The following is a 72089-nucleotide window of genomic DNA, read 5'->3' as shown; positions in this document are numbered from 1 at the left end:
CAAGATGGGGATGTATTAGATGTAATTTAACTTGCATTTATTGAATTCGTAGTTGAATTTATGGAACGTAAGTTTAAACTACTTCAAGCTATCGTTCATCGGCCCATGAATGGTTACTAGATAACACGTTTCATTTATTACACTATTTTAATTGAAATTTCAATTTTTTTTCTTTTATCAGTCGTACTTGTTTTAATACGAGAGTTATGGTTGTGTTATAACTCACATAGGTTATTATATTTCATCATTAATGAGTCATTTTAATATAGAAGTTAGGGTTGTATTATAACTTACATAGTTTGCCATATTTCATCATTGATTAGTCAATTTTAGTTGTATCTCTCGGTCTTTTTTGGGCCAATTAGGTTAACGATGTAAAATGCTGTATAAAGCCTTCTTTTTCTTTCATTGTCGACACCATATTCTTAATTGAAATGAATAGGTTTCTTTTTAGTGATTGTTGAGAGATAGATTTTTTATATTACAAATTCTTGTGTTTTAGAGCTTGCATGCCAGAGTCGTTTAAATGATGTTGATCAAATCTGTGTGGAGTGATTTCAATCACTGGGTTTAGAAACAAGTTTTCATTACTCCTAATTTTATATGAAGATAATCCATTCCAAAACTTTTTCTTCGACTGATTCGTTATCGTTTTGAGATTCTTGGATATTTTAGATCTAAATGACATGTTCTTATCAACTTTAAGTATGAACTTCCATGACTTTTTTTTGGTTCCTCGAAAACCTCATATCAATAGAGATAACGTCTTTTAGTTCTATACCCATGAGTTTCTCCTTAGGCCTCAAGCTTGAAGATGTATCACAATTCATGGAGGGCTGTAGGAGGGAGAAGGCTACCTTTATAGGACCTGAATAGGGAGAATGAGGGCTACTTCTATGTGGCATATTGGACTTGCAGTATTAGAGAAAAGTTGCACAATTTTCAACTCTAGGATTTTGAATCACTCATGTTCATCAAATTCATCAAGTATGTAGGATAAATTCATGTTCTTGATTTCAATTTTCTTTCTATTATGATAGAATTTCTTAGAGTTAGGTTCTGCATTTTTTAAATGTTGTTCTCGATCAGATTTCATACATATTTCTTAAAAGGATGTTGGAGTTTATTCCAATTCACATGCATCAAAAACAGTGAAGTTTTAGTTTTGTGTCAAATTTTTACTAGATTTTTGTCCCAAATCATTGTCCACGTCTTATTACTTACAGATGAAGTTTGTATCGACTTTGATTGTTTCAAAATCAAACTGAATTTTAACATGAAGTTTTTGGATAATCCATTAAAAATATCTATTCCCATGAGTGTGTTGTCGTCCTTGGTTTTGCATTTCAGCTGTTTGATCTAAAGAACTTCAAATCTTCTCGAACATGTACAAATTTAAAGATACAAATTAGTTTATGAAACTAGCTAGTTGTGAAACGAATCTCGTGCAGATTTTAATGGCAATGGCATTTTCATAAATAAGAGAAACTTTAGGGACATTTTGTAATTTTCCATTTTTTAATATTTTATTCAACAATCGAAACTTTTTCTAAACAACTTTGTTCTCATCCTCTATACTGTGATATATCATAAGACCAATAATTTGATTGGAGATCTTTACCTTTTTTTTTTTTTTTTTTTTTTCCGGTTCTTGAGCCTCATAAATTTCCTCATCGGTAAGAAATTAAAAATTTAGAAAATTTCTTAAAAATTAGAAAAATGACATTTTTGTCGTTTATAAACCCAAACCTTTTCCAAAAGTCTTTGAATCCTCATAATTCTTTGCTAGGGCATTGAAAATATCTTCCTTGGCCCCCTCATCCTTCGGTCTCTTAATTTTTCTTTGGTTTCGTTAATCCTGATTTGGGCACCTTAAACTTACCTTAGTTCCTTAACCTTACTCGGAGGTCTTACATTTCTTTTATGTTCCAAGCGATATAGTCTGACCCAAGAACATGTTGTATCGTGGGAGGTTTAGGGGTTCGAGCTTCAAACGTGATCTTAGTTATACCCCTAACTTAGTTTAGGTTCTAAACTTGGTAAATGTTCACGTTTTTGTATATAGGCCTTAAAATCTTGAGGGTGTATAGACATTGGAATATCTTAAAAAAACCTTACGATATTTGGGACATTTAAAACCTTAAACTTAGTTCGAGCTTCAAACGTGATCTTAGTTATATAACTTTATATAACCCTTAGTCATCATGATATAAGGCTTCTTTCAAAGTTTCATGAAATTTGGAGGTCGTTTGGGTCATTTATCGGAAGTAAGTTAACTTAGAGGCATTATGATCATTTTAGACCGTTACTTGGTTGAGCTATTTAACTTCATCCAATGACCACATATTTTCATATATAACCTTAATATTTCAAATTTTACCTACGCATTGAAATTTCTTGGTTTAAGTTCTTAACTCAGTTTTTGACTTAATTCTTCCATAATCCTTTAAATTATACTTTACTTAAGGTTCAAAATGAAATCCAAACAATTTGCTTCAAATTGGCTACCCACCTCATCATTTATGTTCGGGTTTTAGTTCTCGTAATTCTATGTCCAATTTGCTCCAAATTGGTAAATCCATCTTTGGTCTAGTTTCTCGAATCATCAAGAATTTCTCGTGAAAAGAATTAATTTGATAGAAAAAAATTGAGAGGTGGCTTAATTTCGGGCTAACCTAGTTGGTTTAATTGAATCCATCACATCATCATCTTCTTCCCCAAAACAGGGGAAGAAGACACATGACCATAGTCATTCCCCTCTGAAACTTGCCTTCTACAGCTAAATACAGAGCGTTTCTTTTCGTTCAAAGTTTTCTGGTCCTTCCTCCATTTTTACGTTGATTCAAGGCTTATTGGGAAACTCGATAGGGAGATCCTCGACCCTCAAATTCTTCATGAAACCTCCTCTCAATGCCACAAAACTAATGGATTGGTCAATTTGAGACGAGAGGAACTATAGATAAAAAAAAAAAATAATTCGAGTTACCCCAGTCCCTCTTAATTTTACCCGAACTTGAAAAACTCAAATTCCCTGCATTCTTAAGCTTGTTAGCTTTCGTGGTCTTTTTTTTAAAATACTTCTTATAGCTCTTAATTTCATTATTGAATTCTCTCTCCATGGTCAATCTTATAGAGAAAATGTGTTTGAGCCACTTATAGTTCAAGAATCCTTCATGAAACTTGTTGTGGAAATCATTTAGAACGTGTAGAAATTTGTTTGAGCGAAATTGATGGACCTTATTTGAAAACGGAAGAGCAAGAAAACACATAATCTAAAAGCTTCTATAATAGTTCCTATAATTCTTTATTTATAGAAAAAGCTTTCACCATTTTGTTGTTCGAGAATCATGTTGATTTTAAACTTAAAGTTTCTTAATAGTTCATCAGAAAATTCTACTCGAACCACGAGATTGCTGACCTTAATTTTAAATATTAGTCGTTGGATTTTAAGTGTTAGACAAATAATAATAATAATAATAATAATAAATAAAATATGTTTATTTAACCAGTCCCCCATATTTTTATCTCCATTCCAAAAACTCAAAAACAAAAATGAAAAATGAGTGGGTTGTTCAACCCTTGGCACATTCCACTACAAGGTTTTGTTATTTCTTCCCTCCCATTCTACACTTTTCTTCAAGAATTTGTGGAAGTTCTTAATATAGTAACCCGTTTGTAGTGATGTGCGCCAAATGCTACAACCACAAAACTACGATACCGATTGTTGTACCGAAAGCAGAACGAATGTACTCACAACACCAATGAACGGAATTACACAAAGAGACACTAAGATATTTACGTGGTTCGGTGAGAAGAAATTTCCTTACATCCACGAGTAGCAACCAATCACTAAGAATGTAAACACTACAAATTCTCAATATCACAGTACAAATTCTCTCACCAAAATGCCACTCAACAAATACAATGTGACACACAAACTCAATCAAATTCTCAATATCCTCAACCTCCTAGACACACCTTTTATACGGGGAAAATTCCTGTAGAATATTAATAAAAAAAATAGTTATATACTAAATAAGGCTTTATAACCAAAAATAAATAAGATATTAATTAAAATGGTTATAGATTAAATAACCAAATTAATATTCTTATTCATTCAAAATGGTTATATTTTGAAGGAGAGTTAATTACTAAATTATATAAAAAAAAATTCCATTTTTATTGGCAATTTAGAACCATCTCCACATTGTCACAAGATCTCATTTGGTTGCCACCAAGTCAATAGACTAATTCTTCCTTCCGACATTGAAGAAATCCAAACAATGCCAAAACTTTCTATGAACGATCGCCTTTGTCAACCTATCAGCAGGATTATCAACAGTTCAATTTTCAATAAACGAATGTCCCCTTCATTGATAATTTCTCAAATCAAATGAAATCAGACATCAATATGCTTAGTAGGAGCATGATGTACTTGGTTCTCTGACAAAAAAAAATAGCACTCTGGCTATCACAAAACACATCTATATGTTCCTGCAAAATAGTCATTAACTAAACTATGCAACTAAATAGCTTGTTTCAAAGCTTCAGTTTGTGGCATATATTCTACTTCAGTGGTAGACAATGCAACAGTAGGTTGCAATGTTGAACGTCAACAAACAGGTCCACCAGCCATAGTGGATAAATAACCAGTAGTAGATCGTCGCTTATCCAAATCACCAACATAATCAGAATCCACATAGCCAACTACGAGGTTGTGAAGATTAAACATCTCTTGTTTTTTAAACTTAATACCAACATCAATAGTACCAATAATGTAGCTAAGAATCCATTTGACAGTCTGTCAATGCTTTTTGCCAGGATTATGCATATAACGGCTCACCATGCTTACCGCGTGTGAAAGATCAAGTCGAGTACACACCATAGCATACATCAAAGCACCAACAACATTTGTATAAGGAATATTCTTCATATGCCTTTTGTCATCATCGGAACTTGGACACATGGAAGCACTAAGCTTGGAATTGGAATGAGGAGCAAGTGGCGTATCAACCAGTTTGGTTGAATTATTCAACCAGAATCTTTTTAACACTTTGTGTAGATACTGAGACTGAGTCAACCAAACTAGACATCTTACTCGCTATATCTCCCTTCCAAGTATTTTCTTTGGATTGACTAAGTCTTTCATTTCAAATGCTTTATAAAGCTGATTTTTGAGCTTATCAATCTCCACCGGTCTCTTGTAAGCAATTAACATATCATCAACATATAAGATCAAATAGATAAACGATCCATCATCAAGGCACCACATACAATGATCAAATTGACTACGAGTGTACATATGCTCTACCATAAAGTGATCAAATTTTTTATACCATTGACGAGGAGATTGTTTCAGCCCATATAAAGATTTCTTCAATGTACATATCAAATGTTGTTGCCCAACCATGTGAAAACCAACTGGTTGTGCCATATATATTTCTTCTTCCAATGCTCTACCATAAAGTGATCAAATTTTTTATGCCATTGATGAGAAGATTGCTTCAACCCATACAAAGATTTCTTCAATCTACATACCAAATGTTGTTGCCCAACCATGTGAAAACCAACTGGTTGTGCCATATATATTTCTTCTTCCAAATCTCCATGAAAAAAAAAAAAAACAGTTTTTACATCGAATTGTGCAAGCTCAAGATTAAATTGAGCAACCAAATCCAATAATTCGAATAGAAGAATGCTTTACCACATGTGAGAAAATCTCATTGTAATCAATACCAATTTCTTTCTTATCTTTTCGAAGTTGTACCAAATCCCAAGTTTGATTTATCTTCAATGATTCTATCTCCTTATTCATAGCCTCTTGTCAGTGTAAGCTATCCGGGCTCTGAATAGCATCTTTGTAACTGTTGGAAACTCCAATCATAGGGAAAGCATATGCTATCGTATCATTAAACCTTGCAGGTTTTCAAATTTCTCTTCGTGGTCTGTTCCTAGTGATGGACTCAGGTTCCTCCACTCTTTCATTTACAAGGTTTTGCTCCACCTACTCTAAGACATCAGAGTTATTATCTACTTGCTCAATAGGTTCTTCAGTAGGAGCAACTACATCGGGAGAGAACACCACCTTCTCCACTTGCTTCGATGCCTCGTTATTATTTTCAATCTTCTGCAAAGACATTCCAGACTCATCGAATGTCACATCTCGACTATTGAGAATTTTACTTGTTTATAGACACCATAACCTGTAGCCCTTCACGCCTTTACTAAAGCCCATAAATTTGGCTTTTTTTTTTTTTCTCTAGGATCCAACTTTGAGTCTCACATGATAATAAGCAGGACATTCAAACACATGCAAATTATCATGATCTCCATCGAGAGCACCTGACCATACCTCAAGTGGAACTTTTCAAACATTTTCAGAAGCAGGTAAACAATTCACCAAGTGAACTGTGTAACGGAGAGCCTCATCCCAAAATGCCTTAATCAATCCTGCTTGAGACAATATGCATCGAACCTTCTCTATCAATGTCTGGTTCATTCTCTCAGCAACTCCATTTTGTTGTGGCTTACCAGGAACAGTGAAGTGTCGAACGATCCCTTCATCTCGGCATACTTTAAGGAATGGATCATAAGTATAATCTCCACTATTGTCTCATCTCAGCTTTTCGATTTTCCTATTTGTCTGATTCTCTACCATTTTCTTCCACTCCAGGAAGATTTGGAGAACCTCGTTTTTGTGTCTCATGGGATACATCTAAACTCTCTTTGAGGAGTCATCAATAAAGGTGACAAACCACCTCTTTCCTCCCAATGAAACATTCTTCGTGAGACCCCATACATTAGTGTGAACATAATCCAAAATGCCCTTTGTTTGGTGTATAGCGGTACCAAACTTCACATTTTTTTTGTTTACCAAATATACAATGTTCACAAAAATTAATTTTACCAGTTGTAGCACCCTTAAGGACTCCTTAGTTCACCAGCATGCCCGAGTCGCATGTGCCAATTATGTCCGAGTCGCACGTGCCATAATTTCGATATGTCTTGTTCTTTCGAACTTGCCACAGCAGTATGCCCAATTATTGTGGTTCCGTTGAGGTAGTATATGCTACCTCTTCTAGTCCCTCTAATTGCCACCAAAGCTCCATGAGCTACTTTCAAATTCCCTCCTTCCAAAATGATACAATAACCATTTGCATCCAGAACGCCTAGGGAAATCAAATTTTTCTTCAAGTCAGGAACATACCTAACATCATAGAGTTTTCGTACAACCCAATCAAACATCTTGATTTGTACTAAGCCGATTCCCATCATCTTGCAAGTACTATCATTGCCCATATAGACAACTCTACCATTGAACTCTTTGAAGTCCAAGGACAGCTCTCAATGGGGACACATATGATAGGAGCACCCAGAATCAAGAATTCATTCACTGATTAGACATTATCTATATCAGTATTGTCATCTCTAGCCACATTGGACTTCGACCTCTTCTCTTTTAAGATCGGGCAATCTTTCTTCCAATGACTTTTCTGTCGACAATATGCACACTCATTTCTATCAAGCTTTCTCCAATTATCAGATCTACCTCTCGACTTTGATCGGGACTTTCCACATTCGCTCTTTTTTAAAGTAGAAACCCTTCCACGAGCAGTGAGAACATTTGAGCTAGAGTCTTGATATGCCTCCTTGTCCTTCTTTGGCACCACATTATTCATCAAGGCATTTGAAACATCTTCAAATTCAAGATCAATGATTCCATGTAGTAGGGTGGTTGATGAAAACTCATAGGATTCCGGCAAAGAATTCAATAGCAACAACACCTTGTCTTTGTCATCAATTATAACATCAGGATTGAGCAAATCAATGATGAGTTTGTTAAAATCATCCAAATGCTCAGCCATTGAGATACCTTTCTTGTAGTTAAAACGGAAGAGTTTCTTCTTCAAATGGAGTTTATTTTCCACACTCTTCTACATATATTTTGCCTCAAGCTTGTCCGATAGTTCTTTCGCCATGGTCACCTTGATAAATGGATATTTCTGATCCTTGCCAAGATAGGATCGAATAATTTCACAAGCTTGTCGATTTAATTTCCTCCATTTTGCATCTGTCATGTCTTCACGCATCTCCTCTTCGAGAGAAGCATCAAAGTCTTGCATGGCCAACAAATCACTAACTTTGCCCTTGCGAAACACCAAAATTATTGGTTCCATCAAAATTTTCTACTTTGAGATTAGAACTCAAAATTCTCGACCACGTCGTGATTTAATTCCAGATGACTCTACCATTTGTAATAAGTAATCTTAATAAAAATAGAAAAAAAACAAAATTCTTGAAAATTGATTTTCAATAGAATAAGCACGATTGTGAACACGTCTAGTGATCTATGAGGTCAAAACTTTCACAATATCTCAAATACCACAATAAGGCTCTGATACCACTTGTTGTGCACCAAATGCTACAACCACAAAACTATGATATCGATTGTTGTAGCAAAAGCAGAACAGATGTACTCACAACACCAATGAACGGAATTACAAAAAAGGATACCAAGATATTTACGTGATTCGGAGAGAAGAAATTCCCCTACATCCACGAGTAGCAACCAATCACTAAGAATCAAAGTGTTTACAAGTGAATACCTCATTCTCACACTACAAAGTCTCTCACAAAAATGTCACTCAAGAAACACAATGTGACACACAAACTCAATCAAATTCTCAATATCCTCCTCCTCCTAGACACATCCTTTATATAGGGATAATTTATGTAGAATATTAATAAAAAAAGCAGTTATATACTAAATGAGGATTTGTAACAAAAAAAAAAAAAAAAAAAAAAAAAAAAAAAAAAAAAAAAAAAAAAAATAATTAAAATGGTTATAGATTAAATAACCAAATTAATATTCTTATTTATTGAAAATGGTTATATTTTGAAGGAGAGTTAATTACTAAATTATATTAAAAAAACTTATGACAATTTTTATTAACAATTTACAACATGTAGGTAGTTGCAAAATTTGAGAGACAAGTCAAGCTAATCTCAGAAATAGGATAGAACGTTGGTTAAGGCCAACCAAGTAAGTGGTCTTACTGTCGGCATGGTTAGAACTGATGATGTGTGTTTAATATGTGTGAATTGTTTATATAATGATATGACTAGGATATGCACATAGAATGATATGACTATGAAGTGTTTACGAAATAATATGATTTATTGTATGATATGAGAATGATATGATATATGTTAGGGTACGATATAGGTGATAGATTGATATGTTTATGATATGATATTTTGTGATATGATATATTATAGTGTGATATGTAGAAGGCATACACGGATTATGTTATATGACTGCTATGATATATGGTATGATATGTACATGATGTGAATTGATACGTGCAAAGATATGACAAGTTATGTTATAGTTTATGTGCAACATGAATGATACGTGATATGAGTGACATGTAAAATGATGAACTAGCAAGAAATCAACCTCGGCACACGCATGAAATGATATGATAAATGATATGATATGAAAGAAGACGCTAGCGAGGTTGTATTATATGATAATGAAAACGAAAAAATGTTGGGATCTCATGAATGATTGTGTGTTCATGCATCACGGGATACCCCTTCTCCTTTCATGATAGTATGGACACATACGCTACAAGGGAGGGAAACGATTATTATGTTTATCATAATGTTGCCATGACAGTCGCTATTCCTAATGGATGTCCTGCATCAACAGGTACTAGAGAATACTCGTTCGACCAGAAAGGGGCCTAGGAGGTGTGAGAACCGACTGGTGGGTCCATACTCGCACGTGTGGACCATGTGTAGAAAAATTAAGTATACGTCCAAATTACCCGTTTAGGATAGCTATCGTAGGAAAATAGACTGTTATGATAGGGGTCTCGTTCATGAAATTGTATGTGTTTGCATCTAACCCCGATAGGGGGTCGCTTACTGAGTATTTCATAAAATACTCCAGCCATGTACTACTCTATTTTTCAGGTAAAGGCAAGGCTCCTTGTACGGCTGATGGTGGCGTCGCAATTAGGAAACCGTGACACATGCTAATAGGATTTTTTAATTTAAATGTTTATTTAATTCATTTGTTTTATTATTGTGTCGTTTTAACATAGAAGCAAGGCTCTCCTGTACGGCTGACAGTGGCGTCGCAACTAGGAGACCGTGGCACATGCATAGGGTAGTTGCATTTATTTTCTTAGACTTAAGCTAAAATTGGATGTTTTTAATTTAAATGTTTTTTTTATTTCATTTATTTTATTGTTTTGTTATTTTAAAGATGTTTCAAGCACGTAACTACATGACTATGTTTTAAGATGAAGTTTATGTTTTATGAGAAAGTTTAAATGCTTGCTTTCGTATAAAATGATTACGTTATGATGACTGTAACGACTTTCGATAAGTAGAAATCTAAATTCAAATTTTAGCTTGATCCAACGGTTAGATTTTCAAGTACTAGCCATTGAACTTCATGGACATTTTTGTAGTTTTTTTTTTAATATTTTATTATGAAAATCTAAACTTTTTAAAAAATTATTTAGGTTATTGTTTTGTTATTTTAAAGATGTTAAAATTAGCCCTTTATGCTTACTTTTTCCTTGTCAAACTTTTTCCAAAGGCCTTTAGTCCTTATAATTCCCGGCTAGAACATGGAAAATCTCTTCTTTGGACCCTTAACTTACCTAAGTATCTTAACCTTATTTGGAGTCTTACATGAAGTTCATGAGGTAGTTCTCATGTGTGTCATAAACCCAATCAGGGATTAGAAGTTGTTCTCCTATCCCGGGCACAACATGATTTCTTAAACAACTTGACTAAGTTCTTAGGTGAACCAACTTTTCTGATATTCTTCTGTAGCTAGCTTAAATTGCCTAAGAAGTGAATCATCAGTATCTTAATTTTGAAACACCTGACCTCATCATAAATCATTCATGTGAAGAACAATATGGCATCATGAACCTCAACATCATCTATGTAATAGGAAGTGGCCTTAGCTCTAGTAATATTGTTCACAACCGCTAGTAGGCATGCTAAGTTATCTTAGAATTTCCTGAATGTTGTGGGGTAAACTAGGTGCTTCAGAGCATCATGATAGATTATAACTTGAAACTCTCATTTCCAGGACTATCTTTACTAGCTTATGGGATTAATTATATTCTGAAAGCACTATAGTTTAGTTCTTTGATCTTAACTCATGACCATGGGTGCTCGTTCTTTTGGAAATGTCTTAACTTAAACATCAAGAAATGTTCTAGCCATTGCGCCCTAGTCTTAACTTAGATCCTCTATCCATGCTTATATAGGGATATAAATTTGACAATCACCTAAATCTTAGTTCTGAACTTAAAATCAGAATTTCTAGTATTGCAAAATCTTCCTGTATAGCTTAGAGTACCGAGTTTCTCGACCTAGATTATATGCTCATTTAAATGTCCTAATCATGTGTACTCTAGCTATATAAGATAATCATACTTGCAGTAGCAATGTGTACTCTAGCTATATAAGATAATCATACTTGCATACTAGCATATTGTAGCAATTCCTATTAGTACGGCTTGAAAGAAATCCAACACGACCCTTACTTGTTTGTTAGCGCTTAAGTCAAATTCATGATTGGATTAGCTTTGATCACAGAAAAATGAAGGTCAAATAGGAGAAAAACATGTCACTCATATGCCTCATGCATCTTTACGCACAACTAAAGATAATCTTCATGCGGTTTCACGCATGCCTTGACTACACTTAGATGTCCCTCACAATCACCACCCTAGACTACATCGAATTCGGGTAGATGTATATTTTCTTGAATTTTCGTTGCTTTTTCTGTAAAGCACTTGTGTTCGAATCACAAGCGAACACTCCTTTTTTGTTTTCATTCGTTTTTTTTTTTTTTTTCCTTTTGCACATGCAATCAAGCCTTTGAAACCCATAGAACGTGAATGTATTTTAATTATCAAACGATTTATCTATGCGCCCAAGGTCATGATCAAGCTTGTCCAGTGCGTGTTGTTTATGGTCGCATGTCAGATGTCTTGGTCATACTTGTCCAGTATGTGTTGTCCACCGCCGCATGCCCGTTACAAACCCCTCTTACATGCTTTTATCTTAGATAGACCTTTATTATTTCATGTTGTGTCAACACGGTGGTGTATGACCGTTCCCCAAAATCATGTCTAAACCCGTCAGGGCTAAAATGTCAAGAATGTACTATAGGGGATATGACTAGTTGTCACTTCCTCCTACCTCAGTTATATGCTATCAAAGTCATTGTTGTTGCCTAATTTCTTTTAGCTTATAACATTACTTTCTTTCAAAAAAAATATTCAACTTATTTCCTCACTCAAGTTTTCTAAAATGTTCCTCTCAAATGTGACTCGAGGCTCGAGCATACGCCGATGTTTTTCGTGTAATCTGAATTTCTCACGGCTGACTTGTTCGTTGGGTTAGAACAAGTGTCGCACAATCATTGTCCCACCGTCGGAATAGTGCGATTGTGACAAGTGGTATCAAAGTCGAGTCGACTTCTTGAAAAGTAGTAGACAAACATGTCTATTGCAAAATAGCTGGGCAAGTCTCAGACTGATCGATCGACTGAAATCGAAGAGCAGTTCTTTGCGTGAGTGAAGTTCCCAAGGGAATGGGACTTTTGGAGTCTCACATGAATGAGATTGTCGTTAAAGCCGCCAAGATCGATGAGATGGCAAGCCGCCTTGAGACAATGCTTGTCCATGAATTAATGATTAGGGTCGAGGTCCTAGAAGACAAGGCCACGACTACTGGTGGCTTCGAGCGTAGGGATAGCTCAACGAGCTCTGTTGCTCGAATGGAAGAACGCATTGAGGGCTTAGACAAGACCCAACAAGCGATCGTTTTAGATGGTCTCATAAATGTTTAAGGATTGGAGAGCAGCTCTTGGAATGGTCAGTGTTGAAGTGACGGATTTAAGCCATGAGAGCGATGGGAAACAAAACCTCAACCAGGGTGTAATACAATTTAACAAGATAAAGGTCTCGAATGTTGGATTTCGATAATCAGCCAAGAAAATCCCTTTTTCTCGGTGAGAGGAAATCTTCGACAAGAGGTTGTTGGAAAAAAAATAAAATGAGTAAAAATAACAAAGAGAGAGAAGGTGAAATTTTGACTGCGCTTGAAATCAGGTTATGAAATCTTCTGAAGAGATTTCCTATTTAAATATAACCTATCCTAAAAATGGGTGGAGAGTGGCCAACTAAATCTGTGCCACTTCCTAGAAAATTGCCGTCTAAGAATTAGCTAATCGCCGTCTAAGAATTCGCTAATCAATTCGACGTGTTTGTCAAATGGTCAAACGGAGAATTAATGTAAACGTGTGAATCTAAATAAGGAAAAACAAAGGTTTTATCTAACAATCTCCTCCTAAAACCTGTGTTATATCTACCTTATTTCGTTTCGTTTGAACTCCGTTTTGAGCCCTATGGCTCGGTGTCCCTGGCGGCATGTCCTCCAGACTCCACGTCTTGTTCGGCCGCCTCTTCTTCGAGTTGGCGCGCCGCCAGTCCAGGTGGTTCACCTCTCCCTAATAGGTCTTCCATCTTTTGGTACCTGGCCGAGAGGTCTTCCATCTTTTGGGGAGCTCTTCCTCGGGTTCGACGCTCACCGGAGCAGTTATGCCGTCATCGATTACCTCTGTGGATTTGGGGAACTCTTCCTCGGGTTCGACTTTCACCAGAGTAGTTATGCCGTCGTCGATTACCTCTGTGGATTTGGAATCAGTATTAGGGACGTCAGCCAGAGGAAGGAGAAACAATTGAGTACCGGGAGGATCGACGACTGGCGTTCGCCGCCATATTATGATTTGTGCCCCCAGAGATGCTGGCGTCTCTCTCCACCAAGCGCACCGCACAATCGGCCTGGGAGGGAATCAAATCCCGTGATGCTGGCGTCTCTCTCCACCAAGCGCACCGCACAATCGGCCTGGGAGGGAATTAAATCCCGTCGGGTCAGTGAACACAGCGAGTGCGGGAATCCAACATCAAGCAGCTGCAGAAGGAGCTCTCGGAGATCCGCTTTAAGGACGGCGAATTCGTCGATGATTTTTCAATGCGGATCACGGGGCTCGCCAATAGTATCACCACTCTCGGTCGGAGCATCAGCGAGACGATTTCAATCGAGACATTGGTTGACGTGAATGACCTAACGGTGGAAGAGGTGATCGGAAGACTGCGTAACGTCGAGCAGTGGAAGAAAAATACCGTTTTAGCTGTCGACCAGGAGGGTCGTCTACTCCTCACTGAGGAGGAATGGCTTGCACGCCTAAAGCTCCGTGACGAAACTGGCGAGAGCAATGGGCCTTCCAGCCGCAAAGGCGGTAAGAAGCCATGGAAATCTCGTCGGCACATGCGCGGGAAAGAGGTGGATCAAAAGAAGGAGGAGCTGATTGATGACGGGCCAATCCAGTGCTCGTACTGTGGGAAGAGAGGTCACCTGAGCAAGAATTGCTGGAGCAAGCTCAGGAACAAGGAGACGACCGAGAAGGTCCATGTGGCTCAATCCGAGGAGGACGAGCCGACTCTTTTCATGGTGACTACATCAGTCCTACCTGACGTCCCTAATACTGATTCCAAATCCACAGAGGTAATCGACGACGGCATAACTACTCTGGTGAAAGTCGAACCCGAGGAAGAGTTCTCCAAATCCACAGAGGTAATCGATGACGGCATAACTGCTCCGGTGAGCGTCGAACCCGAGGAAGAGCTCCCCAAATCCACAAAGGTAATCGACGACGGCATAACTGCTCCGTTGAGCGTCGAACCCGAGGAAGAGCTCTCCAAATCCACAGAGGTAATCGACGACGGCATAACTGCTCCAGTGAGCGTCAAACTCGAGGAAGAGGTACAACTGTGCATAACAAAGGCACCGGCTTGGGCCAAGTCATATGACCGGGGCCAAGTCTGTGTTCTCTGAGCTTGACTCGGGGATTTGCAGGACGGTGAAATTTGGCGAAGGCTCCGTCGTCGAAATCGAAGGGCGCGACACCATCCTATTCGTCGGCAAGGGAGGCAAGCACCACAAGCTGACCGACGTCTACTTCATCTCGAGGCTCAAGGCTAATATTGTGAGCCTGGGTCAACTCGATAAGGCCGGCTGCCACATTTCCATCAAGCACGGGCTACTTAAGATCCGGGATGATCGACAACGGCTGCTCACGCAAGTTCGGTGCACGGCAAACCGCCTTTACATCCTAGAGTTGGAGATAGAGCAACCAGTCAGCCTTTTGGCCAAGTACCGGAAGATGGAAGTCCTACTGGGAAGAGGTGAACCACCTAAACTGGCAGGCGCAGCCAGGTACCGGAAGATGGAAGACCTACTGGGAAGAGGTGAACCACCTGGACTGGCAGGCGCGCCAGCTCGAACAAGAGGTACCGGAGGTAGAGCTCGAACAAGAGCTCAGGTTATTTAGGTTTACACGTTTTAATTAGTTTGACCACAAGTTTTAGGAGGAGAATGTTAGATAAAAGCGTGTTGGTTTCCTTATTTAGGTTTACACATTTAATTAGTTTATTAAATATTTTCCTTTGACCATTTGACAAATACGTCGAATGGAATACCAATTTTGTAGGCGGCCATTACAAAACAAATGGCACAGATTTAGTTGGCCACTCTCCGCATTTTTAGGATAGTTAATTGTTTAAATAGGTGAATCTGTTGACAGGAAAAAATCACCTCAGTTTAAGCACAGTCAAGATTTCAGCAATTCTCTCTCTCTTATTTTACGCGTTTTATTTTCTTCCAACAACTTCCCGTCAACGATTTCCTCTCACCGAAAAGAAAAGAATTTCCCTGGCCGATTATCGAAAAACAACAACCTTTTTGTTTGAACTCCAATCTTCGAGCGAAGTTCCTCAAATTTCACCCGCGTCAGAGACTTGATGAAGATGTCTACAAGTTGTTCCCCTGTACGAATGAAGTCAATCTTGATCAACCCCCAATCTGCACACTCCCGGATGTAATGGAACCTGATCTTTATGTGCTTGCTCCGGTCGTGCAAAACTGGATTTTTTATCAGGGAGATCGTAGCTTTGTTGTTTACATAAAGCATTGGTGGATCTCCTTCTCTTCCGATCAGCTCCTTCATTAGCGCGCAAGCTAGACCCCTTGTGTGGCCACTGTTGAAGCGGCAATGTACTCTGCTTCTCAAGAAGAAAGAGAAACTACCTTATGTTTAGTTGATTGCCAGCACATCGCGCCGCCTAAGAGGACGTAAATCAACTTGTTGGTGCTCTTACGATCATCAACGTTATCGGCCATGTCACTATCACTATAGCCGACCAGCTCAAGCTTCTTCTTTCCTCTCCCAGCATAGTATCTCACACCTCAGCCTCTGGTTCCGGCCACATAGTGCAGGATGCGCTTGACAACGACAAGATGCTCCTCCCTAGGTGCATCCATAAACCTACTCACGTATACAACAAAATAGGCGAGGTCAGGGCGTGTATTTACCAAATAGCGTAGACTCCCGATGATGCTGCGGTAATTGGTGGCGTCGACTACCGGCGTAGTGTCGGCCTTCTTAGTTGGAGTCGGGCCTCCATTAGCGTCCTTGTAAGGTTACTCTCTGCTAGCCCAGCTGTGTCCAGCAACTTTTTCGCGTACACACCTTCACAAATGGTGGTGCCGGCAATACTCTACTGCACTTTGATGTCGAGGTAGTAGATGAGCGCGCCAAGATCACTCATCTTGAAGGTCTTTGACATCTCCCTCTTGAATCTTCCAAAAACTTTCATGTCGCCTCCGGTGATTATGAGGTCACGACCTACACTCCAACGACCAGCTGCTGCTCGCCGTGGTCGCGCGTGTACATGTCATGCTCAGAGGCACAATGCTTGAACTTCAGCGATAGCAGAGTACTATCAAGCTTCGCATTTCAGGCTCGTGGTGCTTGCCGAAGCCCGTAGAGTGCCTTTTGCAGGTGCAATACCTTGTCGGGGTTGTTGTTGTCGAGGAAGTCAGGTGGTTATCAGACATAGACGGTCTCCTTCAGCTCTCTTTCGAGGAAAGCAGACTTCACGTTCATATGGTAGACCTCCCAAGAGTGATGTGCCACGATCGCCGGCAACAAGTGGATGGATTCCAACCTTGCCACAGGGGCGAACACCTCTTCGAAGTCCACCCCTTGCTTTTGGACGTAGCCCTTCGCCACCAGACAAGCCTTGTGCTTCACAACTTCTCCCTCTTGTTCTCAGTGATGGACGCCATCTCTTCCTGCATTTGCCTTTAGCCGCCATGGGTTCTTCTCTACTGCGGCGAAAGAGTTCGATTAATCCACGCTGATGGCATGCAGTTCGGCCACCTCTTCTTCAAGCTCACATGCCGCCAGTCCCGGTGGTTCACCTTCTCCTAGTAGGTCTTCAATTTTCCAGTACCTGGCTACCGGACCATCATCGTGATCGGCATTCAACGTTGAATCTATAGTACGTGGTGTTGCGAACTCCACTCGTTCAGGGGGCGTAGTAGGAGTTGCGGCCAATGTTGCCGTAGGCGTGTCCGGTGCAGCTGCTAGCGGCGGTGATAGTGCCCAGTGCTGCGCTCCTCCTTCTCCCGGCTCGATGATGAGGTACTCCACTGTGAATTGATCTAGATTCTGGTCTATCTCAATCACATCGTTCCACCGCCAGAAGGTGTTCTCGTCGAAGACGACGTCGCGTGACATGTGAGCTCGCCCCCCCCCCCCCAAAGGATCATAGAGCCTGTACACCTTGCTCCCAGGTTCGTAGCCAATGAAGACGACCTTCAGCCCCTTGGGATCGAGCTTGGCGAGGTGGGGATGCGTGATCTTCATATATGCGACGCAGTCGAATACTCGGAGATGATGTACCACAGGCTTCTTATTGTACCAGACCTCGTGTGGTGTCTTCTCTTCGAGGCTTTGCGTTGACGACTGGTTTAAGAGGTAGACAGCCGTCATGACTGGCTTTTCCCATAACCTCCCAGGCATCCGTGTAACGCCCTTAATTTTCAAAACTTAATTAGTGTCGTCACCCATGCATACATAACCTTGGCAAAACACAACAAAGTCTTTCATAAAGTTCATAGTTCCAAAACAAACCTATCTCCAAAAATAAAACCTTCCGTAACTAAATTCAAAATAAATCTAAATAAAACAATATTCAATGTTTTAACTTAAAACAATCAAATAAATGTAAACTCCTAAAAATATTCTCTCTCCAACTTCTATGGTGTCCTCAGCTCAGCCGTCAACCGTACATTGGCGCCTTGCCTTTACCTGGAAAATGTAGGTAGCATGTGGCTTGAGTATTTTATGAAATACTCAGTAAGTCACCCCACTGTTGGGGTTAGAAATGCAAACACATGCAACATATGAGCAGGACCTAATTTTTCATAAACTTTACATAGCCTTGGGCGCTTTTCTATTCCGGGTAGGATTGGGTGTGTGGTACTCCTTCACACACGGCCCATGTACGTGTACATGGACCCACCAGGCGGGCTCGTATACATACCCATGTGCCTGACTTGGCCAGGCACATGTGTTACATGTCACCGAACACCACATAACAAAAAAGGGCCCGCATGATATCATGGCGAACATAAATATCATAATTCATTCTTTCGTATCATAAAGGGGAAGAATCCTGATGCACATGACATACATATATGCATGAAATCCCTTAACATATCTAACATGGCATTACATAAGCATTGCTAACATCGCATATACGTTTCTTACATTACATGGAATCCCACATGACTTACATTACATGGCATATTACATAACATGAAAGTACATTCCAGTTGCATAAGCATCTCATGACATGACTCGATAATACTACGCGTATCCATGGCATCGATCAGCCTTTTCATGGCATATATTACTAACATATCATTCATAACTTTACATAACATAAATAGTCAACAGTCAACATAATCCATTATGTTTCATAGCATAAACAGTCACATAATTCATACATCATAGTCATATCACATAATAAAACATGATGCATGCAGGGGCTACACGGCACGCACTATCATACAACACATAGTAAACTAACTCCAACAGTAAGATCACTTACCTCGATGGCCTTGACCGAAGTCACTCACAACAAGCTAATCCCAATGGTTAAATACGTCCTATAATAACCACATAAAAACTTAGGAACCTTTCATAACATACCCTAGCTAAATCTCATGTTATTTATCAAAATAAACTCCCAACACAATTTGTCTTTGACGGTTAAAAACCATACTGACCTCAGATGGTAAATCTAAGTGCGGAAACAGCTTCGGAAGGACCAAAATCCTTGGAATCGATATATTATAGTGATACGGAGCCGATAAGCCGAGCTGCCGAGCCGGCCAACTAAGCCGCTAAGCCGAGACACAGGATTTGACAGAGTCGAGCCGCCGTACACGTCAAGCTGAGCCGAGAGCACGCTGCGGAGCCGAGACCAAGGCTGCAGCGCGCGTCCGTGTTGGACCGAAATACACAGGGCCCGCATTCGTCCGTGGGCCGGTTTAGAGGCCGAAACCCGACCCGACTCTGCGTCTTCTTCGCCCGAACCCTCACGAAACCTTAATTTGATGTGCCGCCGCTGCCGACGACACAATCCCTTTCGTTTCTAATGATGGTCACGTGGCGTCCTCCTCCTTCACTTTCGACGGTTTGCCTTCTTCGATGTAGCGATTCCGACGTCGACACTAACTTCCACTCGACTCTTCCTCTAAAATAGCAACTTTCGAGAACTCGTCGAGCAAGAACCAGCGAACTAGCCCACACGTTTCACCGGCTAACACTTTCGATTTTCCCGTACTCTCAGACACCCTCAAAAACACGAACAAGGTTGGAGAGAAAAAGTCGTTTTCAAGGAAGGAGAAGAGTTGAATATACTAATATAAAAGATTTCATAACTTTTTCATTAAGGTAGTAACTTCCTTGTCAGAAATCGTGCACCTTTCCCAGCGAGAATAAATGCATAGCATAATATCTTTTCATTTTGGCAGCAAAAATAAAATTCCAACATAAAATATAAAAGAAATAAAAATAAAATCTTAACTAAATAAGGCAAAAATGGAAAATCTGAATCGTTACATCTCGGCAGTCATCAGTAGTGATCTTGCCGTCCCAACGATAGTCTGGTTCGATGCTCCACCACCCCATTCTACTGGGGGGAGTAGGGTGTCGTTAGGTGCTGCTGCACGTTGAGCTCGTCACAGTACTTGCCAAAGCTCGCCTAAGTGAATTCTCTGCATCGGTCTGTGCGCAGCACTCGCATCTTCTTCCCGCATTCGGCCTCTGCACGCACTTGAATGCGCTTAATTGCCTCCGCCGCCTCACTCTTCGCCTGCAGCAGGATCAACCACATGAAACGGCTATTGTCATCGACCAGCAGGAGGAAGAGAGTCTTGTCGCCTGGGGTTGCTTGCTTGATGGGCCCACAGAGATCACCATGTACGAGCTCCAATGGCTCACCAGCGCGGTAAGATGCCTAAGATGGAAAAGGGGTGCGCTTATGCTTGCCGACGAGACACCCATCTTACAACTTGTTCATGCCTTCGATTGCCAGCAAACTATACACCATATACTCCTTGTGTAGTTTCTGTAGAGTAGGAAAGCTCAGGTGCCCATACATTGCATGTCACCTCTAAGCTGCTTCTTCAATCCTAGCCGAGAGGCTGACCGGCTGTTCTATCTTCAACTCCAAGATGTAGAGGCGGTTCGCCATGCGCCGAACTTGCATGAGGAGCCATCGTCAATCGTCGCAAATCTTGAGCAGCCCGCTCTGGATGTAAATGTAGCAACCAGCCTCATGAGTTGACCCAGGCTCACAAGGTTAGCCTTGAGCCTTGAGATGAAGTAGACGTCAGTCAGCTTGCGGTGCTCGTCGCCCTTACCGACGAACAGGATGGTTGTTGGGATCGCACAACAACGCACACGCTCGATCTAGATGAACACAAAGAATAGGATAGAGAAAATTGGAAGGAGAACTCTGGCTAAAAGGATTTTTTATTGATGACTTCAGGTATGTACAACAAGAGAGAGTACAGAGAATAGAAAGAACATTTTCAAAGCTCTACCATACGGGATATATATATGGTTTAGTTTACTATATATAGCTTTACCATATATAGCTTTACCGGATATAGCTTTACCAAATATAGCTTTACCAAATATAGCTTTACCAGATATAACCGTTGACCAAGCTATAAATAAGGAGCAAGCTCCATAACCTAACAATTCTCCCACTTGGAGACTGATCCAGTCAACCAAGAATTTCACTCTCAAACGATCATGAATGTCTTCACTACACCATACCAATTGAGGTTTTGCACAACCTCAATATTCCAACATCAACACATTTTGTCAACATGTTTGCTGGATTCTTTGCACCCTCTATCTTCTCAAAACACATCACCATCTTCCACTAACCTCCGAGTGAAATGGTATCGCCTTCTGTGTTTTGAATGATAGACCGGGTTCCTCGCCAACTGCATGAGTCTCAGGAGTTTCTTGAGTATCTGCTACAACATCACTATGTGAATCTTTCAGCAACTCAATCTCAACTCCCAATTGCTTCACCTCTAGTTTCTCAGCAAGAGTCTTAGGAGTTTCATGAGTATCTGCTACAACATCACTATGTGAATCTTTCAGCAACTCAATCTCAACTCCCAATTGCTTCACCTCTAGTTTCTCAGCAAGAGTCTCAGGAGTTTCATGAGTATCTGCTACAACATCACTATGTGAATCTTTCAGCAACTCAACCTCAACTCCCACTTGCTTCACCTCTGGTTTCTCGGCAAGAGTCTCAGGAGTTTCATGAGTATCTGCTACAACATCACTATGTGAATCTTTCAGCAACTCAACCTCAACTCCCACTTGCTTCACCTCTGGTTTCTCGGCAAGAGTCTCAGGAGTTTCATGAGTATCTGCTACAACATCACTATGTGAATCTTTCAGCAACTCAACCTCAACTCCCACTTGCTTCACCTCTTGTTTCTTGGCAAGAGTCTCAGGAGTTTCATGAGTATCAGCTACAACATCACTCTGTGAATCTTTCAGCAACTCAACCTCAACTCCCACTTGCTTCACCTCTGGTTTCTCAGCAAGAGTCTCAAGAGTTTCATGAGTATCTGCTACAACATCACTATGTGAATCTTTCAGCAACTCAACCTCAACTTCCACTTGCTTCACCTCTGGTGTTTCAGCGATGCTTCCGGCCGACGCAACCCCCTCTGGAGTTTCAGCGATGCTTCCGGTACTTTTCTTCAATTCTCTAACAGTCTTTGTGAAGCTAACTCGTTTCTGTTTGCTCGTAACGCAGTTCTCACAAGGACTCATAACAATCTCCGCATCAAATACACCTTGTTCATAGCCGACGGTTTTTCATACATATTTGACAGCGTCTTCAACAGACCTGACGTCGTATTCTCCTTGGTAATGTTGAACGCCACGTTTCTGGATAGCGTCAACCGGATCAGCCCCAAGGCTTGTCGATCCTTGAGCTTCCACTGTTTCGTGGTCATGGTATCTGGCTTCACCCCCAACAGAGGTTCGTGAAGATCTTTCTGGTACAGATAATCTTCAATCTGCATCTTCTAGAAACCGAAATCGGATCCATCGAACTTCTCAATTCCAATCTTTGAACTTTCCATCTCCAAAGATCGTGGTGAATTTTGCCTAGCTCTGACTTCCGCCTGGCTCTAATACCAGTTGTTGGGATCGATGCTAGTTGTTAGCTCTGATACCAGTTGTTAGGATCGCACAACAACGCACACGCTCGATCTAGATGAACACAAAGAACAGGATAGAGAAAATTGCAAGGAGAACTCTAGCTAAAAGGATTTTTTTTTTATTGATGACTTCAGGTATGTACAACAAGAGAGAGTACAGAGAATAGAAAGTACATTTTCAAAGCTCAACGGACGGGATATATATATGGTTTAGTTTACTATATATAGCTTTACCAGATTTAGCAATCTACTATATATAGCTATTTACCATATATAGCTTTACCGGATATAGCTTTACCAAATATAGCTTTACCGGATATAAGCGTTGACCAAGCTATAAATAAGGAGCAGGCTCCATAACCTAACAATGGTATCACGCCCTTCGATCTCGACGATGGAGCCATCGCCGAACTTCACTATCCCGTGATTTGTTGCCCTTGTATTGAGGACCCATCGTCGGTGCTCGAGCTACTCGCCCCTTTCGCCGATCTAAGCGAACACTCGCTCCTCCTTCAGCTGAATCAGTTTTCCAGCCGGTGTCTTTTCCACGCACAACTGGAGCTCTTCCTTGGAATCTATCGACCCCTCACCGACGACGCTCAGTGGAGCAACGCCGTTGTCGATTGCTTCTGTTGATTTGGAATTGGAATTGGGGATGACAGATAGCACCGATGTGCTCACCATGAAAAGGGTCGGCTCTCCCTCCTCGGATTGGACCACATGGGCCTTCTCCTTGTTCCTAAGCTTGCTCCAACAATCTTTGCCCAGGTAGCCTTTCTTCCCGTAGTTCGAGCACCGGATTGGCCCACCATCAGCCGAATCCTTCTTCTGCTCCCCTTCTGTCCCACGCGCGCGCCCGCGTGGTTTCTACTACTTCTTGCTGCCTTTTCCGCCTGAGTTGTCACGGAGCTTTAGGCGTGCAAGCCACTCCTCCTCAGTGAGGAGAAGATGACCCTACTTGTCGACAGCTGAAGCAGCATTCTTCTTCCTTTGCTCGACGTTGTGAAATCTTCCGGTCACCTCTTCCACCGTTAGGTCATTCATGTCAAGCAATGTCTCAATCGAAATTATGACTTGCTCGAGGTGATCAAGGGCGACCTGCAGCATCTTTTTCACGATCTCTGTCTCGCTCATGCTCCCATCGAGGGTGGTGATGCTGTTGGCGAGACCGTGATCCGCATGAAAAAATCATCGATGGGTTTACCATCCTTGAAGCGGATCTCTGAGAACTCCTTCCGCAGCTGCTCGACGTTGGACTCCCGCACTCGCTGCACACCAACCCAGCGGGATTTGATCCCCTCCCAGACCGATTGAGCGGTGTGCTTGGTGGAGAGAGACGCTAGCATCTCTTGAGGCACAACCCGTAGTATGGCAGCGAACGCCAGCCGATCCTCCCGGTACTCGATCACTTCTCCTTCCTCCGGCTCAATGGCGTGCCATAGCCCTTGCGCCTGTAGGTTGACGCACATCAACAAAGCACACTCGTTGTAGTTGGACCTCGTCAGCATTGGGTACTTCACAGAGGCGATCGTCTCCTTGATCACGCGCTCAATGATGACTCGGTGTCGTCTTCACGGCCCCGGCCTCTTGGTGGCGGTGATAGAAACGCTGGCACTTAGTGGCAGCGTGGAGGAGTGCGTGAGCCTGTCCAGGATGGACCCCACGACATGTGCATCTTCGTATTTTGGTGCATCTTCTTCTACCTTGAACCCGTGCTGTGATACCACTTGTTGTCTCTCAGCCGGAGCCTCTGCGATCAATGAGAATAGGAATGACGAACAGAAGTGATCGAGGAATGGAGTCTGAGTTTTTCCTTTTTTTGTGCTGCTTTAAACCATGCAACTTTTCTCATTTTTATAGCAGTAATTAAAGACACAACAACACTTTAAGCATGACCGAAGTGGCCAGCTGAAATCAAGCCACTCCATTGGACGTGGAGGAACTCTACGCCGGTTTATCTAACAGTCGACGGTCATGGCAATAATCGACGGTTTATCTAAAAGACCACAGGTTTATCTAACAGTCGACACTATAATTGAGAAAGAATCTTAGCCATGACAACCCTATGCTCGCTGCCATTACCGTATATGAAGAGGGAAGCTCGAGTGAAGCAACCCCAACACAGTCTCGCGGTCGATACAGAAACACGACGACATGAGACAAGGAAGTCAGAAAAATCATTTATCTCCACCTAGGCAGATAAATCATGAGACTGATGTTATATCAGGGGCGAGATCGCCGTCCACAAATGAACGTCTTACGACTATGCTTGAGCTAGTTGAATTCTACAAGCAACTAAATAAATTGCTAATAGTCGGGTCCATTAGACCCACAAAGACCCTGTTAGTGATAACCCAAGGGCTGGAGAGAAACACCAAGCCAGCACCATGTTCACCCAAAAATACCATCCAGATGAATGAAGAGAAGGGTCGGACATGAAAATTTCAAGACAAAGAGAAAGTTTTGATCAAATTGAGGTAGGTAAACTCCAAGGTCAAAACAATAAGAATCAAAGACTAGTGCGAAAATATTATAGACCAGTCGAAGTTATCCACAAGGTCGGAAAGGGGGATTCAATTGCTCCCATGGATGCGGACTAGCCCTATTGTCCACATCAGTAACTTGAAATGTTACTATCTTGTCCAAGAAGACATCAAGTCCAAAGAGGCAACACGACCTCATGTAAAGAAGAAGAATTTTCAAGTGAAGAAAGTAGTAGGGACTCCAATAGAGAAGACGCCAAAGTGTCAACGAATCAAGAAGTGGTTCCCAATAGTTACTTGCCGATTGGAAGAGACCCCTTAATGCTGAGGTCAACTGGAAGCGCATCAAGAGGCCTGAAGTCAGCCTCAACCTACATCGCTGAGTTCGCGAAGAATCAGTTGGTAGAAACATCAACCAATTGAGTAGGGGAGGATGTCACGATCATTCTTGTCCAAGGTGTGTCGTTTATGACCACATGTCGAACGTCCCGATCATGCTTTTTCAGGACGTGTTGTCCATGGCCGCATGCCCATTTCAAACTTCTTTTACATGCTTTCATCTTAGATAGACCTTTACTATTTCATGTTGTGTCAATACGGGGGTGTATGATCGTTCACTAAAATCATGTCTACACCCGCCAGGGCTAAAATGCCCCAAAATGTACTATAAGGGGATATGATTAGTTGTCACTTCCTCCTACCCGGGTTATATGTTATCAAAGTCGTTGTTGCTTAATCGCTTTTAGCTTATAACATTGTTTTCTTTTAAATTGTTTTCAACGTATTTCCTCGCTCACGTTTTCTAAAACATTTCTCTTAAACGTGACTCGAGGCTCAAGCATACGTCGACATTATCCGCAAAATCCAAATTTCTCACGGTTGTCTTGTTCACTAGGTTAGAACAAGTATCGCACAATCGCTACCCAGCGGATGCAAGAGTACAATTGTGAAACATAACCTATTTCGGGCTCAAATAAAACTTAAGTCTTTCATTACCTATCCTTTTTCGGTTCCTTCACAATAATTGTTCATAATATTTCCTTAAAACTATAGAAACAAAACTCAAAAGGAAATTATTCACTCATAATGCATACCTCCACCACATGCTCGATGCTTGACCATTACAAACATTAGGCTTCAAGCTCAATATCATAAGTTGTTCTTATATTTTCGAATTTTAGTGCTTGACCATACAAAAACAATAGGTTATACGACTTTTATGGTGATTCTCATACTCACGTATACGTAATCTTGTCTGATCGCACATAGTTTTTAGTGATGCAAATTCCATTAAATTTGGATTTTATTAATTCCTTACTCAAGACTTTGTTCGCTCGTGGTCATAGAGTTAAAATTGATACCATTTGTCATGTATGATAAAATTGAAAGTTTATGGTTAAAATTGATATAATCGACAAGTTTATGATAAAAAATGATTTTAAGGGAAAAATACGTAAAGAAAATCTAAAATCTATAACAAAAAAAAAAAAAAAATGTAAAAGTTTACTTTAAACACTTCGAGCATACTAGAAATTTTGAAGATTGTAGAGTCATTTCTTACCGTCCTATTGGTAACAGAGTGGTTAAAAAAACTTGATGACTCCGAAAAATTCAATCAATCCAAATCAACCCGTATAATTTGGTCAATGAATTTCTCTAAAACTAGATTGAATTGAACGGAACAAATTTGAAATTTTTTATTTTCTACGATACAAGTATACACGTATTTATCTTATTTTTATTTAATTTCATAATTATTTTTTTATTATTTATTTTTTAATAATCTTTAATCTTTTTAAAAATTATTTAAAAGAGAATTTTTCAGAATTTTAATTAAATGTCTAAAAATAAATAAATAGAGCTGACATTTTATTTTTATTAAAAAAAAAATTGCTAATCTAAATAAATAAATTGAATCTAAAATAAATAATTTTTTTTGGGACTATGTTTCGCAATTGCCCTCTGGTTGAGGGTTTAGGGTTTAGGGTTTAGAAGCAAGCGATCGCTCTAAACCCCCATATCCCAAATCCGCCATTGTTTTGTTGTTCTCAATTCGCCAATGATGAGGCGCTTCTCCTCTGCAACGTTCTCGCTTTCCTCTCTCTGTTCTTCTTCTTCTTCCTCCTCCTCCCTTCCTTTTCCACCACGCGTTCTCCTTCTTAGCTTATCTCAATTTTCAACTTCTTCTTCGTCTTTGAGGCGGCACGACGAAGAGTCTCGAAATGTGAGGGTTTCGGTCTGGTGGGACTTCGAGAATTGCAACATTCCCGCGGCTGTGAACGTCTTTAAGGTCGCCCATTTGATCACTGCCGCGGTAAGGGCCAATGGCATCAAAGGCCCTGTTCAGATTACTGCTTTCGGTGACATTTTACAGCTCTCCAGGGCCAACCAAGAGGCTCTCTCTTCTACTGGGATTAGCCTGACCCACATTCCAAAAGGTTAGTTCATCAATCTAGTACTGGATTTTGGCTTTTCTTGTTCAAATCTATTACCCCTTTTTTGTGTACAGAGTTTAATAGTGATTTTGATTCACATATTATGGGACTCATTGAATTGTTGGATTCATTGGGAGTGCTACATTATTCATTCTCCAAATTTATTCTTTGGAGTGGAAAAATAATCCATATCTCCATGATTGTATCATATTGGAAGTTTTGTAATTTTCTCATATTCGTTTGTATGATTGAGATGCGGTAGTTTAATTTAGTCTTCGTAGTATAGTTTTAGTTTTAATATGCTATTTAGTCCTTGATTAATGTTTGTCCAATTTTGATGTGCAAAGCCATATTAGGATGCTGAATTCGCAATACGAGTTTGATTAGGAGTATGTATGAAGTTATAAATGTTGCCTACGCATATATACTAGAATAGGCTTACACTTAAGTGCTTAACATTATAGTTACACGGATTGCTATAAATAATGAGGAGACCTCTTTCTCTAGAGCTCTCGAACAGTCTCCCCTTAATCGAGGCTTGACTCCTTCTCTGTAGCCCTCGAACAAAATACACCCTTTGTTCGACACTTGAGTCATCTTTGACTACACCTTCGAGGCTCACAACTTCTTTGTTCAACACTTGAGGATTCTATAGACATGGATAAGTGAAGGGCATGGCTCTGATACCATGCTAGGAATCACGACCCTCCACAATGGTATGATATTGTCCACTTTTGCTTTGTTTTTGGTTTCTCCAAAATGTCTCCTACCAATGGAGAGAGTGTTCCTGACTTAAACCCATGATTTTCCTCTTAATTAGCCAACGTGGGACTATTCCTCTCAATAATCCTCAACAGAGCCAATCAATAGTTAGAATGATTTGGGTAACCGAAGAGAGCTGTGGCAAAGTTTTCCAGATTTGTTTTAGTGATTAATGTAATGGAATTTACATCAAAATTTGTAATTTCTTTGTTCTTGGTAAAACTTTTGAAAAACTTCACCTTGTAATATTTTTCCGATGTAGGTGGTAAGAACAGTGCTGATAGGTCTCTTCTTGTAGATCTTATGTACTGGGTTTCTCAAAATCCTCCACCAGCACATCTTTTTCTAATTTCTGGCGACAGGGACTTTGCCAGCATTTTGCACCGCTTAAGAATGAATAATTACAATGTGTTGCTAGCCAGCCCTGACACTGCTCCTGGTGTTTTATGCAGTGCTGCAAGCATCATGTGGCATTGGAATACTTTGATTAGAGGAGAAAATCTAGTCGGAAGGCATTTTAATCGACCACCTGATGGTCCGTATGGTTCTTGGTATGGCCATTATAAGGTTCCTCTTGAAGACCCATATCCAGTTAATGAGCAACCGTCTTCTTTACGAGCCGAGGTTTCCGAGCTCAATTCAGACCCTAAGCCTCGTCCCATTCCAAAGACAGTCATTAGGCAATTACACAACATTTTGAAGTTGCATCCCAAGGGAATCCTTATTACAGAACTTCGCTCAGAGTTGGGAAAGAGTATGGATAAGGACTTTTATGGTTACAAAAAGTTTTATCGCTTTCTTTTGTCAGTGCCACACATTTTAAAGCTTCAAACAAATGGTGATGGCCAATGTATTGTCTGTCCAGTCACTCCAAGGCCCATAGAACCATTAGAGTGCAGTAGAGGTACATCTAGTGATGGCAATGGAGGGCAGGATCCTAATATGAGAGCAAATTTAAATAATAATGATTCCTCAACGGAATCGATCAGTGAATCAGTCCTTCCATCCAGTGAACGAAGTGCCGAAGACAGACAATTGAAGGTGAAACCATCTTCTGAATTTGGTATGTCTATTGGTGAAGGTATGGAAGGGGAATCATCAAGATTCCCGGTTTCTGAGCCACATGCTATAGAAGATTCAAAGCAAACCAGTCAATTTGAAGCTGAGAGTAGTAAGAATCCTTCAATTGGACAGCTTTCGGAGTCCGAGATGGGATTTTTTAGAAGAATATGGAGAAGGCTTTTAAGCAATAATAACCATATTTCTGAAAATGGAAGCCATAATATTTCTGAAAAATGCTCTACATCAGATGATACTTCCAAGCATAAAAGTTGTAGTGGCCTCCTTGGGAAGGCAAAAACTGTGAAGCCAATGAGTCAAGATGCTAATTGTGTGCATCCAGTTTCAAATTCACCTGATCATGAGTCTGCTAAGCTTCAGAAAACAGCCGTAGTTGCTAGTGAATATGATGTTAAATCTAGTTCTAATCCAGGATTACTTGGTAGTATTAGAAATTGGTTCAAGTTTTGGGGAAAGAATACTGAGAACGGCGAAGTCAGTGAGCGTTCTTGTGAACGTAACCAGTTAAAGAATCAATCTGAGAATCACCATCTTTTTTCCAGCAATTCTTTTTGGCAAGATATCCAATCCTTTATGGAAACACCTAAAGGAGTTCAGATTATTTCGCGATCGAAAACCAGGTTTGACATTCTCTTTGTTCTTATGTATCCACATATTCTTTGCATTATCAGTAACTTAACTGTTGGGTTTCTGCCCATTATGGTTTGTATGGTCTTTTTCTCCTGTGGCCAGTTATTTCAACCTCTCCAAATTTAAATGTTTTTAGGAGAGATTTCAATCTTGGTGAGGGATATTGATCAAATATATGAAGTATTTGATATAGCCATCATTTACTTGCAGCTCTACATTATATAATTTAATTGTTGCATGCCTTTGTATGATATTATAGGGTTTACAATTTGTAATTTTTTTTCCTGCTCCGACATATTTCAGGTCGGAGATAGCTGAAAATCTGCTAGAGGGAGGGCCTCCGGTTCTTAAATCTTTAAGCATTAGTGATCTGTTCGACTTTTTGGAATTGTTAATATCAGATAAGAAATGGGTTGTGGAATGCCCGTCTGAAGCAAATCCTTTTAAGCTCACTCTCTCTGTTGCTAGGAAAAGCTCTTGCACGAAACAGTTGCATCATGCAAATGGGTTGGCATCAATCTTTATGAACAAAGTGTCACAGTGCAGCTTGCAGGGATCTGGAGAACATGATTCAGATTCTGATAAGAAAAATGAAAATATTCCTCAAGCTGGATATTATACAACTATGACTAGAAGAAAGTTTCCAGAGAGGACAAGAAGCGAGATATTAGGCGACTGTCGAAAGCTCGTGGATGAGATCTTGAGGGATCACCCCGAAGGATATAAGATGGGGGCTTTCAGAAAACTGTTTCTTGAGAAGTATGGGTATCATCTTAACTTGCAGAAGCTTGGTTACCATAAGTTGGCGTCCTTGCTACAGATAATGCCTGGAGTGGCAGTAGCATCCACATTGATAGTTCCCACCAGTAAGGCCCCAAAAGTTTCGAAGTTGGAAACCGCTCTTCTCAGCGATCCTGAGAAAAAGACGTCCCATGTCGTAGTAACCTCGGGTAATGACTCATCTGTCCTGCCTAGAAAGGATGACGATTTTGAGTCCTCCTGGGGAGAATTGGGTCCAGCCTGCACAGATTGGAGCAACATAAATGAAGCAGAATCGACATTGATTCGTGACACAGCCGAAGCGACAGAGAAAAGACCAATGGTTGATTATGAACCTGTCCTTCCAGAGGATGAATTAACAGAATCTGATGGAGAATCTTGTCCTGCTACACACAGATCAGAAGAGCAAGCCAAGCAACGAACAGACGAGGAAGAAAGCTCATTAATACAGATCCTCGATTCATGGTATAGCAGCGAAGAAGACAGTAGGAAAGACAAGTCGGAAAATAGCGATGAGAGGATCGATTGTTCTGAAAATAGTTCGAAGCTTTCTAGTTTAGCTGCCAAAAGTGAAGCAACTACAGAGAGCTTTGCTAGAAAGCAAAGACATCAAAAGAGCTATTCTTTTGTTTCAGACACGGATGAAAAGGACGATGTAGAGCTGATTGATGGGATTTTTGGCACGTTGAAGAAATCGAGCGAGTCACGGATCCATAATTGAATTGTGCATGTTCAGTCAATTCATAACGCTTCATCGAATCATGGAATTTTTTTTTTCATAGGGAAATAAGTATTTGGTATTTGGTATTTGGTATCTGGTATACGACATCGTTTGGAATTGATTATTGGCCTCGTAAAGTGAACTTCGACATGGGAATGGAACACCATATCATCCTCTGACCCTCCAAATTTACAAGCAATTAGAATGTCTGTAAAGCTTAGTTTAGATGGCTTAGATTTGAAGTTTACTACCCATGACTTTTCCTTTCTGGTAGGGTCTGGAATTCTCTCTTCATTTTGCAGTGCTGTGTTGAGTACATTATTCCCTATGCTGCAATTTGTAGTGAATAATTGTTGCTGGTCAAGGAGGACTCAGGTGTGGCCAGGTATAACTCTCCGTATATTGCTCCAAAATTTCCGAAGATATGATGATTAGAATCTTTTAAGCCGTTTTAAGTTTCCCGAATCATAGGACAACCAACACATTATTAAGTGTATAATGAGAGTTAATGGAGCTGCTGACAGACCTCGTAATGTTGCAGGACCATCCATTGTATGTATATGTCTTGTTTCTAGATTTTTAGTGTAGGCTTTTTAGGTTATATTTACGTAATGATTAATTATAGTCCTAAAATAGAAAGGTTACCGTTCTTTAAATGGATTATGGAAAGTCGAGGGTTTCATTTTAAAGTTATATAAAGTCATGTATGTTATTTCTATTGAAAAGTGTAGTAAAAAGAGCAATTTTTTTTTTCTCCCTAAAGCTAGCTAAATTGTTTGTAATTCTATATAGTTTATAATACATGGTGTGGAAACATTTCCCTTGTATATGCGTTTTAAAACTGTGAGGCTGATGACAATAAGTAATGAGCCAAAGTGGACAATATCTGCTAGCGGTGGACTTTGACTGTTATAAATGTATCTGCTAGCGGTGGGCTTTGACTGTTACAAATGTATCTGCTAGCGGTGGGCTTTGACTGTTACAAATGTATCTGCTAGCGGTGGGCTTTGACTGTTACAAATGGTATTAGAGCTAGAAATTGAATGGTGTTCCTGCATGGATGTGAGGCCCCTAAAGGGTGTATTGTGAGGTCCCACATTGGTTGGAGAGAAGAACCAACCATTTCTTATAAGGGTTAGGGGGTGTATTGTGAGGTCCCACATCGGTTGAAGAGAGGAACAAAACATTTCTTGTAAGGGTTAGGGGGTGTATTGTGAGGTCACATATCGGTTGGAAAGAGGGACAAAGCATTTCTTATAAGCGTTAGGGGGTGTATTGTGAGGTCCCACATCGGTTAGAGAGGAACAAAACATTTCTTATAAGGGTGTGGAAACCTCTCCCTAGTAGACACATTTTAAAATTGTGAAGCTAACAACGATACGTAACGAGTCAAAGCGGACAATATTTACTAGCAGTGGGCTTGAGCCGTTACTAAGGTAAACCAAATCTTATTTTCTTCCTATTGTTTTGAGTTTCTTGAATATTTTATATCCAAAAGTTTTGTTTTTCAATAAGATCATTAGATTGAATGCTCAAGAGTCCCATATCGAAATAATCTTAATTCCTTTAAAACTGCTTTCACAACTAGCATCTTCGTTCCTTTAATGCTTTAATGCTCATATGTTCAAATCTATTATGTCATAGACTTGAACTAGAAGCATTTTTAGTCGTCGTAGTCATGTTTATACACCATAGTGGTGTATAACGCTCCAACTTTTGTGGCACATGCTACCACCATAACACTCTTCACAATATTTCTCGAACTCTTCCCAAACTTTGTTGTATAACTTGTGTTGTCCAACTAACCAATAGAGATCAAATTCTTCTCAAGATGAGAAATATATCTAACATCTTTTAATGTTCATCCTTTTTTTGTTTGAGTTTGTATGCAGGCATCCCTTTTTTCTTCCATCTCCAAGGCTTTGTTGTCAGCAAGATATATCTTCCCAAAATTTTCAAATTTGAAGCTTCAAAATAGTTCTGTGTTGGAGACAAATGAAAAGATGCACCCAAATTTAAAATCTATTATTCAACCAAGTTATCCACACTAAGGATTAGAGCATCTATAGTATCTTCGGTTGAATTTACAAAATCATTATCATCTCCAAATTTATGGTTATGCTTTTTCTTTGTTTTTTTCCGTACATATTCGATAGCACCTTCAACATATCCAACATTGTCTTCTCCTTAACAATGTTGAATACCACGTTTCTGGACAGGGTGTGTGAAGAGTTTTCTAGTATAGATAATCTTCAATCTACATCTTCCAGAAACTGAAGTCAGATTCATTAAACTTCTCGATTTCGATCTTTGAGGCTTGAGCATTCCATTTTTACAAATTGTGGTAAATTTCTCCTATCTCTACTGCAAGTTGGTGTTAGGATCGAAGAACTCACGCACTAAATCTAGATGAAGAACACAAAGAACCAAGAGAGAATGAATGTCTATTCATGTATTAGGATCATGTCTTTCATGGTTAACCTTTCTGTTAGTGTGACTAATATCATCACATATCATGACATGAATCACATTCATGCATCATCAACATCATTATTCTAGCATCTCATAATATGTTCATCGCTATAAGAACATACATTCCTATATATAATCATTATACTCTTGAGTTAGCTTATAGCATCCAACCGTAAGCTCACATGCCTCGATGGTTGAATACTTTATAAACCCTTAATTACTTAATTCCTTGAAGTACGTTCCAAAATAACCATATTGGAATACAACTAACATGAAGCACGCTTAGTTTGGTTGGAAGAAGGCTAAATAGTGCTAAAGTGGTCTAAAAAGGGCAAACCAGTCCAACACATAGCTGAAACATTCAAAGAGCCTCAAACTGGATCAGACAATCAAAATTGGGTCAGATGTTACAAATGGTATCAGAGCTAGTCACGAGATGGTGTGCTAGCAAAGACGTTGGCCCCCAAGGGGGTGGATTGTGAGATTCCAAATCGGTTGGAGAGAAGATGAAACATTTCTTATAAGGGTGTAGAAACTTCTCCCTAGTAGACTGCGAGCGTGGACGCTGGAAAACCTCTCCATAGTAGATGTGTTTTAAAACCGTGAGGCTGACGGCGATACATAACGAGCCAAAGCAGACAACATCTACTAATGGTGGGCTCGGACAATTTTAAATAATTGGCTGGAATAGCTCAGTTGGTTAGAGCGTGTGGCTGTTAACCACAAGGTTGGAGGTTCAAACCCTCCTTCTAGCGATGGGGGTAATCAACACCCTATCTACCATATGTAACTCTTTACTTCATATCATTTAGCATATATAGCTTTTCTATGTATAATTGGTGACTAAGCTATAAATAAGCATCAGAAAACCACGAACTCACACCTACAATGACCAACGCTTGGTTCACGACACGAAAAAGACCACCAACGATCCCACATACACTAGAGGTAAGCTTTTATATACTTGAATAACGTCGTGTGTCGTCAGAATCCAGATTCAATTTTTAGGTTTGAAGAAGCTCATAGATTTGTCGTTTTAGGTTCGTGGAAGAGAAGCAGAGAGTCCAACAAAGGGAGGAAAACGATGAGAAAGAACGTCGGAAATAGGTGCAAAGAGGAGAGAGATGAAAAACAGAAAATCGCGCAGAGTCGAATCCGTTAGATCCAGATACGAATCCAAATCTGGGTCAGACTCAAACCCACAATCGCGCTGAGTCGAATCCGTCAGATCCAGATACGAATCCAAATCTGGGTCAGACTCAAACCCACAATCGCGCTGAGTCGAATCCGTCAGATCCAGATACGAATCCAAATCTGGGTCAGACTCAAACCCACAACCCACTGCCAATCCATTGGTTCGGTCCAACACACGGTCACGATCCAATTATAATAGCCAACCCAACCCCACGTCTGCAGCCTAGCTCAGCAGCCCAGTACCTGCGATCCCACGTCTGCCTATCCAACCCGCAACGCTGGCAGCCCAAAGCCTGATAGTCCATGGAGAATTCCAATTACCTAAGACCCACCTACAGCAGCCCAGCACCCACGCCGCGACCCAGCAATCGACACTTGACCCGCGCCTCCACCCAATTTAGCCTACACACGCGTCAGCGCCTTACTACGCCACACATCAACTTGCAGGAAAAAGAATCCCTCAGCTTCATAGCTCAGCTTGGCTGCGCGTAGTCGTTAGGCTTAAAATGCTCGGTTTGGCAATTCTGACATCGACCCCTACGTTTTTTACCCTCCCAGAGCTGATTTGACCATATTTAAGATAAATAAGGATAGTATAATGCACTATTTCATGAATTCAAGTTAAACTATATTATAAATGTGAAATGTTAATGAAATGAAATGAACGCTATAATAGGAAACAACAACCGATAACGTTTGGAGCAACTTCAAGGAATAAAAGCTTAGCAAATCTGAAAGTAGAGAAACGCCGGCTAAGGCCAACCAAGTAAGTAACCTTACTATAGGATAGGATAGACAATTGTTTGATGTATGACGACACGTGTCTCGTTGCACTGGCACGTGTCCTCTATACTTTATTAATATGATGTAGGACATATGATGTATGATGATGTGTATAAGTTATATGATGACGTTTACGATGTGTTGATGATGACGATGTATGCTAAAATGATGATCATAGTTTAGCTTTTTTCTTCGCTCTCTTTTGCTTATTATTTAGATCTAAACATCATCATTTATTGTAATTAAATTCAAAAAGGTAAAAATATCTAAGAAGTTCATATCATTTGATGAGAACCACCCAACCACGGTAATAGTAGACGTTTTCCATTTTCGCTAGCCCATTAGACTAACACAATAATTTGAATTGGGTTGGGTTTGATATCCCTCATGTGGAGATATTTAGGTGCACGAGCAATGTGCGGACCAGTCAAGTATGATTGGGTTGGGTTCGGAGCTCTCCTTCTTCCTCTTTTCTCTCTTTCTTTTTTCCTCTGTTGTTAGTGTACGATAGCACAAGTAGTCTTTACACATTGTATAGGATACCCGTGCTCAGGTATCTCCACACGAGGGATATCAAAACATTTATAACAATTACAAAATGGACTGTATCAACTGTGATACCAAGATAAGACAGCTTTATCCAAGGCAGTTATTTTATGTTAACCATATATATAAAAGGATTTTTTTAAAAGGGCTTGGCTCCTGGCTCCTTTTCTTTAGGAGTTCTTTGTTCGATATTTGAGGATTTATCAATTTATTGGCACGACTAAGTTTAGGGCATGACTCGATACCATGTTAGAAATCACGACTCTCCACAATGGTATAATATTGTCCACTTTGAGCATAAGCTCTCATGGCTTTGCTTTGGGCTTCCCCAAAAGGCCTCATACCAATGGAGTTAGCATTCCTCACTTATAAACCCATGATCATTCCCTAAATTAGTCGATGTGGGACTTCCATCATCCAACAGTGCTCTCCCATGTGAAACACCTTCCTACAAAATCATGAATCGCTCGATTCACGGGAGTTTTCTCTGTAGTCTCTAACCCGCTGATCTCGTCCTCAGTTGGCCTGTGTCTTCTTTATCTGAAAAGAAAAGTCAGTAAGTAGCTAATTTGTCATACACAAGTCTTCTTCTCGATCGCTCTTATTCGGATATAGTCTCGATTCATTCATGTACTTTTTCTTTACTCAAATTTTACAACTAGAAACTCTGAACGTTCAAAATTTAACCTAAAATTGAAAGTAATTAAATATAAATTCACAAGTAGAGGTATCCATAGGATGGAGTAAGATTTCCGTTTATTATTCTTTTAAAAAATAGTTATTCTAAATTTTTTATTTTTAATATAATATCATTAAAGAATTATAATTTTTTTAATAAATTAATATATTTCATAAACAAAATCTTACCAAAATAATTTTTAAAAATTCAAATTTTAATATTATAACAAAGCTCGAGAATAAATTTGTAATTTTAAAAATTTTAGTGGCCCCACGGCCGGGTTCCGGTTCATTATCACGAGTTATGGTCTGTTAATCTTGTGGGCCCCACTGCTGGAATCCGTTTCATTTTTTGTCGGTAAGAAGTTGGTATTGGCTTAGACTAACACTTGCATTGCCACAATAATGAATGATTGATATCCTAGATTAAATGGTAACCCTTAGTACCGAACTATAAAGTCACACTAAATTTGGGGGAACAACCCCGTGTTTGGCTCTAATACCATTTGTAACGTTTGTAATAACTCAAGCCCATTGCATACATATATTGTCTACTTTGGCCCGTTACGCTATCATCCTCACAATTTTAAAACGCGTCTGTTAGAAAGAGATTTACACATGTCAGTGACACTCATTATGAGCTGAATTACTCATGTGCTTCCTAATCCCCTCTCAATACTGGGTTATTATAAGGGGTGCTTCGATCCACTCTCCAACTGATGTGGGATCTCACAATCCACTCTCTTGAGAGGCCGAACGTTCTCGCTGGCACACCGCTCGATGTGTGGCTTTGATACTATTCGTTCCACTCTCAAATCGATGTGGGATCTCACAATCCACTCTCTTTAGGCGCTCAATGTCCTCACTGGCTCACCACTCCGTGTTTGGCTCTAATACCATTTGTAACGTTTGTAATAACTCAAGCCCACTACAGACAGATATTGTCTATTTTGGCTCGTTACGCTATCATCCTCACAATTTTAAAAGGCGTATGTTAGAAAGAGATTTACACATGCTAGTGACACTCATTATGAGCTGAATTACTCATGTGCTCCCTAATCCCCTCTCAATACTGGGTTATTATAAGGGGTGCTTCGATCCACTCTCCAACTGATGTGGGATCTCACAATCCACACTTTAGAGGCCGAACGTCCTCGCTGGCACACCACTCGATGTTTGGCTTTGATAATATTCGTTCAACTCTCAAATCGACGTGGGATCTCACAATCCACTCTCTTTAGGGACTCAACGTTCTCACTGGCACACCACTCGGTGTTTGGTTCTAATACCATTTATAACGTTTGTAATAACCCAAGCCCACTGCATACATATATTGTCTACTTTGGCCCGTTACGCTGTCATTCTCACAATTTTAAAACACGTCGGTTAGAAAAAGATTTACACATCTTCGTATGGATCTGGCAAAAATAATATTTTATTTTAACAATTAAAAGAAATTAATTAAAAATTTGTACAACCATTGATTTACACCTACCTCCGTCAAAAAATCATAAAGATGGGTCAAGAAAACAGTTCACATGCGGCCCTCATTTACAGAAAGAACTCTGTTCTGTGCTCAAAAAACTGCGCCTCAAATTTTGGGGGGAAACAATGGCGAAATCACCGGAAGATGAACATCCACACAAGGCTTTTGGTTGGGCTGCTCGAGATTCTTCCGGCTTACTCTCCCCTTTCCGTTTCTCTCGAAGGTCGATTTCTTTCTCTTATGGAAATATAATCTCTAGATTTTGCTATCTCTTCCTGGAAATTTCTTTGTGTTTAAAATGGATGAAATGGATGTTTAAGCTCCTTAGTTTAGTCGTTAATGGCATTCTAAGTTATTTGGTAGGGTTTTTCCTTTTGGAGAAATTGACCCGAAATAATGGAAGATTCAGTCCCTTTTTCTACTTACCTTTTTCTTACTCATTAAATCTTGTTTTCTTCTGTTCCTTTACTGGTTGATGATATTATGACCTATTAAACTATACTTTAGTTGATCCAACAAAATGTAATAACTCAAATCTGTAGATATTTTCATCTTTGGACTCTTCTTTTCGGGTTTCCCTTTAAGGTTTTGAAATACATCCGTTCACACCCTTATAAGGAATGTGTTTTCCCCCTTTAACTGACGTGGGATCTCACAATCCGTTCCTAAAGACGTGGGATCTCACAATCCGTTCCTAAAGACGTGGGATCTCACAATCCGTTCCTAAAGACGTGGGATCTCACAATCCGTTCCTAAAGACGTGGGATCTCACAATCCGTTCCTAAAGACGTGGGATCTCACAATCCGTTCCTAAAGACGTGGGATCTCACAATCCGTTCCTAAAGACGGGATCTCACAATCCGTTCCTAAAGACGGGATCTCACAATCCGTTCCTAAAGACGGGATCTCACAATCCGTTCCTAAAGACGTGGGATCTCACAATCCGTTCCTAAAGACGGACGTGGGATCTCACAATCCGTTCCTAAAGACGTGGGATCTCACAATCCGTTCCTAAAGACGTGGGATCTCACAATCCGTTCCTAAAGATGTGGGATCTCACAATCCGTTCCTAAAGACGTGGGATCTCACAATCCGTTCCTAAAGACGTGGGATCTCACAATCCACTCCCAAAGATATGAGATCTTACAATCCAACCATTTGGGAGCCTTCCAGCATCCTCACTGACACATTGCTTGTTTTCTGTCTCTAATATCATTTTGTAACCATTCAAGCCGACTACTAGTAGATATTGTCCTCTTTTGCGCTTTTCCTTTCAAGTTTTCCCTCAAGGTTTTAAAACGCGTCGTTTTCACACTCTTATAAGGAATTGCTCCTAAAGATGTGGGATCTCACAATCCGCTCCCAAAGATGTGAGATCTCACAATCCACTCCCTTTGGGAGCCCAACATCCTCACTCACACTACTTGATTTCTGTCTTTGATGTCATTTTCAAACAACTCAAGCCCACTTCCGGTAGATATTATTGTTCTTTTTGGGCTTTCCCTTTCGGGCTTCCCCTCAAGGTTTTAAAATGCCTCTACTAGAGAGAGGTTTTCACACTCTTATAAGGAATGTTTTGTTCTTCTATTCAATTGATGTGGGATCTCACAAATAATCTCGGCTAGATCTTTGATAGATGATTAATTTTAGTAGGTGGTTTAGCATTTTACTTATTTGTGTGATGATTGTTTTTCCAAAAATCAATGCATTACTTCCAATTTTGTGTACTAGAATTCCTAAACTCATTCCATGAATTGCTTCCTCTGATTAGATGCTTTAAATTTTTTAATAGAAGTTTAGAAAGGTAACTAAGCAGGTTTAAATGTTGAAGATCACTCTTAATCAGCTAAAGTTTACTCTGTAATTTTTTATTCCTTTATTCTAGAGCTCATTATTATATTTTGTTTTTTTGGCAGGAAAAATGGTGATGATGATGTCTCTATCAAAATCCTTTACTGTGGGGTTTGCCACTCTGATTTGCATATGCTCAAGAATGACTGGGGGGCCACAGATTATCCTATAGTCCCTGGGTATGATAGAAGAAAAGAAAAAAAAAATGTTTTAATGATTTGTTATTTGGAGTATTAGAAGAAGTTGGATGAAAAAAGCTCGTGGAATTGTGAGATCCCACGTCGGTTGGAGAAGGGAACGAAACATACCTTATAAAGGTGTGGAAACCTCTCCTTAGCAGATGCATTTTAAAACCGTGAGGCCGACGACGATACGTAACGAGCCAAAGTGGACAATATCTGCTAACGGTGGGCTCGGACCGTTACAAATGGTATCTGAGTCAAACACTGGGCGGCGTGCCAGCGAGGACGCTGGACCCCCAAAGGGGGTTGATTGTGAGATCCCACATCGGTTGGAGTGGGTAATGAAGCATTCCTTGTAAGGGTGTGGAAACCTATCCCTAGCAAACACATTTTATGACCGTGAAGCTGAAGGCGATACGTAGCGGGTCAAAGTGCACAATATCTGCTAGCAGAGGGCTTGGCCTATTACAAATGGTATCAGAGCCAGACATCGGGCGTTGTGTTAGCGAAGACGTTAGACCCTTAAGGGGATGGATTGTGAGATCCCACGTCGGTTGGAGAGGGGAACAAAACATTCATTGTCAGATGTTGGAAGCCTCTCCCTAGTAGACACGTTTTAAAATCGTGAGGCTGACGGCGATATGTAACAGACCAAAGTGGACAATATTTGCTAGCGGTGGGCTAAAGCTATTACAAAAATGGTATCAGAGACAGACACTGGGCAGTGTGCGAGTGAGGACGCTGGGCTCCGAAGGGGGGTGGATTGTGAGATCCCACATCGGTTGGAGAGGGGAAAGAAGCATTCCTTGTAAGGATGTGGAAACCTCTCCCTAGCAAACGCATTTTAAAACTGTAACGCAAACGGTGATACGTAACATGCCAAAACAGACAATATCTGCTAGCGGTGGGCTTGGACTGGAATGCTATTTATGACTTGTTTTAATGCATAAGTCCGTTTACAATTGTTAAAAGATTGGTATATGCTCTGTTGTTAGTTGTACATTAGCTTGTAGTTCAAATTTACTATTATATGACATTGGTTGAAAGGATTTATGATTTTCAGGCATGAGATTGTTGGTGTTGTGACTTCTGTTGGAAAAAATGTGAAGAAATTCAAAGCAGGCGATGAAGTTGGGGTTGGTGTCATTGTTGGATCTTGTAGAAACTGTGAAAATTGTAAACAAGACTTGGAGAGTTACTGTCCCAAGATGGAATATACATACAATTCTCCTGCAATCGATGGATCGAAGAATTACGGTGGCTATTCCGACAAGATCGTCGTCGATCAACATTTTGTTGTTCGATTTCCTAAGAACTTAGCTCTTGATGCTGGGGCTCCTCTCCTATGTGCTGGAATTACTGTTTATAGTCCAATGAAATATTTTGGAATGACTGAACCTGGTAAGCATTTGGGTGTGGCTGGACTTGGCGGGCTTGGTCATGTTGCTGTTAAGTTTGGTAAGGCATTTGGGTTGAAAGTTACTGTTATTAGTACCTCTCCTAGGAAGAAGGAGGAAGCAATCGACAGGCTCGGGGCCGATGCTTTCGTTGTATCGAGTGATCCCGACCAATTGAAGGTACGTGAGCGAACCAAACTTACAAATAAAAGATTGAATTCATCCTAGTTCTTAATCTTTTTGTTCTAGTAATAGATTAGTTTTGTATTAGAGTCGAAGGTCGTGTGTTTGAGCTACAATAGTATCAATTGATAGTGTAATAGCCCAAACCTACCATGAGCAGATATTGTCCTTTTTGGACTTTCTTTTTCGGGATTCCCCTCAAGGTTTATAAAACGCGTCTATTAGGGAGAAGTTTCCACACTCGTATAAAAAATGCTTCGTTCTCCTCCCCCAACCGATGTGAGATCTCACAATCCACTCTCCTTAACAGATATTGTTCTCTTTGGGCTTTCCCTTTCGACTTTTCCTTTCAACTTTCCACTCAAAGTTTTTAAAACGTGTCTGCTAGGGAGAGGTTTCCACACCCTTATAAAGAATGCTTCGTTCTCCTTCCCAACCGACGTGGGATCTCACAATCCACCCCCCTTAAGAGCCCAACATCCTTAAGGATATCAACTTTAAGCTTTTGGGTGATCTTCCTACTATATCATGAGTTGACTATAGATTGTTCAATGATGTTAATTTTAGTTAGGCAAAAATATATATTTTCCTTCCCGAACATGATACTCAAATTTCTAAGAAGTCGTAGATATTTCAACATTTCTTTTCTTCGATGACTTTATTTCTCGTCTAAATCACCGACTCACGAAGTATCATGTCGTCTACGTTAATCATCGTTTACTTCATTTGGTGTAGGCTGCCATGGGAACTATGGATTACATTTTGGACACAATATCTGCTGTTCATGCTCTTGATCCATTGATTAGTCTGCTAAACCTCAACGGAAAGTTGGTCGCGGTCGGGTTACCTAACAAACCAGTTGAACTATCGCTCGGGTTCCTAGTCTCTGGTAGAGAAAATTTATCGATCCGTTTGTGACACTAGTTTGATATAACGCTAACAAAAACTACCCCTTAAATCTTTTTCCTTTTCAAAATTGCTTACAGGAAGGAGATTGATTGCTGGAAGCAACTTTGGTGGACTGAAAGAGACACAAGAGATGTTGGATTTCTGTGGAAAACACAACATTACAGCTGATATTGAGCTCATTAAGATGGATGACATTAACTCAGCTATCGAAAGGCTCGGGAAAGCTGATGTTAAATATCGGTTCGTGATCGACATCGAAAACTCGTTCAAATCGACTGTACAATAATAGGTTTGGGCTACGATGAGAAGAAAATAATGCAGAAAATATCATTTTATGTGCTTTTACTCTCATGAAAGATCTATCACGTTGAAACCTTTTATTATTATGTTTTTTTATATTATAATAATATGTTTTCATTGATAAGCATTTACCATGGTTGAACAATTGTATTCAATGTACTCAGCGTTTGTCGTGGGCACGATAACGGATACACCAGAGGTGCGTCCTTCTCGGTCCTCTTAAAGCTCTAGTGTCCACATCGGATATAGACTGAACTGTCTCACAATGTTTTGAACCGAACTCACGTACTGCTTTAGAGCATTTGTAGAAATCGTTTGGGGAACTGAGTTGAGTTATGAAATCTGAAGTTCATAAATCTTTCGTGTTAATAAATCAATACAGGCAATAAACCTGTGTTTCGAGTGTTGCGTTCTGGAGTCTTTTTTAGCCATTAATCAAAATATCTTCCGTCCCAAATTAGTTTATTGATATATATAAACGTAACGGGACACAAAGTCCTCCATGTGTTGGAACTAAAAAAATCTTTGTTTTGTTTTTTTATTTTTTTTATTTTGGTGGGGACAAAAGAAGATAGGACACATGAAGAACAAATATTTGTTCGATATATTTATTGAAATGTGGACCAATTAATAATTGACACGAGTGGGTGGGGGCACACTCATAAATTATAAGCACAGCCCATTTAGCCCCAAAAAAAACACTGTAAATTGAACTCTGGAATCTCAAATCCGACGCTAAAATGGCGAAATCTCCAGAAGATGAACACCCAAACAAGGCTTTTGGATGGGCTGCCCGAGATACATCCGGATTACTCTCTCCATTTCATTTCTCTCGAAGGTCAATTCCTCTTCACCTCCTTGTGTTCTTGATCACTTATTTAACGATTCAGTCGTTTGATTTTGTTTCTCTCCGAAGGATTGTGAAGATTCTGTACTCTGTTGCGTTTGTATGTGTTCGTAGTTTATTAATTAATTGTGATATTCAATGATTGGATCGTAGGTAGAATTTGATTTTAAATTATTGGATCTTAGGTAGAGTTTGACTGGGATCACGTTTTCTCGACGATTTAGCATTTCGATTATAACTTTTAGTTACAGAAACATATTTCAGATCTTCCATTTAATTTCTTCCTCTTAAACACCACGAAATTTTTTAGAAGTTCTTTTGATTCGCTGAAAGCAGTTTTTACTCCTCCGAAAGCGATTCTAATACTCTGTTCTTGATTAGCTGAAAGCAGTTTTTACTCCTTCAAAAGCAATTCTAATACTCTGTTCTTGATGCTAGAACGTTTATTGTGCTATTCTGACGTAAACTAATTAACCCCGTGCTAATAGTTGGTATCATTTGAATTATTGTTTTGTCTGCAGAGATAATGGTGCTGATGATGTGAGTATCAAAATCCTTTACTGTGGGGTTTGCCATTCTGATCTGCACTTGCTCAAGAATGATTGGGGTATCACAAATTATCCAATAGTCCCAGGGTAGCTAGTTCTTTGTACTTGTGTCTACTTTTAGTTTGTACTCAAATTACAATTAGATTCTTCGTAGAAGAATTTGATAAGAATTAGGATTGATGTTTTTCAGGCATGAGATTGTTGGTGTTGTGACCTCTGTTGGGAATAATGTGAAGAAATTCAAAGCGGGCGATCAAGTTGGGGTTGGTGTCATAGTTGGATCTTGCAAAAGTTGTGAGAATTGTGATCAGGACTTGGAGAGTTACTGCCCCAAGTTGATATATACTTACAACTCACATTCATATGATGGAGTGAAGAATTATGGTGGTTATTCTGATAAGATCGTCGTCAATCAGCATTTCGTGCTCCGATTTCCCGACAACTTACCTCTTGATGCTGGAGCTCCACTTCTTTGTGCTGGAATCACAGTTTATAGTCCTATGAAATACTATGGAATGACTGAATCTGGTAAGCATTTGGGTGTGGTTGGACTTGGTGGGCTTGGTCATGTTGCTGTTAAGTTTGGTAAGGCATTTGGGTTGAAAGTTACTGTCATTAGTACCTCTCCAAGAAAGAAGGAAGAGGCCATCGACAGGCTCGGTGCTGATGCTTTTCTTGTTTCAAGTGATCCCGAACAGTTGAAGGTTCGATTTTTCATTTATGTTTGGATTTCGCTTTTAAAGTTTTAGATGTAACGGCCCAAGTGCACCATTAGCAGATATTGTCGTCTTTCAGCTTTTCCTTTTGAGTTTCCCCTCAAGGTTTTTATAACGTATTTCCTAGGGAGAGGTTTCAACACCCTTATAAAGAATGCTTTGTTCTTCTCTCCAACCGATATGGGATCTCTCAATCCACCCTCCTTTGAGGTCCAGCGTCCTCGCTGGCACTCGTTCCCTTCTCCGATTGATGTGGGATCCTCCATCCACACCCCTATGGGGCCCAACGTTCTTGCTGGCGCACCGCCTCATGTCCACCCCCTTTGGGGCTCAACCTCCTTGCTGGTACATCGTCAGGTGTCTGGCTCTGATACCATTTGTAACAGCCTAAGTCCACTGCTAGCAGATATTGTCCTTTTTGAGCAAAATGCGTATTCTAGGGAGAGGTTTCCACACCCTTATAAAGAATGCTTCGTTCTTGTCCCCATCCGATGTGCGATCTCACACTCTCTCTCTTAAACCAACTCTTAAGTAGTTACTAATGATCCATTGGTTTGTCTTGGAATATATATTTACTCCCTTTTTTGTCTGCACGTTATTTTAATCAGTCTTGTGAGATCCCATGTCGGTTGAAGAGGGGAACGAAACATTCCTTGTAAGGGTGTGGAAACCTCTCCCTAGTAGATGCGTTTTAGAAACCGTGAGGCTGACGGTGATACGTGACAGGCCAAAGCGGACAATATCTGTTAGCGGTGGGTTTGAGCTGTTATAAGTCTAGTCCTTCGAATGGTCGATACCATTTTTGAATCAGTCTAGTCCTTTGGATTTATCATTGTTCTTGAAATATGAATGTGATCTTAGTTATATGTAATGCTTTTTCGTTCTGTTCAGGCTGCCATGGGGACGATGGATTATATTATCGACACTGTATCCGCTATCCATGCTCTTGCTCCGTTGCTCAGCCTGCTAAAGCTGAATGGAAAGTTGGTCACTGTGGGTTTGCCTAACAAGCCTCTAGAGCTGCCAGTTGTTTCTCTAGTTCTCGGTGAGGCGAAATCGATGTCTCATGTAGAAACCGAAATTGTTTCGTATTTTTTGGTGCTAAACTGAAGAAAAATCTTTGCCATTTTTCAACTTTTGGTTACAGGTAGGAGGATGGTTGGTGGTAGCAACTTTGGAGGGCTGAAAGAGACACAGGAGATGTTGGATTTCTGTGCTAAGAACAACATCACTGCAGATATTGAACTCATTCAGATGGACGACATTAACTCGGCCATCGAAAGGCTTGCAAAAGCTGATGTTCGATATCGGTTTGTGATCGACATCGGAAACTCCTTGAAATAGATGGTAAACTTCGGCTGCATTGTCATCCAAACCAAAAACGAAGCTGATGGTTCTGGTGAATTTATGGTTTTTCTGTCACATTTCTAATGGTTCTGGTGCATTGTCCTTATGCTAATAATAGTTTCTATCGCTTCATCTGTTACTGCTGGAACAATTTTCTCGAATGAGAAGCTTCGTTTGAAACATCATGACATGTATATTGTTCTCTTTGCACTTTTCCTTTCGGGCTTCCTCTCAAGATTTTTAAAACACATCTGTTAGGGAGAGGTTTCCACACTCTTATAATGGGTGTTTCGTTCTCTTTCCTAACCGACGTGGGATCTCACAACACGGTTCAAACACCCTCAGCATAACCCCTCCTCTCGTAGCAAGCCAACACAACTGGTGTGACTCCTCTGATCAGCAGGACACTCGGGTCATGCACCCACGTCGAGTGAACGAACTGTCTCGTGTCAACAATGGACAATTTACTTCATTTTCACACTAGAGTTGACCACAAGGCGGTGACACTAGATCAGCAACTTTCCATGTGTGAAAATGAACCTATTTGAGGTCAGACCAGTATATGGATTTGAGCTATTTCAGCAAGTAGTTTTAAAGTTGAATGCCCTTATTTACTTTTGTAAGTTCCCTTAAAATAAGAAATCATGGAGGATGCATATGGAACTCAAGCCGTCGGCTTAGAAAGCTACCTTTGTTATTCCTGAATGTTGTAGAGGTACGCCAGATACTTATGGGCATATAGGCCATTTAAATCTCATCTCTCGTTTCCAGTATGTTTAGGGTTAGCTCATCGAGCTAAACCAATCTCTAGGTGCACACGGGTCTAAACCTCTTATCACTCATGGATCAACATGTAAACCACACTAGCTATAGAGCCCTAATCTTAATTGAGTTCTCTCATGCATGCTTTGTTAGGGAGATATTCCTACCGATCACCTAACCACGTAATCCACAATTTAAACTTTACCTTAGTTAAATTTTGGAGCTGAGGAGGTCTATTGTATTTCTAGGCAGCTTCGTGGCTTAATGTAGACTCCTGACTCCATGCTACTCTGTTTTGACTTCTCAAGTTTTTCTTAGTCCAGGAGCATTAGGATCTAGATCCTCTAGTCATTGCTCACGATTCTAGACCTAAGTCATCGTTTAGCCAACCTAACTCTAACGCCCTAGTTCTGTGCAGATAAGCACGCTCAATAAGAAGAACACCAGTCAAACACTTAGAGATTACACATTCTATCATGCACACATACAAGCAAACAGTCTCAACGGGGAGATAACATTCATCAATCACCCAGAACACATATCACAATAGCCCATCTTCCTTTCTAACACAACGAAAACCATATAAAGTAGCATTTATCACAAATCTCATCATAGGGGCATTTTGGTAATTTCTTACATCATTCATAACATACTTATCCATATTTTCTAACTTGTATTCTAGTCATGCATATTCTCTTTGGGCGAGTGAGTCGGATCGGTTGTGGGCGCTGAACATGATCGCACCTCGATTCTCAAATTGGGCGAGCGAGTCGGATCGGGTTAGTAGTCGGGTTGCTGCTAGCCTTGCAATGCGTTGTTAGTCTCACCATTTGATACGTGTCATCGTCGACGACCAACACACTCTCCTCATCTCTGTGTGACATATTTCGTCGTCTGGTTGGTCTCCTTCACATGCATTAAATTTTTTTCTAGAATCTGATCAGATTTACGATTTCTTCCTATTTTATTTAAATTTTAACATCCTTTTATTTAAATTTTACTGATTTTTTTAATTTTCACTATTTTCTTGAGTTTCTGAAAAATTTTAAAAGCATTTTTCTCTTCTGTCTCATCCGCAATTTTGGTATCTACGACTTTTTAAAAATCTCAAGTATTAAATAGGTGGTTGGAACTTGAGATCCTTACTGACATCTCTTCATAACTTAAGTCTTCATCTATCTGCAGAGGTTCATAGTCTATCACATGTGTCAAGTCGGTCAAGTACTTGTAGAGCGTGGTTATATGGAATACTAGTCATGTACCATAGAGAGGAACCGGTAATCTGACATCACTGATCCAATTTGTTCCAAAATGTCGAAGGGTATGATGAAGAGTGGGCTCAACTTACTCTTTCGTCTAAACCTTAGAAAACCTTTCATCAGGGACGCCTTCAAGAATACCTTGTCACCTATCTCGAACTTCAAATTTCTACACCTCACGTCAGCGTAAATCTTCTATGTACTCTGAGAGCTTGACGTGACGCTTACTATATAGGAACATCAAGTTAGCTTAAGGGTCCATTCAATTACTCTTTTTAAAGCTTAATTAAACTTCTATATTCAGGATATCCACTTTTACAAAGCTTTGAAGATCTAGTTCATGAAAATTATATCAGTTGTGGGTAGTAGTGATCAAAATACCTCACAGTCACTCGTAACAATCATGTTGAAACTTCGGGAAATTTTTTATATATTGTCCTTCTTGGCTCCTATACTTGAGAGAACCTTTATTTCTAGAAGCGTACCTTTTCTTCATTGTTACCTTGAGAAGTCCTTGAAATTCAATACTAGCTCGTGTTTTTGACTTGGTAGCTCGCATATCTATGACTTGTTCTATCTTAATTATACTCAATCGTTCCATCCATAATCTTACAAATTTGAAGTGGGTTTATGCCTCAACTCTTTATGGCTAGAAAACCTGAATACTTAATTCAACCTTAATTCCCAACTTTTCTATTTCCTTCGGGATGACTTGCTATCTTCTTTTAATGTCGTTTTCTTGAGGGTTAGCCCCACTTTGGGCATGATTTTGTATCGAAGACCTTGGTTCTTGTCCTTAGACATTCCCCTTGGAGACCTATGGGGTTTTATGGTCAGTGAACAATCAACCCTGGCATACTCGAGGCTTCATGCGTTCCCTGTGATGTAGTCTAATACTTGCGTTTCCTTTCTATTCTTATTACTAATAGAAATATAGCTATGTATATGTTTTCAATGAAAATTTAAGAAAATGATGCAATTTTTGAATTAATCGTACATTTCTAACTCTTTGAGACATAGCTAAGGAAAAATTCTTAACGTGTAAGCCTTAATCCATACATGTCATAAGCATTTCTTCACATACACAAATTGGATTAGCCATGACCAAGATTAATTAGATTAGCCATGATCAAGCGATTCATTGGATTGGCCATGATCAAGCAAGAATTCTGCAGTGAGTCGTCTTGGTATAAATTCCAAATTCAATCTAAGAGCCATTCTGAATCAATTCGTTAGTGCTTTCTTTGTAAAAGGATTCTATAAGGAACTCTAGCTTTGCAAAATCTAACCGGTTTGGTGTCTAATTTCAATTTGTTATTAAATTTAATTTTAAAATGTTATATTATTTTATATTTTATTTTCATTTTGATCAGTATTTTAAATTAATTTACTATAGTGAATAGTAAAAATGTAAAATATAAAAGCTAAACTCAAAATTAAAGTCAAAATTGAAGATTTTAATATTTAGAAATTAAATGAAAAATAAACTCAAAAACTCTCACAAAACTCACATTGCCACTCCGCAGTCTTAAAAATATGTAAGCCACTAGAGTTGGGGAGGAGGAAGCAGCCACTTTTCACTCTGCACGAACCCAAGGTTGATAAACGGCCTCACTTCATTATTACTCAACTGCTTGCTGAAATCAACTCGGCCGCTCGTCTCCGATCCCGGCCCCGAACACTTATATTCTCCGAAGAACACCGTACTGTGGAAAGCCGGGATTCTCATGTCGTTCCACCCTTCACGGTTAATAATGTCAGCCATGGTGGTGTAGGCATACACAACTCTAGACCATGGCCTCCAAGATCTTCCCAAAAAGGTGTTCCTCCCGCCCGTGCCTGTAATGCTGCAATGCACGAACACATACCCGCTCGGGTCCGTTTGCTTTTCTCTTGAATGTGCTGTTATCACTCCCAATTCGTCGTCGGTCACCACCACGTCGAGCTGCGTGTTCAAGAAAAGCGATGTTCCCTTGCCGAAGACGAAGTCCACGGTGCCTTGTATGAAGCAGTCCTTGTAGACATGTAAGCCATCGTCGTCGCATAGGGTGTCTTGAAACCCTATGAATTTGCAATTGTAAACTGCGGCTTTGTTCCCTCTTAGTCGAGCTGCTAATGCTTGAGCTCCTTTCCTCTTTCCATCTGGTCTTGGAGATGAATTCTGAATAGATTATAACGAAAACCCAATAAGAATGTTAGGAATCATGACTCGAATGGATCATAACAAAAACCTAATTAATAAAATGATTTAGTTCGACACTATCATAATTCTATTGACATGGTTAAGTTAAGGGCACGACAGAGCAAAGATTTCACATAGTACTTTGATTGAAAAGTCAATCGATTACCGATCAAGCTCAATAAAAAATGGGTCAGATTCTACCCGATCAAGCTCAATAAAAAATGGGTCAGATTCTACCCGATCAAGCTCAATAAAAAATGGGTCAGATTCTACCCGATCAAGCTCAATAAAAAATGGGTCAGATTCTACCCGATCAAGCTCAATAAAAAATGGGTCAGATTCTACCCGATCAAGCCTATGGGACTTAAGGACTGATCGAATGGAATAAAAAAAAAGAGAGGTAATAATAAGTAAATAAAAATGACTTAGAAGAGCACAAATTCCAAATGAATGAAAACATGACTAAATTGGTCTCGGTCACTATTTGGGATTGAATGGAAGAGGGGAGGAGATTCTCAGAAGAGCACAGATTCCAAATGAATGAAAACGTGACTGAACTGATTCCAAATGAATGAAAACGTGACTGAACTGGTTCCAAATGAATGAAAACGTGACTGAACTGGTCCCGATCACTCTTTGGGATTGAATGGAAGAGGGGAGGAGATTCTCAGAAGAGCACAGATTCCAAATGAATGAAAACGTGACTGAACTGGTCCCGATCAAGAGGGGAGGAGATTCTCGAGCTGCATGAAGTGAAAATTGAGAATTCTATTGATATGGCTAAGTTACTTGTATGAATCACAACCAATTAACATGGATAAGTTAAGGGCATGACTCTAATACTGTGTTAAGAATCACAATTCTCCACAATGATATGGTGGTATAGTATTGATATGATATTGTCCATTTTGAGTATAAGCTCGATATATTTCTAGCTTATAAACCCAATTAACCAAAAGTACGTTTAATTAACAAATTACCTCAATGACGAGATTGACAGCGACGAAATAATCAGAGTCAACGCTCAAAGATGCACTGTAAACGGTGCCGTATGTTTTAGCATCTCCGTCAAATGTCAAGTTAGGCATATTATTAGGGGAGCCATAAAGGGTAATAAATGGCCTAGTCCTATCAATCGTAAGCTTCTCTTTATAAACTCCTCCTCCGATCCAAATCACGACACGTTTGGTGTTACCAGGAGGAACGCTAGCGATAGCTTCGGTGACCGTCTTGAAATCTCCACTTCCATCGGCTCTTACTTTAACCACGGTAGCGCGTTCTTCAGCAGCCACAAGGGCTGGATCAAGCTCCCCCTTGCGATCGGTTAAGGGCTTCACATTTTTGGAATACCAAGCGTCTAGTTTCGATTTTTCGGCGGGAATAGGTGGTGTAGCAGCAAAGACGCTTGCAAAAGCGGCTAGGAAAATCACCGAGCTCGTGAGAGCGAGAGCATCAATGCAATATTTCATATTTCTGTTCTATTTATTTTTTTAATTTTTTAAATTTGGATTTTTGGAGAAGAGTGGAGTACGTTCAATTGCATGGAGCAGGTGGGATTATATAGAGTGAGAGGGCCCACGGTTAACCATAAGAACCACCGTAAAATTTGGAGTAGTTTTACCTTTCCGTTTTAACTGCCACAGTTTAAGAGATTTTACTTCCGTTTTACCTGTGTTTAATGCACTTTTCACGTAACTAACCTAGTAGACTTTTTTACGGTAAAAATAATAATTTAAAATGTCACCCACCAGTAATTTCTCTAATAATTTAAGATCTACAAAATTAAATGCAATTGCTTTATGCATGTGTTATGGTTTTTTTATTGTGATGTCACTATAAACGGTATACAGTGTCTTGCCTTTACACGCAGTTGTTATAATTCTTTAATTCTCAATTTTGTAAATTCTTCTGGTGGCTCTCTCCGACCTTCCAATTTTATTGTATTATGAAGAAATAGTTGCGAGTTTTATTGTATTGTGAGGAAATAGTTGCCAGTGCTAAACTGTTAAATCTACTCTTTTAGAGAATGTGGTGTGTTCTTACAAAATTCCAAACTTGTAACGTCGTGCAAAGAATTGGGGTTGCTCTCGAATTCCTAAAAAGAGATGTCTAACCGTTAGGCTTTGATTCGATGAAAGAGTAAGAAAGTTCTTTATTTTTATTCAAATTCCTAGGAGACACTTGGGAGTGGAGTAGGTCGAGTTTGACCTAACCACTATAAAACTACGAGGTTATATTTTCTAACTTATTCCTATTTAATTTCAAAATTATTAGGGTGATTTCTGCTAAGTTTTTCATAATTGTTTATTATTTTGAATTGAATTATTTTTATATACTAGTAATAATTACATCCTCGAGTTATTTCTAAGAATTTTAATAATTATAAATTAAATAATTTTATTATTAAAACCCTAGTTGTCATGCCAATCAAACATATTCATCATTTATAATTTAGTGGTTATGTATTAGAAAATTCATCATCATGCAATATGACATTTCATATATGTACATCAGTGTAACACGAGATATCATCGTATCATGTCATATCACCATCATGCATCTCATGTCATCACATCATATCAACATCCCAACGTATCATAGTAACATAGTACATCACATCATCATATCATCATAGTATCATCGTAACACATCATAATATCATATAAAATCACATCATCATATCATCATAGCGTCATCATAACACATCTTAATACCATAACAACGTACATGACATGTGCAAGGGCCATTGGGCACGTGCTATCATATATAAGATAAGTCTTCCAATCGAGCCAAGTTCTCCTCCTAATTTAGCTCGCTCTCGTCCTTCAATTTCGTTCTCACTTATAAGGGTTTCAAAAAACAAAAAAAAAAAACGCCCGCCGGAAATCGCTAGATTTCCGGCGAGGTATGTCTTGCCAGCAAGGGCGTATTAATGCCTTGAGTCACCATATTAAACCCTAGGCACCTTAGTAGCGGTATTTTCTTTTCGAGTCACTGTCGTACCTGTGAGGGAGGAGCCGAAAGGTTTAGGCGAGGAATCGAAAACGTCGCGAGACTTCAGACTTCTGTGAGTCCTTAGATAGGAGCAAACCGATGCTGAGGTAAGTTAGGGCAAGGAAGGATAGACGCAACATCAGGGACGAACGGATGATGATGATTCCACCGACGACAGTAACCAGGACCTGCGATCAGGGTTTGTCGAGGCTCGGGCGAGGAAGACAAAGCGGCGGGCACGGGTCGGTGCTCGGGTATTCCGCGAGTCGTCTTGACCGACACCACCACTGGGTCGCGTCCCATTTCGGCCCAAAACCAGTGATGCCCAGACGCATCCAGAAACCTTGTGCCGTCAGTGGTCTTCGTAGCCCATCGGCTTCAGCTTCATCGGCGGCTCCGTTGCACTCCAGGCTTGGCTCGGCTCAGCGGCGTGGCTTAGCAGCTCGGCTTAGCGGCTCGACGTATGAATAATATACCAATTCCTAGGTTTTCGACCCTTCTAGAGCCATTCCCACCATTGTTCCGACCATCTGAGGTCAGTATAACTCTATTTCTTCTAGTTATCTGTTGATTTTTTTCTAGGTTAGGCTGTCGTTATTGTTTTCCTCCAGGTATGAACTACTTATAATAATGAACGTATTGTCATTATTGAGATTGTCTCACGTAAACTCTCGCTCTTTCATTATACAAGTACAAGGTAACGTCGCTAATTAGGTTAAAGAAAACTAGGGGCGTTACATACTTACCTTAATTGCCTTAAATAAGGTCAAATTAAGTTTAGAAGGCTCCAAAACATAGGGTACGAGACGGAGCTGAGCCGGAGCCGAGCCAAGCCGATCAAGTAGAGTGGCTGAGGATAAGACACGTGCCGGTGTGGAGCTGACTTGTGCGGGTTGCAGTTCACGTTCAGGCGCGAACTTCGGGTCGGGTTCTCGGTATCACAGGTCGCGCGTATTGAGCGTGGGCCCAAAGGCAAGGGTAGCAATAGGCCTCGGCTGGGGCTTCATGAACATGTCTGCTGCGCGATTAGGCTGAGGGTATCGGGCCGTTTGGCTTTGGCTGTGGATTTGCTACATATCTCGACCACCGTGAGTCCTATTGGCTTGCCGCACACTTCCATGATGCCTTAGTGTCTCAGACGTACCTATAAACACAAATCCCATTTTACACCTCAATTTTCCATAACCCCAAACATGCCGATGGAAAAATAATTACGACGAGGCAAGCCCACAAATCCCTCTGTACTCTTGGATTCGTTGGTCGTCTTTCCTATGGCGTGAGTTAGTCCTCCTTTGATCGTAAAACCCAAATCGAAGTTCACCGACATCGCGTTTCGAGGGATTAACCATCGTTCGTCTTCTCCTTTTTCCTTTATGTATACCACACTTTTATCTCTGCAGGTGAGGTTTGAAGAATGGCTACCCACCTAGAAGATGAAAACATAGGCCTCTGAAAGCACCGCGTGATTGGAAATAGGTTTCTTTAGGTGTTTCTTAGTCCCTAGCTTAGTTTAGGTTCTTGAAAATGTTTGATTAATCCACCACACCTAAATGGTGTGAGAGTTATCTTATTTATAATCAAATAAATTACAAGGATACGGAACTAGTAATAAATGGAAATAACAATAAATGGAAAGATACGTAATAAGACAAATATTAGATATTTGCCTTATAATAAAATATCAAATATAATATATATGGTAAACTATAATTTATTACTAAATATCCTTAACACCCCACTCCAAGCTGAGCGTCGAATTTGAACGAACGTGAAGCTTGGATCTGAAAAATTCAAAGAAGTTGAGAAACACTTTTCGTGAAGATGTCAACAACCTGGTTTAGAGGAGGCGTACAGAAACACTTTTTTGCCCATCGAAAACTGCAGAGGGATTGTCGCTCAGCGGCGATGCTGCCTTGGCTTCGGCGAGAATATGTCTAACCCATGAAAAGGGATTGTCGCTTAGCGACGATGCTGCCTTGGCTCAGGTGAGAATATGTCTAACCCCAAGAAGTAGAAGGGGAAACCAAGAGCAAGGGACAAAGACAATGTTAAAGCCAGAAGAGTCGCCACAGTGGGCGAAGGAGCCAATTTTGGCGAGAAGGGCAGCGCCAACTTGGTTGGCGAAGAGGCCAGTGCGGCGCCCAAATTCCAAAGGTAAATCTCTACATAAGATAGATGGGCTTATCGAGATTCTATATATTTCCGAAGAGAATGCTGACGAAGATACTAAGATTAGAGTTTCTGTGAAGGACGAAGGATAAAGAAAAATTGGGAAGAAAATGAAAGAGGAAAAGGTGAGGTTGTATGTATAGAGTATGGCGAAGGATGATTTGTAGGTCAAAAGGGTGGAGCCAAAGAGTAATCAATCGGCTCCGCCTGCGGCAGCCATGAAGACTGCCCCTGCGGCGTCAAAGCTAGCAAGGGTGGTGGAGAAGAACAGTAGAGGATTCAGAAGCTATTGAAAATAAAGGATCCGGGTTGCTAAACCAAAATAGCTCTGCTATCATGAGAATGTTTGCTGAATCCACCACACCTAAATGGTGTGAGAGTTATTATTTATAATCAAATAAATTACAAGGATACGAAAATAGTAATAAATGGAAATAACAATAAATGGAAAGATACCTATGGTAATAAGACAAATATTAGATATTTGCCTTGTAATAAAATATGAAATATAATATATATGGTAAACTATAAATATCCTTAACAGTTCCAAACTTGCTCTATTTAATTTGAAATCTTAAACCTATCTTTATATCCTTAGAAATAGTGATGTAGGTAGCAAAGTGTACCTACAAAGTAGGGGTGTATATTCAACCCGACAACCCAACAACTCGTACCAACCCAACCCGAACTATAAGGATTGGGTTGGATTGGATTAGCATTTCGAGTTCGTGGGCAAAACCATCGGGTTGACCCGAGCCAAATTTAAATATATAAAATATATTAAGAATTTTTCCTTATTGAGTTTGACAGAGTGATACTTTGGTCAATCTAAGAAGACTTACGCCAAGTTCGAATCCAAGTAAATTCATATTTCTTTTTTTTTTTATATATATATATTTTAAAAATACCTTAATATTTTATATTATTTTAAAACATATTAGAATAACTTAATATATGATAAATAAACTAACCCACAATTATTTAATTTAGGAATATGGTTTATGATAATATATGACTCTTTTTAAAACATATTAGAATAACCTAATATATATAACTCTTTTAAATAAAACATATTAGAATAATCTAATATATATAACTCTTTTAAATAAAACATATTAGAATAATCTAATATATATAACTATTTTAAATATATTGTTTATGTACAAATAATTATTTAATTTAAAAATATGATTTATGCTAAATTTATTAATTATGATTTATACATGTGTTATTTTCCGTTTCGGCTTATAAGATAAAATTATATAAAATATTTATATATAATATTATATTATAATATATAATTATTAATAATATATGGTTCTATCAGGTTCAGTAGCTCTTTGATTGAACGAGGTAAACTTCCCTATACAAAGAATTGGATGATCATGAGACTTCCCAAAAACAGAAATTCATTCCCCTTTACTCAGTAGGTAAATAGAAGAATAGTTTACTGATACAAAAAGTCAAGACTAAAGAAAGCCAGCCATAGAGTTGACTGTGTTTGAATAACTAGTCAAAGTAAATGCCTGGTCAACTCCTTGATGTTTTAGATCTTTTAGGTTACCGTTCTTCGAATCTCTAGATCCTCAACTACTACTAAATCTCAATAGTTTGAGTTTCCAGCTTCTTTTTTCGTCTTATGAACGAAAGGCTTTGTTCAAGGATTCTATATCAATTGATAGATGAGAGATAGATCAAACTGAATTATGAAGCAAGAAGTTTGAAACTTAGATAATTCACCTCTTTTGCTTATAACTCGAGAAAAAGGCTATTACTAGATCTATGAGAAATTTCATTCAGTTAGATTCCATATGGTTTGGACAGCAAAAGAATTGACTCTTTGTTGGTTGAGCCGTATGAATTTCTATTCTTTAACTGTCAAAGGATGACAGTAAAGCGCCTAATTCATAAGGAGTTGATTGAGTGTTTACTGTTCCGAAATAAATAGGTGTAGGATCAAAGACGCTCGACCAATACTTTACGAGGTTCAGGAGCCGGAGTTCAGCAGAGGATTGAGCAGTCAGGTTCAAAGTCCTCTCATCGAGAAATGAGCTAGTTGTAGAGATTGAGTGGGTTGGCCACTCCGACAGAGAAGAAGAGAAAGGGGAGCGTAAGCAGCAAAGCACTGAACTCGCTTTCTCTGGTCTTGTGGTAACTTCCCCCCTCCTCCCCTCTTCTATTCCGTCCCGAAGAGTGCCCGGGACCAATTCCGTCACGTTTTCATTCATTGATTTGTAATCTGGGCTCTTGTCATTTTGATTTACTTATTTTTCCCTCTCCCTCCTCTTTCTTTCTTTCTTTTTCTTTTTTGATTCCCTTCGATCATTCCTTACTTAAGTCCCATAGGTTTGATCCTGTAGAATCTGACCCATTTTTTCATTGATTGAGCGAAAGGTACAAAATCTAATTGATTTTTCGATCAAAAATATTATTTATACATGCTGTTATTTTGAAGCAAAACTATTCACACATTTTATACTATTTTAAAATATATTATTTAATTTAAGAATATGGTTTAAGATAAATTTATTAATTATGATTTATACATACATTTAAATTATTTCGAAACAAATACAACTATTCATACCTTATATACTATTTTTAAATATATTGTTTATGATAAAACACTCGCAAACAATTATTTAATTTAGAAATATGGTTTATGATAAGTTTATTAATTATGATTTAACATATATCAAAGTTATTTTAAAACAAATGTAACTATTCACACATTTTATACTATTTTTAATAAATTAACAAACTAACACACCCATTTAATTTAGGAATATGGTTTATGACAATTTATTAATTATGATTTATACCTACTTTTAAGTTATTTTGAAACAAATGTTAATTCAATATTTATAAATTATAATATATTATTTAAGATAAATAAACTAACAAACAATTATTTAATTTAGGAATAGGGTTTATGATAAGTGGGATAACAAATACGGAAGAGAATCCAAATTAGTTTAAATATATTTAAAGATTGTGTTATTAAACTAAGACAATAAACCTAAATTCTAATGTATTTATTTCATATCTGTTGTAACATTATTATATCACTATATATATATTTCTTAATAGTTTTGGGCTCTCTATCTTTATCAGGTCACGCATAACTAAGCATATTTCGATTAAAATATTTTTATATTTTCTTTTATTTTTGTTATATACCATATCTTTAAACTAATCATTTTGATTGTTTATTTAATTTCATGATATATCCTTATATTTTTCCGACCTTAATCAATTTATGTTGGCATTTCACCGTCTTTAGTTTTATAACAATGTTGAACTATGTTAGTATGTTACAATTTTCACGTGTTGTTTTTATTTGATTTTTTTTTTTTTGTGTGAATAATTATGGATTGATTTGTGTTTGTTTATGATCTTTTAATATCTTTGATCTAAGATTGTATCCAAATAATTATAAATTGTGGATAAATAAAACTTAAAATTTTTTTTTTGACAACCCAACCTGAACCCAACCCGAAAATAGAGGGTTGGGTTGGGTTGGGTTGGGTTGGGTTGGGTTGGGTTGTGAAAAGTTTTGGGTTAGGTTGGGTTGGGTTACAAATCCAACCAACCCGAACTTTTGGGTTGGGTCAAAAAAATCCATCAACCCAACCCAACCCGGACCATGTACACCCCTACTACAAAGTGTACCTAAGGGTATTTTGATGTAGCGGTAATAGTGATGTACCAGCAAAACCTAAAACCTAAACCTTATAAAAAGTAACGAGTCATTTAGAGTATGTTTAGAACTCAAAATAACATATAGTGTCTTAGGGGTATTTTGATCATTTTACTTCTAATTCTTGGTTTAGCTATTTAACATGTTCCAATATCTTTCAAACTTCACTCCATTATCAAAAACCATAAAAGGTCTAATAAAAAGTTTCATAGCATTTCGAGGTCATTTACATCATGAATCAAACATAAATTACCTTAGGGACATTATGATCATTTTACACCGTTACTTGGTTTAGCTACTTATCTTTATTCAATGACCACCAAATTTCATATATAATCTTAACATGCTATAATATGCTCCATATTAAAATTTCGTGGGGAACGGAGCTCATTTATTCAGTTATTTTAATGTTACTTAAATCTGAGAAATTTGATGAGCCTTAACTCTATGTTCTTTGAGTTTTTCTTTCCTATATCCTTAATTCATATGTTTAAGGTTCATACAAAACTCCAAATGATTTCTACGAGTATTTTTTAAGAAAAGTCTAAGATGGCTACTTATCTCGTCGTTGACGTTCAAGACCTTCTTTCTCGAGCTTCCGGTATCCAAATTATTCCAAATTTTCTTTGTTAGATTCAACTTCTAGTCTAGTTTTGGAGCCATAAAGAAATTCATGAGAACCCGTTTATAAGGGGTCCAAATTGATCACAAAGGGTAGAAAGGTCAACACGTGGCTATCTTTGACGTTTATTGGTCAAAGTTTGACCTTTGACTTTGGGCTTTGTTGGAAAAATCACAGATTTGTATTATCATATACCTCTTGTTTTGCCCTTGTAAAGCTCCATATATACCTCGAATGGATTCAATTTCTTCATAAAACGTTTAGAGATGAAGAATAAAAAAGAAGTAGAGATCAATTTCATACCGCTCTATAGCTTACGTTATAACCTTCAAAAATTAGCAGAAAACATGTTTCTAGTCCATTCTTTAGCCAAACTTGTTGGAACCATATAGAATGCGTAGGAATTATACCCCTTAAATTTAGAAGAAATCCAAGGAAGAAAAAGATTTAAAATAGAGTTTTAGGAATTCTCATCACGTATTCTTGTCTTCAAACATTGTTCATAACTTTTTATCTGCAGATCAAGTTTGCACTGCCATTGGTTGTTCTAGGAGCGTGCTTAATTTTCTCCTTTTTATTTTAAATGTTTCTAGAAGTTGCGTAAAAAATATCTACTCCGATGAGGGTGCTACCGACATTTATTTTAAATTTCTACCATTGGATCTAAATAATGTAGAGTGCTGTTGAACATATCCAAATTTCCGTTTAATGTAATGGTTCGATATAAAAATACAGATCGTTTCATTAGAATGGACGGTTCTCGACCCAAACCCGCTTGCAGTTTTTCTTCAATGGTTTTCATAATTAAGTGGAACTTAAGTGACATTTTGGTAATTTTCCATTTTTCGAATATTGTATTATTATTTTTCTCCAAAAATATCCAAAGTTTTTTTTAAAATTCTTGATCATCATTTTTTCGTTTTTGAGCATCTTAAATTTCCTTTTAGATAAGGAATTAAAAATCTAAAAAATTCCTTACGAGTGGGTAAAATGACCTTTTTGTCCTTTAAACTTATTTATTTATTTTTCCCTTTCCGGTCCTTTTCCAAAAGTCTTAAATTCTTAAAATTACTCTTAGGGTATAACAATGGCTTGTTTAAGACCCTAATCACTTGCTTCAATTTGGTAATTCCTTTCCTTGGATCCTTTAAGTCTTACCTGAGTGACTTATTCTTATTGAAGTTAATTATCTTCATTTTGGGGTATTACCGACCATGAAAGTTAAGATAGAATAGCAATATGCATTGTTTTCGGTTAGTAGCTTTATATGTGACTTTTCATTTTCGCACTCAAACATTATGTTAAAGTTTTATTTTGACGAAGTTATTTTCATTTCATGCTTTAAACTAAACGTATAGGTCCATTGCTTGGTTTGAAACGTTTTATTTAAATTTTCACGTATGTTATTAAATACATGTATGTAGTGACATTTCTTAGACAAGAAAATTAAATGAAAATTAAAACTAAAACTAAAATTTTATACAACCAAATAGAAATTAAACTCAAATATGGATTAGCATCTTAATATTTTAAGACAACGATGAGTCATCTCGATGTTTATTATTGAAGAAGTATAAAGAAAAAAGAAAAAACATTTATCCCAAGAAATAGTTATTAATATAATAAAAAAAAAAAGTGAATTTTATGATATGATGGGGTAGGGGTACATGGTCCAGGTTGGGTTGGGTTGAAGGATTTTTTTTTACCCAACCCAAAAGTTCAGGTTGGTTGAATTGGTAACCCAACCCAACCCAAAAAAATTTTCATCCCTTTATTTTTGGGTTGGGTTCGGGTTGACCCAAAAAAAAATTTAATTTGTATGACTTAAAATGATAAAACAATTACTATCTATAAGTTGTAGATCAAAAGTATCAAACTCTCTCTTGCATTCATATTATCACCTGTAAATATGTAAAGAATATGCCATGAATCAATTCCAAAATTATCATATCTAATTAAATTATCTACATTCACAATATATAATCATTCAACAAAATGCCAAAAAATTCACGTATAAATATGTAAAGAATATTCAATGAATTAATTCTAAAGTTAAACCTTCAACAAAATGCCTAAAAATTTAAAACTATCCAACCCTCTATTGCATTCTTAATTCCTGAAAAAAAAAAAAAAAAAAAAAGTATCTTGACAATTACTATCGTTTTAAGATTGTTTGGAGAGAGCATATCGTAATTTCAAATATTTTACTTGCATTGAAAAATAATTATTCTTGCATGATATTACTGGAGCCGGAGGGTCTTAAATCATCTAAAAAATAAAATATAAATTATGATATAACAATATAGAATACATCTTAACAAATAGACAGTAAATAGATTTGAAGTTACCTGTCTCAATCTTAGAACAAATCTCCAAATCTTCAAGTTGTTGAGGAATATTAACGATGCTGACTTTTTACTGATCCAATTTTGTGTACATATTAGAGCTTCCACTGTTTTAGGTGTCAAAGAGCTCCTAAAAGAATCAAGAATCCTCCATCCGTACTAAATGCTGATTCAGAAGCTACAGTCACTGCAACGGCCCAAACATCTTGGGCAATTTTTGATAAAACTCTATATTTAAATTCATTTGCTTTCCACTGTGCCAAAACATCAAAATTGTCATAAGTTCTTCACTAGGGTCAGATAAATATCGATCCACATCATTCTTTAACTCGAGTGAATTTTGCTCTTCTCTTCTTCGTTTGTATCTTGTTAATACTAATATTAAACCACTCAAATTCACTTCATCAATTGTGTCCATCTCCATACTCATGGACTTAGAAGTGAGTCTTGATTCAGATGGGTGATGATCTTGAGCATTATCATAAAACTTGTAGTAATCATATAAAAGAATTAAATAATTCTTTATGTCATCCACCATCACTTTTAGCCATAGCATCTTCATAAATATTTGAAAAGCAAAATGATATGTAATCCAATTTGTAACGAGGGTCGAGTACCACTGCTATGAATATCAACTTATTAATTCTTTTCACTAAGCCCCAATATTTGACTCATGTTACTTAAAACAGAGTTCACATTTGTACTCTACTCAATTAAAAGTTTTTGAATACCCCAAAGATCATGAAAATAAGAATTAGAAATTACATATAAAGAACCACTTATCTTCGTAGTGACATCATAGAAAACTTTAAAAAACTTTACAAACACGGTAACGTTTTCCCAATCATCAATGGTTGGTGGCCCTATTCTTTTGTTTCCATGATCCCCTCTTTGAAGTAATCAACGTAATATAATTCTTCTTCCTCTACTATTTTGAAAGTTTCTTCAAATTTCAAGGCATGATCAAACATCAAATAAGTGGAATTCTATCGAGTCGCCACATCCAAACAAACAAGTGCTTTACATTTAATTTTTTATTGTTCAACACCATCTTTAAATTTTGTCAATCTCTTGGGGGATGATCTAACATACCTCACAGTATTGCCAACACTAGAAATGAAGTCATGCATTTTTTTAAGCCCTTCATTTACAATCAAATTAATTATGTGAGCACAACGTGTAATATTTCTCCATTTAAGACAAATGAATTCCAACTTCTAAGCCTTCTCACAAACCCGCTTGGAATGACGAACTAAAAAATCTTTCAACTTCTTTTTTTTTTCTTCTAGATAGAGCTTAAATATATCTCTAGCAATGGTTACTCTTGACGAAGGGTCAAACGTAGAACATGCATTACTACAAAATAATTTGAAACCCTCATTCTCTACAAACTTAAAGGACAACTCATCCATAATTATCATCTTGGCACATGATGCTCTACATCTTGTTTGACTAAATAATGAAGTAACAATATTACTATCACCCCTTCCATCTATTGAACGTTGAAAACTTAGAGTGGTTTGTCCTTTGTCCTCCACCTTGTACTTTCTACATTGATTTTTTAAGTGCTTCCATAACGTGCTAGTTCCACAAGAATGAGTGTCACAAGCATACTCCTTAGAACAATAGTTGCACTTGCACCTCTAATTATTGTTCTCTAATCTTGTAAAGTGATCCCACGCGGTTGATTTACTGGGTTTCTTCTTCTTAAATTCAGATTGTGCAGCCAATGGTGGCTTCGATGCATTGTAATTACTAGAGCTACTTGCACATACAGTTGCACTATTGTTTTCCATCTATAAAAAATAAATAGAAGTATTATGATTCAAACATTCAACCCAATATGAACAATTACCATAGAATGCATCACAGTTAAAATATACAATCAGTATTTACAAGGGGATATAACAAAAAGAGAAAAAACTTACCCATGATGGCGTTCCAGGAGACTAAAGAGAGAAAGACGGCGCGCGAGAGAGAAACAAGACAAAGAATGCGAGAGAATGCTATTGAGATCAAATTTCTTGTAAGAGACTGAGTGTCGAGAGAGATTTGTATTTTGGCTGAAGGTTTGTATTTTGGCGTGAGGCTATGAAAGAGAGAAAAAGGGAATGAGGTGAGGTTGTGAGAGAAGAGGATGAGAAGTTTGTATGGCTGAGAGAGAAACAGATAGAGAAGAGGCTAAGAGAATCATATAAGAAAATAACGAGACAGAGGTAGAGAGCAGAGGCCGGAGAGAGAATCAAAAGAGGGAGGGTGCCTAAAGCAGAGAGCAGAAAGGGAGGGTGCCACAACAGAGAGTAGAGAGGGAGGGTGGCTAACCAGCAGATAGCATAGAGGGAAGGAGAGAGAGAAGTTATTTTAAATTTCTTTAAGCTAATTAAGTAAATATTGAATTTTGAAATGTCGACAGATTAGGTTTTGACTTTAGGCCTTTGAGCTTCAATTTCGGGTTGGATCGGATTGACCCAATCATTTTCTTTTGAAATCCAAACCCAACCCAAATCAGATCGGGTTCAAAAAAAAAAATGGACCCAACCCAAATTCGAAATCCAATACAACTCAATCCAACCCTTATATTTCGGGTTCAGTCAGATTGGATTCTCGAGTTTCCGGATAGATGGAGTCATTTCAAAGGATATAATTGTGATTTACAAAATTAAAGTTCATCAATGATTATGTGTTTTATTAGTTCAACAGTGTCATGCCGACAAAATAGGAAGCCTGACATAAATATCTTTGCCTTTTTTATTCATAAAATTAGAAAGCGGACGTAAATATATTGTTTTTAATTCATAAATATAGCAAGTTGGAGAATGATGAGTTCGAACCAAAACATTATATATTATTTTGAAGAATGAATTGATAATAAAATAATATACATAAGATTGCCTCAAATCTAGTATGGAAGATCACACCAATAATTGGATCATCTATATATTTTAGGTCGTTTCGCTTAAAGAATTACCGCCATTAAATAAATCAACAAAATTTGATTTCATTGATCTTCGTTTTTCTTTGTTAATGGCTCTTCACCAACCTTTTACTTCTTTTACGACGAGTCTTTTCATCAAACGAGTCTCTTTTGATCTCAATTGTTCATTTGTCCCTCCCTCTCTTAAAGTACATGGCGGTGTACGAATGTCAAGTCAAACTATTGTACGACGGTCTGGAAATTACAAACTTCCTATTTGGAAACCTGAGTACATTGAATCATTAAAAAGTGAATTCAAGGTATGAACGATAGAAATCTTTTGTTTGTTTACTCTTTTCGTTTTATTTACATTTAATTTTGAAAAGAGTTCGACAATTACTTGTGGATATGTATGATGTTTTTAGGGAGAAATGTACGTAGAACGCTTGAATGAGCTAAAGGAAGAGATTGGTATTATCATGAGCCAAATAATAGACGACCCTTTAAAGCAACTCGAGCTAATTGATACTTTACAACGACTTGGAGTCTCATATCATTTTGAGAATGAGATTAAGGATGCGTTGAAAAGAGCATATGAAAAGAGATATGAAGGTGATGATTGGAAAAAGAATAATTTGTATGCAACATCACTTGAATTTAGACTACTAAGACAACATGGATTCAAAGTTTCACAAGGTATTAACTTTGTTCGAACACTTAATATTACTTGTGAATATGTATGATGTTTTCATGATTTTTTTTTTACTTACAGAGGTTTTCAACAACTACAACGATGAGATGAAAAACTTTAGCACACGACTCTATGAAGATTTAAATGGAATGTTATCTTTGTATGAAGCTTCGTTCTTATGTATAGAAGGTGAGAACATTTTAGAGGCAGCAAAACATTTCACAATCAACTATTTCGAAAAATATATGAGATTGTGCAAGGATGAACATGAAGCGTCCATTATTAGATATGCGTTGGAGTTTCCCTTACATTGGCGAATGTCAAGATTGGATACAAGATGGTTCGTTGATATCTACGAGAGAAAAGTGGATATGAATCCTATTCTTCTCGAAATTGCTAAATTAGATTTCAATCGAGTTCAATCTATCCACCAAGAAGATCTGAAATATGCATCAAGGTAAGATTATTATAAACATATTTAGAGCATAGACAATAATGAGCTATGATATACTTTTATCGATTTTTTTTTAAATCACATATCAACTCAAAAATTTTCTTTTCCTTTGAAAAAATTGATCATTTTTTTACATTTTTAAGACCGAAAAAAAAAAGCCTTAAATCTATAGATTGCTATAAATTTAATTATATCAATACTTTAACGTTCCCTCTTATTTATGGGTTAACCTCATCATTGGGAAATTTCTCAAAGGCTAATCCAATCTCGATATAGCCTTTACGCAATCTGAATCTAATTCATTCATTCATTGAATTGGATTTTAGATCCGAGCGTGTTGAGTTATAGTTAGTCTTATTCGTTTGGGCCATATTTGTAGAACAATAGGCTTATCATTGTGACAACTTAAATATATAAAATATATACACAAATCTTTTTATTTTATTTGATATGTTATAATAAATTTAATTATATTAGCATGTTTACACAGTTGGTGGAGGAGAACTGGATTTGGCGAAAAGTTGAGCTTTGCAAGAGATAGATTGATGGAAAATTTCTTCTGGACAGTGGGTGTTGGATTTGAACCCGAGCTCTCATATTTTAGAAGAATGGCCACAAAAGTTAATGCATTAATAACAACAATAGATGATATTTATGATTTCTATGGCACATTAGATGAACTCGAGCTCTTTACCGACGCTATAGAGAGGTAAGCAAACGATAAATCTATGACAATAAGTAAAAGTTTAATCTTGGTGTTAATTTCTATTTGTTATATTATTTTGCTTACCAATTCATTTATTTTTTAATAGATAATTAAATTTTCTGGATTAAAAATCTCAAGATTTTTGATATATAATCCTCTTCTAAAATATGATTTTAGGTGGGACGTTGGTGCAATGGATCAATTACCTGACTATATGAAAATATGTTTTTTTAGTCTCCACAATTCTATCAATGAGATGGCTTTTGAAGCACTAAGAGACAAAGGAATTAACGTGCTTAAATACCTTAAGAAAGCGGTATTTATTTAATTATGATAAGTATTTCTAACTTTTCTTTTGATTAAGATCAACAAAATTGTTACGTAATTTTACAGTGGGCAGATTTGTGCAAAGCTTATATGTTGGAGGCTAAGTGGTATCACACTAGCTATAAACCAATGTTGGAAGAATATTTAGACAATGCATGGATTTCAATATCTGGACCAGTTATATTAGTTCATGCATATGCTTTCGTGACATCCCCAACGCTCCAAGACATGGAGAGCTTGGTAGAATATGCTGATATAATTCGTTGGTCTTCCACAATTTTGCGACTTGCTAATGATCTAGGAACATCATCGGTATGTAAACAAGCCTTATTTAAAAGAAACCTTTTTTTTAACTGCCATAATTAAAAATTAAGTATGTGAGTAGGTAACTATCTTCGAGTTAATGAAATTCTGTGTAAGTTATTAAATTTAACATTTTGAAACTTTTATCAACTAACATGATCCTATGATGGATAAATGTCATTCAGGATGAGTTAGAAAGAGGTGATATTCCGAAATCGATACAATGTTACATGAATGACACGGGAGCCTCAGAGAGTAAAGCTCGTGAGCATGTAAGGCATTTGATTGATGAGACATGGAAGAAGTTAAATAAGGCTGAAGTTGAGAATTCTATCTTTTCTCAATTGTTCATCGAGAGAGCTAAAAATCTTGCTAGAATGGCTCAATGCATGTACCAATACGGAGATGGACATGGCATGGGGTACCAAGAAATAAATGATCGTGTAATGTCTCTAGTTATTCGACCCATTTCCACACATTCATATAGTGAATAATGGTCGAACGGAAGCGAAAATAAAATCAATTACACTCACACATCCTATATGTTCATGAAGTCGTGGAGTTATTTTACTTAATAGAAATGTGAAGCATTTTGGAAAAGGAAAAATGTGCGGGTTCAAGCCTTATGTTTGGAAACCGAACTAAGCTTTGGAAGGAGGGGCACCCAGCTCAACCCAAACCCATAACCAGCGTAACCCGCACACATATACAGCCCGCAGCCTAAACCCGCATTGCCAACTTGTGACCTAGATCAACTCGACAACCCGGACTAACCTTGAAAACTCGTTCCTCGACTAAGCAACTCGTTGTCGGCCTAGTGCAACCCCTCACATGTGACGCATCCATAGATTCACTGAGCTGACCGCTCCCAACGGGTTCTCGGCAGCTTCCTGGTGACTTTCTGCTAGCTCTCGGCAACTCCGATCAGCTTGTCGGCTCAGCTTATCAATTTTTACCATGTTCCCCTATTTTGGATCTCTTTTCTACTCTTTTTGACCATTTAAGAATTGATTTTTGCATTTTTAAAGCATTTGGAAGGAGTACAACCATTGTTTAGCCAAATTAAGTATGGTAAGCTAAATAGGAGGCTTAATTATGAATGCTAGGTAGATTAGGCTGATCAAGGTGTTCTAATCTGGTGCCGTGTGTTAGGTTGAATGGCACAATGACCTAGGGTCACGATCTTATGTATTTATAGATGTGTATAATGAAGATTACATTCTAAATCATAGATTTGGTAACAAACCATGAAATCATAGATTTGGTGACAAAACCATGAAATCATAGATTTGGTGACAAAACCATGAAATCATAGATTTGGTAACAAATCACCAAAACCATGAAATCATAGATTTGGTAACAAACCAGTAAATCATAGATTTGGTAAAAAACTAGTAAATCATAGATTTGGTAAAAAACTAGTAAATCATAGATTTGGTAAAAAACTAGTAAATCATAGATTTGGTAAAAAACTAGTAAATCACTAGATTATCTTACTATATACAGATATGATCTATTCTACGTTTAACACCCCCTCAATCTGGACGATGTACTACTAAGTTCAGATTGCGCCTAAAATTGCTAAAAGAAGGAGCTAGCAATGGCTTTGTCATGATATCGGCGAGCTGATCCTTGGAAGAAATGAGTCGAACATCAAGCTAACGAGTCGATACTCGTTCACAAACGAAGTGATAATCAACCTCAACATGCTTCGTTCGTCGATGAAAGATTGGATTGGCAGACAGGTAGGTGGCACCAATGTTGTCACACCACAGGCTAGGCACTCGCGCTTGCGAGATCTCGAGCTCACGCAAGAGAACTTGGATCCAAATTAATTTGGTAGTGGCATCAGCAACCGCCTTATATTCGGCCTCCGTACTAGAACGAGAAACTGTCGATTGTTTCCTCGAACTCCAAGAAATAAGATTGCCACCAAAGAAGATCACATAGCCTCCAGTGCTTCGACGATCATCAGGATTCCCGGCCCAATCAGCATCCGAAAAGGCACTCAACAAATTAGTGCTGGACTTTGTAAGACAAACCCATATCAATAGTGTCATGTAGATAACGGAGAATTCGTTTGACTGCCGCCCAATGTATAGATGCCAGGGAGGACATGAACTGACACACTCTGTTGACACAGATTGATATATCAGGATGTGTTAGAGACAAATATTGGCGAGTACCAACGACACTCCGATAGCGAGTAGTATCCTCAGGCGAAAGCTTTCCACCACCATCCAATAACAACTTCTCACTAGGAAGCATAGGTGTGGGCACACCTTTGGAGGTGAGCATATTGGTTCTGGACAATAAATATTGAATGTATTTATGTTGTGTCAGAATAAGTCCATTGTAAGTTTGGCGGACCTCAATCCCAAGAAAATAACTTAAAATGTCAAGATCCTTGACGGCAAAATCATCCTGAAGCTGCTAAGAAGTTTCTCAGTAGGTGTAGAAGATGAGCTGATGATAATAATGTCATCAACGTAGATGAGGATATACATTTGAATGCCCATCTTGTTAAAAATGAAAAGAGAAACATCAGCTTTTGAAGGTGTAAAATCCAGCTGTAATAGTTTGGAGCTAAGGCGAGAAAACCAAGCATGCGATGCTTGTTTAAGGCCATAAAGCGACTTATCCAGCTTGCAGAGATAACCAGGGTGTTGATAATCCACAAATCCAGGGGGTTGCTTCATATAAATATCTTCATTAAGAAAGTCATGAAGAAAAGCATTTGAATATCAATCTGCCGAATAGCCCAACCACGAGAAATAGCAAGAGATAATAAGAGTCGAATGGTAGTGGGCTTAACAACTGGACTAAATGTATCATCATAATCAACGCCATACTGCTGTTTAAACCCTTTAGCAACCAGGCGTGCTTTGTAGCGATCAATAGAGCCATCTGGCTTTTGCTTGAGTTTGAAAACCCATTTGCAATCAATAACGTTAAGACCAGCACGAGGAGGAACTAAGTGCCATGTCTTATTTTTTTGAAGTGCCTGAAATTCATCATTCATTGCCTGACGCCAGAGGGGATGCTCCATAGCAGTAATATGTGAAGTAGGTTCAGAGGTAGAGGACCGAACTACATAATATGTTATTGTTCCATCTGTAAGCACCTTGGGTTTCTTGATATTGTGCTTCAATCGAGTACCATACAGATAAGTAGTAGGTGCAGGATCCACATTTGAGGGGACAGCCGTATCAGCCATTGTGAGGGGAGCAACCGATACAACAGCAGTTCGTTGACCAGCGGCCGAGGATTCAACCGGGCATTGTGCAATATCATATGCTGGCGGAGAAGTTGAGGCCCCAATCATTGGCGGAACAACCAACGCCGATTCGCGCGGCAGCGATGCGGAGGATTGATGCGGCAATTCTGAAGCTGATGTAGACACCAAATTTTCTGCATCCAAAGAGTTAGTAGGCACAGACATATGCATGTGATCATTCTCCAAATTAGTACTGCTATTACCCAAATGCAAGGTGCACAAATCAGGGGCATTATGCGTCGACTACATGATTGGGGAAGAATTAGGTGGGGGCTCTCTTGAACGGAAAAACATTTTCATCAAATATGACGTCTCTAGACATATAGACACGACTA

General features: G+C 38.6%; 5 protein-coding genes and 1 non-coding gene across 7 annotated transcripts; 5 read left to right on the top strand and 1 right to left on the bottom strand.

Moving 5' to 3' along the window:
• The first annotated feature begins 27167 nt into the window (after window positions 1-27167).
• LOC111777112 (uncharacterized) lies at window positions 27168-32049 on the top strand. Of its 2 annotated transcripts, none has more exons than XM_023656555.2 (3): window positions 27168-27640; window positions 28662-30099; window positions 30413-32049. In XM_023656555.2, the coding sequence occupies exons 1-3, from the start codon at window positions 27262-27264 to the stop codon at window positions 31608-31610; spliced, it is 3015 nt and encodes a 1004-aa protein (XP_023512323.2). In that variant the 5' UTR covers window positions 27168-27261; the 3' UTR covers window positions 31611-32049. The 2 variants fall into 2 exon arrangements, with proteins under 2 accessions (XP_023512323.2, XP_023512324.2); XM_023656556.2 differs by having other exon boundaries at window positions 27500-27640; window positions 28852-30099.
• A 2714-nt stretch (window positions 32050-34763) lies between these two features.
• TRNAN-GUU (transfer RNA asparagine (anticodon GUU)) lies at window positions 34764-34837 on the top strand. Its single transcript has one exon. It is a non-coding gene; the product is annotated as a tRNA-Asn (tRNA).
• Window positions 34838-38808: 3971 nt separating this feature from the next.
• Window positions 38809-43718, top strand: LOC111777133 (putative mannitol dehydrogenase). The gene is made up of 5 exons (XM_023656593.2): window positions 38809-38992; window positions 40686-40799; window positions 41866-42379; window positions 43118-43271; window positions 43369-43718. The coding sequence occupies exons 1-5, from the start codon at window positions 38895-38897 to the stop codon at window positions 43575-43577; spliced, it is 1089 nt and encodes a 362-aa protein (XP_023512361.2). The 5' UTR covers window positions 38809-38894; the 3' UTR covers window positions 43578-43718.
• A 550-nt stretch (window positions 43719-44268) lies between these two features.
• Window positions 44269-47234, top strand: LOC111777134 (putative mannitol dehydrogenase). The gene is made up of 5 exons (XM_023656594.2): window positions 44269-44429; window positions 44960-45073; window positions 45177-45690; window positions 46594-46747; window positions 46850-47234. The coding sequence occupies exons 1-5, from the start codon at window positions 44332-44334 to the stop codon at window positions 47044-47046; spliced, it is 1077 nt and encodes a 358-aa protein (XP_023512362.2). The 5' UTR covers window positions 44269-44331; the 3' UTR covers window positions 47047-47234.
• A 3261-nt stretch (window positions 47235-50495) lies between these two features.
• LOC111777132 (pectinesterase PPME1-like) lies at window positions 50496-52775 on the bottom strand. The gene is made up of 2 exons (XM_023656592.2): window positions 52233-52775; window positions 50496-51231 (listed from the first exon to the last, which is right to left on the bottom strand). Exons 1-2 carry the CDS (start codon window positions 52719-52721, stop codon window positions 50617-50619), a joined length of 1104 nt encoding a protein of 367 aa, XP_023512360.2. The 5' UTR covers window positions 52722-52775; the 3' UTR covers window positions 50496-50616.
• Window positions 52776-66065: 13290 nt separating this feature from the next.
• LOC111777120 (terpene synthase 10-like) lies at window positions 66066-69705 on the top strand. Its single transcript, XM_023656574.2, has 7 exons — window positions 66066-66316; window positions 66422-66692; window positions 66769-67144; window positions 67632-67850; window positions 68025-68163; window positions 68241-68486; window positions 68663-69705. Exons 1-7 carry the CDS (start codon window positions 66107-66109, stop codon window positions 68969-68971), a joined length of 1770 nt encoding a protein of 589 aa, XP_023512342.2. The 5' UTR covers window positions 66066-66106; the 3' UTR covers window positions 68972-69705.
• Window positions 69706-72089: the final 2384 nt, after the last annotated feature.

This window comes from Cucurbita pepo, chromosome 16, assembly GCF_057944985.1.
Source record: "Cucurbita pepo subsp. pepo isolate OVF chromosome 16, ASM5794498v1, whole genome shotgun sequence".
Taxonomy (NCBI): Eukaryota; Viridiplantae; Streptophyta; class Magnoliopsida; order Cucurbitales; family Cucurbitaceae; genus Cucurbita; species Cucurbita pepo.
The sequence above is the reverse complement of the archived record's forward strand: the minus strand, read 5'-3'. Positions and strand labels throughout refer to the sequence as shown.

Coding starts and splice junctions, on each gene's coding strand:
- LOC111777112 (XM_023656555.2), top strand. CDS start 27,262: ATGATGAGGCGCTTCTCCTCTGCAACGTTCTCGCTTTCCTCTCTCTGT. Junction 27,641..28,661: donor CCTGACCCACATTCCAAAAG/GTTAGTTCATCA, acceptor TTTCCGATGTAG/GTGGTAAGAACAGTGCTGAT. Junction 30,100..30,412: donor ATTTCGCGATCGAAAACCAG/GTTTGACATTCT, acceptor GACATATTTCAG/GTCGGAGATAGCTGAAAATC.
- LOC111777133 (XM_023656593.2), top strand. CDS start 38,895: ATGGCGAAATCACCGGAAGATGAACATCCACACAAGGCTTTTGGTTGG. Junction 40,800..41,865: donor GATTATCCTATAGTCCCTGG/GTATGATAGAAG, acceptor TATGATTTTCAG/GCATGAGATTGTTGGTGTTG. Junction 43,272..43,368: donor GCTCGGGTTCCTAGTCTCTG/GTAGAGAAAATT, acceptor AATTGCTTACAG/GAAGGAGATTGATTGCTGGA.
- LOC111777134 (XM_023656594.2), top strand. CDS start 44,332: ATGGCGAAATCTCCAGAAGATGAACACCCAAACAAGGCTTTTGGATGG. Junction 44,430..44,959: donor CCATTTCATTTCTCTCGAAG/GTCAATTCCTCT, acceptor TTTTGTCTGCAG/AGATAATGGTGCTGATGATG. Junction 46,748..46,849: donor AGTTGTTTCTCTAGTTCTCG/GTGAGGCGAAAT, acceptor TTTTGGTTACAG/GTAGGAGGATGGTTGGTGGT.
- LOC111777132 (XM_023656592.2), bottom strand. CDS start 52,721: ATGAAATATTGCATTGATGCTCTCGCTCTCACGAGCTCGGTGATTTTC. Junction 51,232..52,232: donor CTGTCAATCTCGTCATTGAG/GTAATTTGTTAA, acceptor TAATCTATTCAG/AATTCATCTCCAAGACCAGA.
- LOC111777120 (XM_023656574.2), top strand. CDS start 66,107: ATGGCTCTTCACCAACCTTTTACTTCTTTTACGACGAGTCTTTTCATC. Junction 67,851..68,024: donor TTTACCGACGCTATAGAGAG/GTAAGCAAACGA, acceptor ATATGATTTTAG/GTGGGACGTTGGTGCAATGG. Junction 68,164..68,240: donor TTAAATACCTTAAGAAAGCG/GTATTTATTTAA, acceptor GTAATTTTACAG/TGGGCAGATTTGTGCAAAGC.